Below are 51,137 nucleotides of genomic sequence, written 5' to 3' on the forward strand. Positions count from 1 at the left end.
CACGTACGATAAACTACTATTCAATCTAACAGCTGGAAAGCTGTTATTTCTTAGACTATGAATCACTTACATTCTTTTCTGAGGACTTCAAAGTCAAGCCATTGTTGACATTCCTTATCCGATTCTTAGAAGACCGCAATAAGTAGTCAGTGCTTGACTTGACTTAAGTAAGCAGTGGTACTGTTCACTGGCGAACCGCAGTTTCGATGGAACCATCCCCCCAAAGGTAAAAAAACCCAGAATCGACTAAGTACAGGCTACTGACCGCTGTCCATAGCAAGGACGTGTTGGTGGGGGCATTTACAAACTCAACCGCAATAAACAACTACGTCAGCCTGCTAATCACTCAGAACAGGGCAAGCATTTTATTTATTTTAACTGGTTTGAGCTGATTGGCACATGGGCCCCCAGATCTCGTGGACCAGGGTGGTGGGGGTCTCCAGAAATGTCAGTGGTACTGTTTATTTTTAGGGGTAGGAGCTAACCCTTCTGTTAGAGCACACATTTTACACCTACGCCACTTTGTGGTCAGTAAGACATCATTACCAGGGCCTCCACAAGACATATAATGCACTCCTGAATGTAATGTCATGGCACATCACAGACCGTACAGAAGGCCAGGGTTTGCAGTGAGGACCACTGTATTACAGGAACAGGAACTCAAGCAGTAGAACTTTATATATTAACAGAACATGGCTGCCCTCTTGTGTCCATGGGACAGCATGAAGTAGAAAAACATTTTCAATAGTGTTCAATAGTTGTGCTCCACTGAAAAAGAAATATAAATTCAACAATTTGAAAGATTTTACTGAATTACAGTTTCAAACAACAAATCCAGTCAAATGAAATACATTTATGCTGTTATCTACAAGTTTTACAACAAGGAATACAGATCCAGTATTTGCATGAGAAAGGGATTCTGCTAATGAAACCAATTATATTTATATTGTTTTCAGTGATTGCCACAAAGGCACCTTACGTAAATGTAATCAACTGAATGAAATTCATTTTACACAAATCGGTATACAGTTAGGTCCGGAAAAAAAGGACACTGACACAAGTTTTGTTATTTTGGCTATTTACCAAAATTAAAGTTAGTTAAATAATGAATATGGGCATAATGTGCAGATTCTCAACTTTAATTTGTGGGTATTCACATTTAAATTGGAGGAAGGGTTTAGGAATTACAGCTCTTGATTATGTAGCCCACTCTTTTACAAGTGACCAAAAGTAATTGACTAAAAAGCTGTTTCATAGACAGGTGTGTGCCATTCCTTCATTATTTCTTCATCAATTAAGCAGGTAACCGGTCTGGATTTGATTCCAGGTGTGGCATTCGCATTTGGAAGCCATTGCTGTGAACCCACAACATGTGGTCAAAGGAGCTCTCAATGCAAGTGAAACATGCCACCATTAGGCTATCAAAAAAATCCATCAGAGAGATAGCAGGAACATTAGGAGTTGTCATATCAACAGTTTGGTACAATCTAAGGAAAAAAGAACGCACTGGTGAGCTCTGCAACACAAAAAAGTCCATGGAAGACAACAGTGGTGGATGATAGTAGGATCCTTTCCATGGTAAAGAAAAACCCCTTCACAACATCCAGCCAAGTGAAGAATACTCCAGGTGGTAGGCATATCATTATTCAGGTCTACCATTAACAGAAGACTTCACAAGAGTAAATACTGAGGATTCACCACAAGGTGCAAACCATTCATAAGCCTCAAGAATAGAAAGGCCAGATTTTGCCAAATAAAATCTAAAAAAGCCAGCTCAGTTCTGGAAGTGCATTATTTGGACAAATGAAAGATCAACCTGTACCGGAATGATGGGAAGAAAAAGGTACAGAGAAGGCTTGGAATAGCTCATGATCGCATACCATATTATCTGTAAAACACGGTGGAGGCAGTGTGATGGCATGGGCATGCATGGCTTCCAATGGCACTGGGTCACTAGTGTTTATTGATGATGTGTCAGAAGACAGAAGCAGCTGGTTGAATTCTAAACTGTACAGGAATGTATTGTATGCTCAGATTCAGCAAAGTTCATTGGATGGCGCTTCACTTTACAGATGGACAATGACCCAAAACGTACTGCGTAAGCAACCCAGGTGTTTAAGACAAAGAACTGGAATATTCTGCAATGGCCTAGTCAATCACCTGATCTCAACCCGATCCAGCATGCATTTCATTTGCTGAAGACAAAACTTAATCCAGCTCCATAACCTTAAAATTACTTCCTTCCGTCATCTTCTAGACCAAATCTGCAGTGATGTAGCTGGAAAAGGGACATTTAAATCATTGGTTAAAATCCACCATGTTGTTTTAATTTTCAAAGCTGGTCTCACTGCTGGTGTCCCTCTAGGCTCAATCAAAGGTCCTCACTGATTAGAAAAGGCTTGGGATAACTGTGTCCGTCATGTCTTGAGATATAACAGTTAACGACTAAACTTTGACACATATGCAATAGTGCACATTACAGATGCAGCCAACAGATTATTTCAAAGCCAAAGCATTTATTTGGTAAAACATTTTCGCCACACAGCGGCAAAGCCTCAGCCCTGGTGGTACAATTAGCATAAAGGCAGAATTGAAAGAAAACCACCCTCACTCACTGAGGAATATTATTGTAACTCTTGACTCCAATGACAGTTAAATTATTTACTGAATTATTTACAAAACCGTACATTTCAAATAGCCCAATTTAATTATGAATCATTAAGCTAAACCGTGAAATTGAGGGGTCAAGGAAGTGGAAGAGAAGATTTTTTAACCCGACATCTGGTTTTTAATTAGCAGGTCAAGGAGAAGGATTAAAACTTCTATTGTTAGCCAGCCAGACCAAATGACATATTGACTACTAATAGCACCATGCTCTGGAGGCATGGTAACAGTTAAACCTATATAACAGAGACAGTCAAAATTTGTTTGGAAGCATGGCTTTTTCCCCACAGCCAAGATACTGAACACACTGGAAAATCTAACATAGTTCCATTCACATTTTAAAAGCATGGTATTAATACACTATTTATGCAGGGGAGTTCAACTAATTGTATTAAGTAGCCTAGCTGATTATCACTTATTTTGGGTGAGTTCAACCAATATGTTATATGGAACAAATCATTAGGTGCACGAGTAGGCATCCAGAGAAGTCATTTGCTTGATTTTCACTATCACTTTCTCATGAAGTTCATACACGCATACATGTGGACTTTACCACAAAACTACAGCTAACTGGTTTCCTTTCTAATTTAGTACTCTCGGAAATGTCTCTTCACCTCAACTTAACAGTCAATATCATTGGCAACTCACACACAGTAAGGGAAAATAATTCACGGCACCTCTTAAGAAATTGCTTGATGTTCTACAGGGGCAACAGAAATGTTGTACAGACATCTTCCAAATGTTGTATGGAATATTTCTCCCAATTAATAATACTACCAGGACAAACCGAGTATGTATATGGAAGCAGTTTATATTAAACGCTGATTATTACGGCTAGAAAACCAGTGTAGATTCAAAAAAGACAACAGTATTTGTGGATGAGGTCCACTTCAACAGAGAAGTCTGGATTTCTGAGAGTTGCTTCCCCCCAATCATGCTCCACACAACCATATTATAAATCGACCCCTTAGTGGATTCACGGGGCGGGGGGGGGTTGTCTTGTGCTGTCACTTCATAAAGCCTTTCAGTTGTGATATACCCAGGCCTTGAGGTGTTTACAATTCTATGCGTGTACAGTTCAGGTCTAACTAAGTCCTACGTGCAAAATACACTCCCTACTGACCGACCAAACCAAAACAGATATTGGGGACTCGTTTTGTCTAAGCATGAGCTGGATACAAAATACAGAATTCCCATAAACCACTCAATTGCGCCTCCTTTCGGATTTTAAATGCAATCGTTTCAGTCAACCGACACACTTAAGAGCATGACCTGCCCAAAATGTTGACGTTCCAATAAAAACTGATTAGGAAAAAAAGCTTCCCTAACGAGCAGTGTGCTGGACTCATGCTTTAGTATCATGCCGCATCCTTCGACAGTCCAGGACCTTTACCCGGGGATGTACAATGTTTGACTGAAATGTCTTTCCCTGGAGGAACGTTCCACCTCAGTTTTTTCCTTCTTTAAGGTTTGAGCTTGAGCCAGGGGTGGACGATGGTGAGGATGGAGAGGACAGAGGAGGCCAGGCCGCAAGCCCCCACGAAGCCCTGTCCACTGGGGTAGATGCCCAGGCGGTCCAGTGGGATGAACACGTCGCAGGTGTTCTTCAGCAGGTCCAGGAGCAGCGGCGGATTGCTGCGCAGCACCGTCACCAGGAGCTGAAACTGCCGGGAGAGACGCTGGGAGAGCAGCGACAACGCGGCCGGGGGAAGGGAGGACGAAGACTGGGGGTAAGGGAGGGCGCCGTTTTCAAGGGGAGAGGGGGGCGAGGAGTTCCAGGTGGCCTTCGACCCCCCGTGGGAGGAGCGAGCCTCACGCTCCATAAGGAGGCGGATCTCGTAGGCGTCTCTGGTTAAGTTCAGGATAAGGGCAAACAGGTAATACCTTTTAGAGAAAGAGACAGAGGTAGGGGAAAACATTATAAGACAAGTTATAGAAGACTAGAAAGAAAATGCTCTGTGTTTTGATGCCCATTTCCATATAGAACATTAGAGGCTTCTAGTGGCTGTAAGGACAGCATTGACATTACCACTGAAGGCATATGCCATTCAAATATAGTCAAGTGGCTGGGACGGTAAAGTGGCCAAAGGGGAAAGGAAATTTGAGAAGGAATGTCATAGAAACAACTGATAATAGGAGCATACTTTCAGTACAGGCCTTCTGAACGTTACCTGAAAGATCTCAGGCTCCACTTCTCTTGGTCTAGGTTGGGAAGGAGTCCGGCCTTGCCAGCCCACAGCACATTGTCACAGGCAAAGTACATGGCCCGGTTAAGGTGGGCCACTGTCAAGCAGAGACGCAACACACTATCCGAGAGGTGCACTGCACGCTTTGCCGCCTCCACTGCCTCTGCAGAGTTCCCTAGACGCATTACTGAGAGGGGAAAAGAGTGGTAAGAACCTGGTGGACTGAACTGAGCCTGTAGTAACACCAAGTCTAAACCGCATAACTGAGACACAGATGAAACGATGACTCACACTTCCTTGTTAGACTCATATGAGCTTCCAGTTGTTTCACAGTCTTCAAGAGTTCAACACCTGCCCCACCTTTCTGCAGACTGTAGCCTAGCAACGTACATGTGTACTGGGCAGCCCTGTGTGACCAGAAAATGAATACAATTTGTGAAATATGGATGTCACAATATTAACAGTCGTTGTTTTGCATCTTGCTCAAATAACTCGGGCTCCATGTGTATTTTATCTACTATTTGTTATCATAGCACGGGCAACTCGTACTTTCATAGAACTATCACTATGACAATATTTAGGGGACTTGTGACTTTAGCAACTTAATAGAGCCAGGCAAAATATTGCTGAGCTTGGTGCAGCTATAGATTAGCAGTACTCAGTGAAATGGGCAGGCAAGCAGTGACCTGCAGGGTACTAGCTACTCTTGTCAATAGAACCACGCAATACTGTACAAAAGGTCACCCATCCTGTAAATGACTCACTTATTACGTGTCAGGATTTTTGTAATTTTTTGTTCTTAAAATGTTTCAATATAATTAGATCCCAGTTCGTTGACTTTCATGGGTATAATAGAAATTTGAAACCTGTCCGCTGATTATGACTTGTTGATTAGTAGAAATTTGAGTTAGCTACAATATTATTACCCCCAAGTTATGTCGTCCATCAATGCAACTATTGTACCTGAAAACTCGCTCCTTGGCTTGGCTTTGCGCGCTGAATCGAACCCAGGAGTCCATGCTAGCGACACCCGACAGGTACTAATTGGTTACACTTGCAACGGTGGATTAGGCCTGTGGCTGTGGCTACCTGCGTTTTAGCTTGTTAATTAGCTAAATACACCGCTTTATATAGTCTATTGGCAACTGCGGTTCAATCCTCTTGGCACAATGAAAATGTCCACAATGTTTCCCAAACATGTGTGCAAAACTTCTGAATTTGCGGATATATATTCTTTTAAAGTTTTTTATTTTATATTTTAACAGCTAAAGCGTTAGCTTCATAACCAACTTCGCGTCTCCTTCACTCACGGACGGAGTCTTTATAGGGACAGACTGCTTGTTTTTCTTTTTGAGTTTTTTAAAATGGTGGCCGCCGCCTACTGGATGTTAAAGCGAAATACCTTTCTGACTGTACCAGAGACGATACTCAACAGGGCACCATGTTCTCTTGTCTTTTCCATTGACCTTTGCCAGAATCAGATATAGCTTTTATTATTAGGTGCATCTACACATACTCAAAATTGTACTTGGTGTAATGGTGCTCTAACAGACACGGAATAAAAAAAGATGAATGTTTGTCAATGTTAAGTTCCAAATTAATTTTACTGCACCAGGTCACAGGCTCATCGCTGTCAGTGGTGAGATTGCACAGTGATGTCATCTGAAGAAAGAAAATTGAGTTGTTCGTATACTGTGAGCAGAAGTTTAAAAAGCACTTGATCATTTCCTACATGGAAATGACCAATCAAAACAGGACCAATCTGATGGAGGCTGTGGAATATTTTTGATGCAAACACTCATACTGCCGTTGGAGAGCAACCCACACAGCACACGAATACTTGAGGACCAACATTAATTCCCAAAAATTCTAACAAAAAAATAATAATCTACCCTTAACGCCTAACCATAAATACAACTATAACCCTAAACCCCATGCCTAAAAGACTGTAATCAATGTAGAGACACACACACACTGAGTTTGAAAATGGCACTGCATTTAATTTGAGCATGTTAATAGAAAATAAATTAATGAAACAATTATCATGATCACAGGAAATAAAACAAAACAACAACACATATAATAGACCTATTTCCTATGTGGCACTACCAGATCCACGGAGTGCTGAAATAATAAGTGCACAACCGACGTACTACAGTTCAGGGGTAACTAAAGGAGTGTATCAGTCAGGAGAGGTACATGGACTTCGCATTGTCTTGACAATCAGACCCTGCTGTAGGTAGATCAACATAAAAGTGGCAGCTACAGCCATTGAATTCCATTCTAAAAATAAAAATAAATCCAGTGATCGTTGTGTAATTTGGATGGAATCAACATATTGCCCATGCCAACTTTCAGCCTGATTCGGTCCAGTATAGATCAGTGGACCACATTTATGTAATGCACAGTAATGTTTTTTCACCATTAGCACCACTCGCTAACTTCCCAAAAGGTCAAAATAAGCCCACACCCACTGCCGCTGTAACAAGGTGCCAACTCCAGGAATAGGCATGTCAGGTTACAAACATTAAACCACAACCAATTATTTTTTCCATTTGAAATACAAAATGAACACTTAGACACAGTAAATGGTCTTAGAATGTATTTTTTTCCTACATTATCATCTATACTAAAACCTTTTCATTCTTTCCATAAATTACTTTCTTTTTCCTTAGCTGGCAAGGTATTCCACATTCTCTGGGACCTTTACTTAATCTTCAAAATCATTCAGAACGCAAATTACAGGGGGCTTTGGTGCCTCTGATGTAGGCATGAGCTGCACTTAATTCAGAAACTATTTTTTTCCCCCTATAAGTTTAAAATGCAGTGTTAAATATATTTTCCACCGGTGTAAAATATTAAAATAAACACTTCCAAATTAAACAACACAGTTCGGTCATTATTGTAAGAATGTATTTCTATTTGCCTTGTACTTGGCATCCAAGCCAGGGGATAATTCGTATTTTGGTTGGGAGTCTGGGAACGAAAACTAGCCTAGTCTAGTAAATGGTCTCATCTGGAGACTGTTTTTAATCATGTACATTCTGTACTGCAGCACTCTTCCAGGTGTCCTGATTATTTTTTTTAAGAAATATTTGTCAGCCATTTATTGAGGTTGCAAGTGTGCAGACCAATCGGCAATAAGCAAATTTAACTAAGCACAATTTTGCTGTTTTGCAACAGATGCTTCTTTTCATTTATCCAATGGCACAAGTGCAGAGTCGTGTTTGGATGTTGGAATAATTCTGGAGTGAATAGAAATGTGCAGAGTGTTTACTTTGCAATTTCTTTGACAGTCACTGAAAACCCCATGTTGACTGTTTATGCCAAACTAAAAGGTAATCATTTTCTTTAAAATTACATAATCACTATTAGGGCTGTAAAAAAAAAAAAAAAAAAAAAAGATTTCTGAACTCGCATCTCATACCCCATCTCATGTAACACTTTCTGACCAACTGCCTTAAAATTAAACTTCAAGTTCCCTCACTTCTTGTGCCACTTAACCTACCGTGGGACCTTCACAATATTCCCTGCCATACTTGGTACATCAGCACGGTTCCTGCCTCCGCTAATGTGCATAGACGGCTAATCTGTTCAGTGATGATTGTTAGTTTAGTTGCCCATTGCAAACACTCCTAATCTAACTCAGATAAGAGTCACTGGTCTCCTCATGGGAGTTGGATCTAGGAATTGGGGCAGAAAGGGTACCACTGGAAGAATGGGTTCCCACGGTGCCCCTCAGTGCTCTGAATGCTGTTTCCTGTGGAAAGTAAAGCGCATGCGGCTCCAGAACGAGTGGCTCCTCCTGGTCTTCCTCTCGCTGCCACGGACTGACTCTGCCTCGCGTTGGCGAATCTGACGGACCAGGGCGGCGAATACCTCATCGATGTTGAGGCGGAATGCTGCGGAGGTCTCAAAGAAAGGGCAGTGGAACTCCCGGGCCAACTCTTTCCCCTCCTCTACTGACACCTAGCGGGGTGGAGGGATTTTCTCTTTAGAAAATGTTAAACGTTGCCCGGAAAACCACCTAGTTGAACATCTCGTTAATGCGTAAAGAGGATAGAATGTCACGCTGGTAGCGTGGGTAAAACGAATGGTACCGACAAAATTATCTCCCATTTCTCACCTGTCGAAGATGGTGCAGGTCAGACTTGTTGCCAACCAGCACCACAGGTGTGTCGGCCGTACGACGCACACGGTCAATGAGCTGTTTGAACTGACGGGCCTCTTGTAAGCTCCGCCTATCTGTGATAGAGTAGGAGATGATGAAGCCCTCACCCGCTCGCATGTATTGGTCCCGCATGGCAGTGAACTCCGCCTGGAGAGCGCATGTATGCAAGGCAAAAATAAAGGCAAAACATTTAAGGATTCATATAGAAAGGGTCACCGCAAAATACTCGTACACCCAAGTTATCAATTCATGTGTAGCTAGAGAGAATCAATGATCAAGACTGTCTATCTGCAGAAAACTGAACCACTTAAAAAGAATATGTCACTCAAAGCGACAGCTGGCCAAACACCATATAGCTATGGTATTATAACAAATGATACAACAAAAACGGATGTAAAGACCATATTTTGCATATGGCCATATATAGAAAATGACTAATATCTGAGCCACGCATGAGTCAGGCAGACAGGGAACATGTGGTGTGTGGAGCGGGTGAGAGGGATTATGTAAATGTGTGGAAGAAAATGGAGTGAGTGATGCTCAACAGGAGTTGGAGAAGAATATGGACACGGATGTAACAGCAATGGAGGGGGGGGGGGGGGTATTGAAAGAGGTTCTTCTGGGTTTGCTTTATCTTTTTATTACTGACAAGTTGCCACTTTGAATTGAGAGACAGGACAGAGGGATAGGATTGATTCATTTAAAGGAAAACTGAGAATTGGGATAAGGAAAAATCAAAGAAAAGGTCAAAGAAAAGTTGCACTCCAGGCATTTTACCATATTGCTTTCACAGCTCATGTGGTCAATTGATATGAAGGAAAGAAGGCAAGGAAGCAACAGAACTACTGAGATGTAGCTGTGGGGGGTACACGTGTCAGTACTCCAGCCTTTTCTGAGAAGGTGTACCTGTCCTGCTGTGTCCAGGATGTCAAGGTTGGCCGGTTCATTGTCAATCCGGATCTGTGTCTTGTATGCATCCTCTGGGAGAGACATTGAGTGGTATTTCAATGGCTATTCAGAATGCAGTGATAACATATGACAATATAACAAATGTTCTGATGTAGTTGTTTTCAGGCCAAATATGAGTCGCCTAAAACAATGCCGAGGGGAGTATTTGGACAGGCAGCACTCTCTCACCTATGGTTGGGTCATGGTCTTCAGGAAACCTGTGGCTGATGAACTGCATTATAATCGCTGAGGAGAAAAAAATATTTAAGGTATTTTTGGAAATGAACAAAGCTGCATAAGAACTGCAGCAATTCATTAAAGAAAGAGGGAGAGAACTACAGTAAATAATAAAGGTACAGTGCAGAAGAACAAGCGAGAGAGAGAGAGATATTATTACATAACTGAGGATTTATCTCGAACACTTGAATCTAAAAGCTTTTCACCATCAAGGCAGCCCCACACACACACACACACACACACACACACACACACACACACACACACACACACACACACACACACACACACACACACACACACACACACACACACACACACACACACACACACACACACACACACACACACACACACACACACACACACACACACACACACACACACACACACACACACACACACACACACACACACACACACACACACACACACACACACACACACACACACACACACACGCCTCCCCAGCTTTAGTAAAGGTATGCCTACTCAAGCCTTCACAATGACACCAGGAACAGATGAAATTAGAATTCCAGCTTGTTTGTAGGACTGGTCGCTCCATCCATCCCCCAGTATCTTTCCTGTCACTGATGTTTTAACTACTTTACAGTGTACCTATAGCAGGTGAACTCAGCCAGTCTCCACGGCAACAGTAACCAGGAGGGGGAAGGCAGTTGCTAGGCACATACATGTCTTGCTGATGACAGGCACACAAATGGCACCCCAGACCGCTGTAGAATGTGGCCAACACCCATGACTGAGAACTGATCTCCCCCTCCCCCTCCCCCCATCTCTCTGCCTTTCTTTCTACAGAGTAGAAGCTAAATAGTGAAACACAGAAAACACATCAAAAACAACAGAAGTCAGAAGGAGAAGTCAAAAGCAAAGATATGCATTAAGTAAGATTGAGAAGTGCATTTAATTGTCATTTTGTGTGTGTGTGTGTGTTTTCACCGCTCTTCCCCACTCCTCCCTCTCCCAGCATCACCAGCTTGTACTCGCGGGAGAGTCCCCCGGAGCCTCGCGCCGACTCCATTCACACTATGAGAAAAATATAGGGTAGAGACGCTATGAGTAATAGACTACCCCATACACACCCAAACACACATTTTTTATACCAGTTTATTAAGCCCATACCAATTAAAGACAACTGTAAAGGTGCTGCAGATAGACAGGATACGACACATGAACAAGTACAATCTTGCTGTCATGTCATTAAGCCAAAGCATAGGACAAATTGACAAGAGGTGAGAGAGAGAAATGCGAGGAGACTGAGACCACTCGCACGCACGCATTAGTCCACTGAACCGGCAGATCTATTAAATAGCAATGAGACAGAAGGGGAAAAGTGGATCTATACAGTCGACAGTCAGTCTACTTTGCCACCCCTAAAATAAAACCTCTTCAATTCATCAGAACAGGTCACTATTGGCATGGCCACTGACCCATTTGGAGTGTGGGTGCAGGTTCAGTTATGCGAGTCAGATGACTCTTAAGTTATTAAACTGGTCTATGAAACAGCCAGCCGCCCTCAGCAAAAAGAGGAACTGACTCTCATTGAATAGACGTGCAATCATGTGATTTCTCGATGCAAGGAGAATGTGTGACATTGACCACCAAAACCACTAGGCAATGTCACCAGAGCTATTATAGGTTCTTTTTTGCCACAGCAATTTTGCCTTCCTTTTATTTAACCCAACATAACAATTATATTTTTGCAGCATCAGACTATATTAAACTTTACATTTCATTTTCAGGAATACATTGTATAATTATTCATGTTTCTGTAAAACACAGCACTTTTCATATATTTACAAAAGATAGGCTATTGTATAATTATTCATGTTTCTGTAAAACACAGCACTTTTTATATATTTACAAAAGATAGGCTAAATACTGATTATTTATCAACACCTACATAAGCACACAGATTTAGCCTACTTGTCATCCGATTAGACTTGAACTACTACGGTAGGTTGAAGGGATAACAATCTCTCACTGATGGAATGCAAAGACAAAAAATTTGACAAAGCCGGTTCATTGTTGTCAGGAGAGAGACAGATCTTTGGGGGTTAAAAATAGATATCAATTTCCGCTCGAGGCACTTTTACTGATTTTTATTTCAAATATGATGTCTGAACTTCAGTAAAGCCAGACTGACAACAGGTCCCTGAAATTGAAAATTAATTTTTTTCTCCAAATTAGATAATGGGTATTGTAGTAGCCTACAGTATATTGCCTGCTAGTTGTTCCCTTTCTCGCCCTGACTACATCCCTACAAGGGCTCCGTGTTTCAAGGGAGTCTCCAGGCTTCAGATGACCCAGGCCTCGAAATTGTTTTTGGAGATTAAATTGATGTCTGTGTAGTAGCCAAATTCAAGTTCCAAAATTCGGAAAAGCATTTCAAACGCATTCAAAACTAAGCTCAATTATTCTAATAGGTTACGTTTATAAGTGTCATCATTCACATTGTTACAGTAAACATTTTTATAAACGGTGGGTCGGCTTCAATATTATTGCGGCCAAAAATATTTAAATATTTGCTAAACAAGGAGTAAGATTAGCCTAACATTGTTTCAGGTCAATGGAGCGTTGTCACTAAGTCGCAGTGAAAATGACTGCATCCGTTGCTAACATGCAATGAAATTGAACAACTTCATTATATTATAAAAAATTTACAGTCTAGGCTACTTTAAACCGGATAGACTAGGCATGGACTTAAGTTGTTTAGAAATGTTTAGAAAGACCTACAGACAAATAATTGTATGAATGCAATAAAGGAATTAGTCATACTTTAAAAAGTTTAAACAATTAAACGATACTTTTTAAAACTTCAAGCGAACATTTCGTATTTAATTCACGGTAGGCTACGCGTCGAGGGTGCACTCATTTGAGGTATCCTAACCGTTTTGCAGTTAGTGTTAAATTCCACCGACATTGTAAACATTGTTTCATGTAATTACAAAGGAGTGAGTTCAGGACAAACATTGCTATTGCTGACTATGAAGAAAGCAAATTATTGAACATTTACATAAATAGCCAACTGGCTTTACGCATTCCTGAATAAAAATGACCTACTCACCGGTGTCACAGTACTTGTTTCATCATAATTGCCGAAATTAGTCCTAGGTACATTTTGTTGTTGATGTTCGACAATTCTTTTTACAAAGTTCTCAGCAACAGTAAACAGCGCGAGTGGCCTGTAAACGCTACGTCACGAGGTCCCGCCGCCCGTCGTTTTTTCCTTCTTTTTCTTGCTCTATGGAGTGTTTTTGTAAGTTCAAAGAAGCATTGCCGCCACCAACTGTGCTGGAGTGTAGACTAGAGACCGAAACAAATTCCCAAAGACCTGATTAATGTCACCATACAAATTCCTGTAATTATAATCCAAATTTACTGTAAATGTGTACTACGTTTAGTGACGTGTCTACTCACAGGTTCTGGGGGCTCTTTAGAGATATCTACAATAACCTTCTTGCCGTTGTCACAATGACCTTCTGTTGAAAACGTATTACGTATAATAGATATTAATCTTTCTATCCATTTCTACCAGGTCAGGGGAATACGGCCATGAAATGTGCTACACACTCCTGGAATGGCCTTCCCAAAATCATCAGATCCAAGCCACAAGATCAAACAGGACTCCAGGGATAAACCCTTCAATATGTACCAACTCCAAAAATCTAAAGTTGTGACCTCAGACACTGGTTATTTGCCAAACCAAAATGCAAATCATAGTCACAGTACATGGAATTGCAGAAGGGGTTGTTGTTAATCTGGTGGCCATGCATTCAGCTTTTCGAATTCACCAATCTTCTCCATGGAGGAGAAATCGTATGTGTAGTAACTTTAATTGTGTGCTAGCAAAAAGTGGGATTTGCCAGCTCTGGATGAATTTGTTGCCCACTGCTGTTGGTATTACAAGTAAGAAACAAATACAAACGATGACATGATAATAATACAAACGTTTGACATAGGTAAGATTTCGGTCAACGCATTAGATATTGTTATCAATTACCAATGGTTAAATTGGAATGGGGGGGGGGGCGGTCATAGGATTGACAAATAACTTTTTCGTCTAGGGCTGAGAACACTTCTTCAAAGTGATTGTTGGCCTCTATGGCTTCTCTCACAAGTCTCTTGTTTGGCAACTGAGTTTTGATGGACAGCCTTTTCTTGGCAGTGATTGGATGTGATGCAGCTTCCACTTCCTGATTATTGATCAGTTGAATAGGTGCTCACTGAAAAATCCAAAAACTTAGATATTACTATGTACACTTTTCCTAATCTATGCCTTTGTATTCAACTTTTTCTGTGTTTACAAACAATGCCTGAAAACAACCAATAGCTGATTTTTATTGATATAACTAGCAACATTATATCCAATTGCAGCTGGTGAGATAGACAGTGAGAGAAAGTTTTAGTTTTTCAGTGTGTTGTCGGTATATTAGCCCTTCATTATAATCGCCAAATCACAACTGCTACTCCATTGGTTCACAGGTGGAGGCCAGTGGAAGTAAATAATTTCCTTGACAGTGTTTTGAAATATATCTGTGATTTAGTAATATGAGAGAACTGGTCAGAGGTTTGAATACTTTTGCAAGGCACTTGAGTGAATATAGCCTATCCATGTGTTATTTAAGTTTTCAATCAGATATAGTCTAAGACCATATTAAAAAGATCAATAAAAAACAATTTTGTGAGAAATGCAACCTAGCCTCAGAAATGACAGAGGTCTAAAGACATGTTTACATTACGAGAGAGCGAATGAAACACAAGATTGACTTGTCTTGAGTTTGCATAATCATTTACATAATTATGCAATAATTTACATGAATTTACATCAGGATGTTTGAGACGTACCACGCCGGATTGTGGCAGTCAATCACGGGAAAATTACGTGCGCACCTCACATAACACTTGTTACATTTCCGACAGAATTGTCGTTAGACTTGAAAACCTCTGTGGGAGCTCTGTGGCACATGCTACCTCAGAAGGTGGCCTCTCGAGCTATTTATATCTGAAAGTTTACACAACTAAATAATCAAGCATCTCAAGTATTCTTCGATATGTCTCGGAAAATGTAACGTAATGTAAACAAACTCTAAGGCACTCTTTTGTAGCACTAAACTAGTTACCACAGTTTAGGTGTGACAGGTGGATGCCAATGTAAATTGGTAAGCATTGCCATGAGATCTAGGAGGCATCATCACACATTTTCTGGATTCCTTACACTCTAGCATCCTCTAACCGAAGAGGTTTGATTAGTTAACATGCGCTCACACTTGTTAATTCACAAGATTCCAGGATGAAGATGTGTAGAAAAAGACAGAATGAGTTGACACATCTCTCCAAAGTCCTTCCAGAGTTCTTGTAATGAGACAGCGTTAGCAAATTTAAGAAAACAAATGAACTCAGAACCAACTTAGGCAACTCAAATTATTCCAAAAGACAATACAGTTTAGCAGTGAACATCAGACGACACTTGATCCAAATGCTTCACATGGTATTAAACAGTAGATAGTGTGTTCAAAAAGTGATTGCATTTCTTGTGTGGCTCCCTCAACACTAAATAATGATTGCTCTTTCAGTCATACAGACCAGCCCCGCACAAAACCTCTACGCACCATGGCAACATTTGTAGCAGAAATGTACTTAAAAACGGCCACATTTCTCTATGCCCCATTGCAATATTTGTAGAAATGCATGGCATTAACTTTAAAGTTCTAAATGATCTCTGCAATCGGGCGGGCATTCAAATGTTGTCCCTGAGAGGCGGGGAGCCTCTCTTTTGGAGGCCCTAAGTGAAAAAAATGACAAGGAACCGTATTTGTTTGTGTCCCACAGTGTATGCATGTGTGCAGCTGCAAAAGGCGACTGAATTGTTGTCTGTGAGACAATTCCTTTTTTTGACATAAAGCAGTAACTCTCGTCCAAAGAAACTTTTAGTCAGCGAGGTAGTCATTGTGCGTGTCCAGATGTGACTAAGCAGGAACAAAATAGTGTATCAGGTTTTTTTTATTTGCACAGTCATTGTGTTAACAAATTCAACAACAAGTCAGCGTAAGTGTAATATAGTTAGCCTAGACTTAATAGCATTATGCAGTTAAAACACATTTCAGAGTACTCATCTAATTTAGCATTTCCCCTCCACAAAACATACAGTTCTGACCTTCAATTTTGACAGAGTGGGTGAATCAATGGTATTCAATGACAAACCTCTCTTTATTTCTCTTTATATTTGCACCTCTATTTTGTCTGTACAACACACGATAGTAAAAGAGAGGGATTGGTTATCGTGAAAGGAACAGGAAGGCTGAAGGAAGAAAGGAGTGCACTGGTGAGAGGGGTTGAGTTTGGGCCAGGGAAAGGGAAGGCACCTCAACAATTGAACACATTTACAGCGAGGAGAAACAGAGGGAGAGGGCCTGCTGCCATTGCAGGGATAACAAGCACAGAAACTAATGACAGGCGGCTGTGCCTCTGCCAGCTAGTGCTTGGGAACAAACAGTCATTTACACCAAGTATACAATTTAGATATCTATAAAAAAGAGGTATAATATGGGTTCAGGGGTTGGCCAGCAAAACAGTGGGTAACAAAGACATCTAAGTTTGATTTATTGTACAGAACATTGTTGCAGAGTGCTCTCTGTGCTATTTACAAAGGGAAATGCTGACAGGGAGATGTGACTGATACTCATCACAGGCACCTGTAATATACACAAACCCAGTATTGCAAAGTAAAAGAGAAAAAGGGATAACATAAAGAATACGAAACAAGACAATCAGTCAAAGCATACAGAAATGGGCGGAATGAACATTGAGTTTGTTTTCTATGTTAGCCGTTATGATTTGATCTTCACTAAACATTCCTGTCATGAACAGAATCCACAATTTTGTTAGCCGGAATCCTTCTATTTCGCCTTTCGCCGAAACGATCAGATCTGTCTTCTGAGGCACCTACCAAGCACAGACCTAGGCCTCTAATCCTCAGACATATTCTATTACTCTCCTTACATCCTGGTATAATATCTCCTTTTCAACACGTTTACGCCCCATTTCCATCGGCATTTAAATGAGGGACATATCCTCCACCCCGGGAAAACCATCATGTCGACGGAAACAAGGCTTTGGAATATTAAACAAGCCCTGCTCACTGCACATGTCCCTCCTCTCTAACTTTGCCGTTTAGCTCCCCAGTAGTGCCTGAGAATTCATTTGGATGACGCCACGCTATTCCTCTGCAACCGCGTTAGCGTCTCCTGGCTGACGCTCCCAGGTTTCCATACAAGACCTTTCAGTTGGTGAGACTAATGTGCCATTTGCCTGCGCTCCCACTAGACTGTAATAAGACTACACTTTACCCTAGGATACCCATTCTGGGTCTGTGGTAGCTGTAATATATGACAAGGTAGTTCACGTCAGGGAGCTTGCTGGGAGCCTGTAGCTTTTCACGATATGGAGCCTTGTTCACATCAGGGTGCCTGGAGCGAACTGAAGGTAAACCTCCACATTATTCACCATACGCTGCTGCGTTCACATGGTGAAAGTGTGTCTTATTTGAAATGTATGTAGTTCTGTCCTTCAGCAGTTCTTGCCTAATAATGTTCGGGATTCTGTCTCATTGTGAGGACCCGAGCAAGTGTGGCTGCTGCTAATCGAGATCCTAATAAAATACTCAAACTAAAAATACTAAGCATCTTAATAAACACAAACTCTACTTAATTTCCTCCCATCTCTGTATTGCTACAAATACACAAACACCCAAATACATACACACGGAGATACACGCAAACGGACAGACATACAAACACATCCTCGCTACATCTTTGCCCAAATAAAGACGAGATTGGTGTACCGGGCTGTTATGGTGTTAAGAGGCAATGCAATTTAACCTCACTCTAACAGCTCTCATATCCACATCATTCAATCATGCCCTGCACTGGAAGCCTCTTACACAGACAAAAGGATGGACAAAGGTCTTCAGATAGATATACTACAGTTGAAATATTTACAATGCATACTACATTTAATCAAAAACTGCATCTGATTTGATCTGTTCTGTGCAAATAATGAAAGTAGCCAAACATTATAAATAAAAAACAAAATGGGTCCCAATACACAGTGCTTCTTAATAACAGTTTAATTTTGTTTCAATGAGTTGCCTTGAAGTTAAGTTTAACTAAAAACTGAAGACACTGTGCATGCGTCTACAGATTTTCCATACCTCAAGGCTGTTAGAGGGAGAACATAAGAATAAGGACTTGAACTGTGCAAGATGTCAAGAACTGAATTGTGAAAGTAACGTTTTCCTGAAAAGACAGGGATGGGGGAGGGTTATGAAAAATATCCACATGGCAATTTGATAACAAAAAACAAGATATTAGCCTCCTATGTTACATTATGTACATATACATTTTGTTCTTTTCAAAAAGTAGCAAAAGAGAGCAAAAAAAATTAAGTTCCATAGCAAAAAAAGTATAATTATTCAACCAGTGATAAAAACAAAATGTTTGCTATGGGCATTGTAAAGATTTACAAAATGTTCCCCAGTGTGCAGCCTGGCTGCATATAGAGTCCACTACCCACTTTCAGTTTTTTGTGAAATGTGGTCATCTAAGACAAAACTCCCCACCGCACACTGACAGTGGCTGTCCATGGTGTCTACACAACACTGTGATATGTGCCTTAGCCAAAGACACTTGTTGAGTGACTACACCACGAGAATAGCATTTTACAACAAATAGCAATGTTGATTTATTTGCTAGCTCAAACTCCAGCTAGCGTTGCGGTCACTTTGTGGGGATGCAGTGTGAGCACCTCCAAGGCCAGTGAAGCGGTCGTGTTTACCAGTGTGGAAGTGTAAGGATATGCCTGTTCAAGCTGGAGGTTAGCGGTGTACACATAAGATATAGAGAGCAGAAATACGTTATGTGTGCTGAAAGCTTGACCTCCTTTAATCGATATTAATCATCAGAGTGTTAAAATCTCTGACAGAAATGGGGGGAGCGCAATACAGAACAACAGCTATGACTGAGAAAGAGAGAGAGAGAGAGAGAGAGAGAGAGAGGAGAGGGCATTAGAACAAGAGTCGACATTTTATTTATTTGAGTACAGTTGACTGGAGATTGCAGGAGATGGACATTCGTATTCTCACACCACATAAAATAGCTCTACAAAAATCAACGTACAATTCTGAAGACGATGAGTTCAAACAAGGATCTGCTGAGCTAGAATGTCTATATACTGTGGGAACAGGAGTAGGGCTCTGTAGAGCAAGTGCACAAAGGCTCAAATGGCCAGTGGACAACTAATGAACTACGAAGCTCTCTCTGGTGATGGCCCTATGGATATCTCATGGTACCTTGCTCATCAAGGTCATCCATGGCTACGGCCAATCAACCAATCATGTCAGCTCTACAAGAAAATAAATCACCAATAAGATGAGAGGTAGAGGAAAGAAGAAATAATCCATATGCATTATTGTGGTAGATCAATACCACTTATGTTGTGTTCTGCTGAGGGTGGGTTCAGCAAAGACCAGCAGAGGACATTTGTGGCAGTGATATGCCACGCGCTCAATTTAAATTGAGTTCTTTTATTAGCTTCACAATGCACTTATCATACAAACGTTGTAATATACTGAACGCAGACTTACGAACATGTACGTGAATAACCCAGGTGAATGACATTTGATTGCTATGCCAGTGATGTTAGGAATGTGCCCGATGAATGTCTCTAATTTGGCCTTGACTGGCTCAAATAGAATAAGCGTGCAGGCTGGAACGCAAGCCAATTTTACCCTGTGCATGAAAAAGCTCCGACCCATGCAGTTTAGTCTGACCATTACATTTCATGGATATTGTTGCTGCGTGAGTTTACTGCTAAAACATCTACATAGAAAGAAACATTACAGGGGTGATGAATTGTCCCAATATCCCCATAACCTTACCTGCCTGTGACTTTTAACACTTAAGTCCCTTATGAATACATTAATATAGAATCCATTCGTGCCCCAGAAATGTATGAAATATTTAATATTACCACTCCTGTAAAAAAAAGGAAAAAATCACTCCCCTCCACGCCCTCTAATTACCATAAACCCTCCCAGTGTTGTGCAATACCAGGGGTACATCCTGATGTACAAGTTCCCCTCAAATGGAATCACAGGCAAGGGAAAAGTCACACTTGTAGATTAACTTGTGTATTTGTTCAGCATGCTAGTAATCAAATGTTTACACCAATGATGTGTAGGGTAGGAGGGGCTGGAGAAGGGAGGCGGGGTTATGATGCACTCTCACTCTGACTGGATGAACCACAGCCCGCTCCCTTACCACACCACCTAACTGCTAGGACTGCATCAAAACCACCGTATTTATTCGCGTATATACATTTCAATTTAGGTGTATTTCGAAGTCCTCCATCTTTTGTCATCAGTGATTCCTGAAAGTCTGGTCATATTTTTCTCGGCCGATGTGGTTGTCTTGACGACCCAACCGTGTAAGTCTGTGCCGGGTGGGTCTACGGTGGTCTGGCTGTGTCTCTATTTCAGACGGAAAGGGTTCTATTTTTATTTATTTTTTTTCTGACAGAAAAGGATGTAAATTGCGACGGTGGATTTTTCACCTATATACCCACTCCTCAAAGATTTCAAGATTTTCATTAACGTGGGAGATTTTTCAGAGGGCTGCTAATACTCGCCGAGGTTGTGCCACTTGGCAATCTGCCGCCGAGGGTTGTCGCAGACCTCTCTCCAGTGGGTGACCCCGGTGGGCATGAGGCTCTGCCCGCCCAGCACCAGGCGGCCCACCACCTCATTCTTGGTAGTGCGGTCGAAGTCGACCACCAGGAACTCGACGGAGACGTCGGCCAGCAGCTCAGCGGGCACGTCGTAGACGAACGACTCGTTGAACACAGGGTTGAGCGTGCATTTCTTCACGTGCGTCTTCTTCTTGGCGATGCGCTTTCGACCATAAAACACGTTCACTTTCACATAGGGGTCTGTGAGGGAGAGAGAGGGGTGAGAGAGTGTTTGTGTGTTTATGTGCGGTGTGTGTGTGCGGTGTGTGTGTGTGCGCGTGTGTAATACTTACTGCCGGACAGACCAGTGATGTCCATCTTAGGCAAGTGTTTGGCCTTCAGCACCACCACATTGAGCCTTTGAGTGACAGGATGGTAGGACAGAGACACAAGCAGCTCACCACGACTCACACACTGCAGAGAAAACATAACGTGCCCAGTGTTAGAACGCATATTCTCACACACACACATTCACACACACACACACACACACAACTAGACAGCTGACAATAACACTAGTACAGTATGCTGTACAGTGTCACTTTTCTACACACATATAGCACTGTTCTGCCATCAAATTACATCTAAAAAAGAAAACTTTTTCCTTACCTACAGAAACATACACCATATGATTTTTATTAAATAAAAAATTAATAAAAATACATGTTTTTCATGTATCTTAGTATAGTAATACAATATTACGATGTTTTGATTGTGTACTTTTTCACAACGCATTTGGAGGAACAAGTGTAGCGTATTTGGAGGAAAAGCCTTTGACAATGATTAACTTTGGAAGCTGTAGATAATTTGGAATAATTTTATACCAACTTTGGACAACTCATAGGGAAAGGTAATTCATCGATTGTTATTGTCAACATAAATTAAAATCTGCTAATAATTGGACACTGACACAAGTTTTGTTATTTTGGCTGTTTACCAAATAAATAATGAATTAAATAATGAATATGGGCCTAAAGCGCAGTCTCTCAGCTTTGATTTGTTTTTCAAGGAACCAAAAGTAATTGGACAATTGACTCAAACGTTTCATGGACAAGTGTGGACTATTCCTTTGTTATTTCTTCGTCAGTTAAGCAGGTAAAAGTTGATTCCAGGTGTGGCATTTGCATTTGGAAGCTTTTGCTGTGAACACACAACATGTGGTCAAAGGAGCTCTCAATGCAAGTAAAAAGGGCCATCGGAGAGATAGCAGGAACATTAGGAGTGGCCAAATCAACAGTTTGGTACATTCGGAGAAAGAAATAAGCTCTGCAACCCAAAAATACCTGGACGTAAACAGAAGACAATAGTGGTGGATGATCGTAGGATCCTTTCTGTGATAGAGAAAGACCCCTTCACCACATCCATCCAAGTGAAGAACACTCTCCAGGAGGTAGGCATATTATTATCAAAGTCTACCATAAAGAGAAATCTTTACGAGAGCAAATACCGTGTTCACCACAAGGTGCAAACCATTCACTCAAGAATAGAATGGCCAGATTTTGCCAAAAAACATCTAAAAAAGCCAGCCCAGTTCTGGAACAGCATCCTCTGGACAGATGTTACTAAGATCAACCTGTACCAGAATGATGGGAAGAAAAAAGTATGGAGAAGGCTCAGAACAGCTAATGATCCGAAGCATACCACATCATCTGTAAAACACAGTGGAGGCAGTGTGATGGCATGGGCATGCATGACACCGGATCACTAGTGTTTATTGATGATGTGACAGAAGACAGAAGCAGCCGGTTGAATTCTGAAGTGTATAGGAATGTATTGTCTGCTCAGAATTGAATGGACAGCCAAAATTGAATGGACAGCGCTTCACTTTACAGATGGACAATGAGCCAAAACATACTGCGAAAGCAACCCAGGAGTTTTTTGAGGCAAAGAAGTGGAATATTCTGCAATGGCCGAGTAAATCACCTGATGTCAACCCGATCGAGCATGCATTTCTCTTTCTGAAGACAAAACTTAAGGCAGAAAGACCCACGAACAAACAACAACTAAAGACAGCTGCAGTAAGTGTCTGGCAAAGCATCACAAAGGAGGAAGTCCAATGTTTGGTGATGTCCCTTCGTTCCAGACTTCAAGTAATCAACGCCTGCAAAGGATTCTCAACAAAGTATTAAACATTTATTTGAACATTTTATTTATGATTGTGTTAATTTGTCCAATTACATTTGAGTCCTTGGAATAAGGAGACTGTGTATGAAAATGTTGGCAATTCCTAAACGTTCCATATGATATTTTTGTTCAACCTCTTGAATTAAAGGTGAAAGTCTGCACTTTAAATGCATCTCAAATCCATTGTGGTGGCATAGAGAGCCAAAATGATGAATATTTTGTCACTATCCAGATATTTATGGACTTAACTGTATGAAGGGGTGGAAAAACGGCTGGAATTGGGTAGAAAGTTACACCTTAACTTTTAACCTGGGTTTGTCCTTTTCCATTTATTTTTAGTATATACTTTGCTTAACTCCTTATTCCCTGCTTGTGACAAGCAAAGCTACCATTACAGGCCTATATGACAAAGTGAAAAGAAGCAAGCTTGTGTTAAAGAATAAGCTCCAAATAAGTTCAACAATATCTTTAAAGAAACAAAACACAAAATGAAACCCTCAATATAAGTGTTTTGGTGGCATCCTGCTATGTTTATGCTTGCCATTGGCATGGACTGGTGAGTTTCAGTCTTGACTTTAAATTGCTCGACAATCTAAGAATCCATTTTAATATTTCTGTCCACCAATGCATCCCAAAGAAATATGCTGAGGCTTAGTAAATATGACAAAAGCCAAGAGCATATGTTACCCTAAAAGTTCCTAGAATATTACTGAGGGACTCTTGCAGGTCCAACTGAGGGTGTTGCAAATTGTCTCAGGGCTCTTTTTGGTAGGATGTTGGGTAGGACTGCCTCTGATTGATTTCGGTGCCTACAGGCTCAACGGCTGTGTTTTGCCAGATTATTCATTCTGGTTGAGCAAGCAGCATGAGAAAAAGCAAGAACGACTTGGCAAGACGTGCATCAGAGGACAGATTTGTCGACCTTCCACTCTCCCAAACTAGGGAGTTGCTGTGATGAGTCCATAATTGTGAATTGGACATTACCAAATTGAGGTTCAAAGCTTTGATGGCAGGCAAATGTTCTTCCCACTTAACATTTTTGGTGTTTCAAAACATGCGCAATCAAGAAAACACAATTTTTTTTACATTTGTGTTTATTATAATTTTTTCTAAATGTGAACACTGTGAAACAGGTGTGTAGACATTCCCTATCCACGGTAGACCTGTAATCCCCACATTTCTGTTCATCACTCTGTTTTCCTCGTGTTCCTCTCTCGGTTCCACCACTTTGATATCTCTCCCTCTCTCTCCCTTTTCTCAGACTGTGAATTCCTATACCACTCCTAGGTGTCACCATGGCAACGCTCAGTGGGAGGCGGCCCAAGGCTGAGTTAGAACTTGCATGGAGAAAGTGAGTGAGAATACCCCAGGACGTTTGTGTGGAAATCTGTTACCATCTGCACTGGAATCCGCAAAGTATGACGTAAGTAGATAGCCTCCTAATAGTCTGTACAGGCCACTACAGTGTATCGGCAGCTTTTTCATTAGTGAGCAATTCTTAACGCCACATCTTATTTACAAGCACCAGTAGGGAAGGGGACCTTTTTTCTTACAATAACAGTCCACCGCAGTTGGAGACTCTGAAAATGCCAACAAGTGTAGCGTTCAAAATCTTAGCAGCTAGAAATGTTTGGGTTTGTCTTTATTCTAATGTACTTATTAAGCACAAGCACATGGTGCATTTATTATTTTATACGTCATAGTGTATAAACACATTTGTGAGAATCTGAAAATATTTCTAACTTAGTTCCCAGACATTTTAATAGGCCTATCTTCTACATTTGTTCCATAGTTATGGCATTGAGTCAGTGTTGGCATAAATCCGACAGTCCAAAACACTCTGCCATTACAAGAGAACTTTCCAATTTGCCACCGCCTCCTTAACAACTAACAACATTACTGAGAAAAAAAAGGCAGTGACCTTTACTGAGTGTGTCCATGCTTGTAAACATCTAGGCATTCAGAATGATAATAGGCTTTCCCTCCAAAAGCACGTTCCTGAGTTACCTAAGAAGTTAAATTAAAATGGGCTACTTTTATAGGAATAGGCCAGGCCTTTTGTCAAATAACATGAAATTAATAATTAATAATTAACCACAGTGTTTAGGAATTGAAATATTAATAAAAAATGCCATCAACTGAGCACCACCCCTTTTACTCAGCCAATCACGAGCTGCTACTTGTTTTATTACTGATGATAGTTTGAGCACTGATTCTTTATCTCCATCTGTTCTCTATCTTTTACCTTTTTCACTTCCTCTGCAGATACCCATGTGTCTCCTTCCACTTGACATAAACTAATATCTCTCTGCATCTTCTTTTTTATGTCTCGTTTTAACTTTCCCCCTCTCTCTTTTTCCTACTCCTTTTCCCACTACTAAAAGATCAATTCCATCCTGTCTCTAGACCCCTTCAGGCTGAAGTAAAATGGAAGCGGTATTCAATTGGAGGCTCTCTTCCAAACCAGGGAGAAACAAGATAAGCAGCAGAGAGAGAGATGGAAGTATAGAGAAAAAAAATCAAGAGCGATGGAGAGAAGAGAAGATGGAGTCTTTGTAAAAGAAGAAGGATATGAAATTGTGTCTGAGTGCATGGAGATTCAGTTGAGAATGTAAGTGTCTGTATGAGTGGATTACCTACTATTATGTACATAAATCCTAAAGTAAAATTTTAATTCACAGTGCTCAAATTGAACATGATGAACATAAATGACGTTTAGACTAACAGGTGGCGCCCACCTAAAGGTCCCACCTTTACAATGTATTATTTCAAAATCCCCACACAAAACGGTTCAGGTTTAAACCTTTACACAGGGGTTCTTTGAGATACCTCATTGAACTGGAAAGGTTCCACTAGTGTAGCCAATTTTAAATCCCCTAAACGTCCTACCAGACACCTTTACTTCTAAGAGTGTACTGTCTCGCTTGACAGGCTTAGTGAGACTGAAAATGATATTTATGCCTTTAATGTCTTTCCATGTGTTATATGTGTGTGTGTGTGTGTTCATGTTCGTTCATGCGTGTGATTGTGTCTACTCCCTTTGAAGAACAGTGGGTGTGTACAGTGTCACCTCAAAAGAGAGACTGTATCTATATCTTGTAACGTCACTCCCACCTCTCCTTTCCTCTCTTTCGCCCTTTCCTCCTCGAGGGGGCTTGGCGGTGCGTGCTTATTGATGGCCTCTCAAAAGAAGGCATAAGGTCTCATCAATGCTGCACAATGCATCTCTGTCCCTGTGTGTCCGGCTGTGTGTCCGGCTGTGTGTCCGGCTGTGTGTCCGGCTGTGTGTCCGGCTGTGTGTCCGGCTGTGTGTCCGGCTGTGTGTCTGGCTGTGTGTCCGGCTGTGTGTCCGGCTGTGTGTCCGGCTGTGTGTAGTGTTACTTGAGTGCAAGTGGACATTTCTTTCTCTCTGTCACTACCCTTTCTTCTCTCTCTCTCTCTCTCTACCTTCCTCTCTATCTAACTAACCTCCCTGCTTGCTCTCTCTCTCCACACCCCCCCACCCCCCCCCCAGCCCCCACTACCATATGGATAATTTCTAATGATGTGGGAATGAAGCTTTTGTTTCCGTTGCTGACTCTGATGGATGTCTTCCTATAGTCAGAGATAACACCATCCTATCTCTGCATTTATGGGCCTAATGGGCCCCCAATCAATACATACACACACACTCGCGGTGACTAGACGTGTACATGTGTGTAATAAAGATTAAATGCTGGAGAGATTGCTTGTTGGCAAAAGTAAATCAGCGACAGCCAAAAAGCAAACCAGCCCTGATAGGTTGTTATATTGTATATACCGTTTCATCATTCTAATTTTCCCAATTACTGTCAGTCTCTCTCTCCAGTCTCCTGTTCTCCCTTTTATCTCTCTCCTCCACCCCCCTACTTCTTTATCTCTAGTGTAGCTGGTCATAAAAGCCGCTCCACCCCTCCACCCCTCCACCCTAACATCCTCCTCTCACTCTTTCTTCTTCCATCCCCCTCCCTCTGTCCTCTGTTTCCGTCTGCTCATCGCTGTATGTGAGGCTGTCTTTCACCACACCAGTGTCTCCCTCCCTCGTCTCATAGTAGAGTATCATTATCCCTCCTCCATCCTTTATTCCTAGCGTTTTCCACCCCCTTCCCAACTGAAATACTTCCTCTCCCTCTAATTCTTCATCCCTCTTTTGCTCCCCATCCTTCTCCCCATTCCCAATTCTCCTTCTCCTTGTTGGAAAAAGTGTGCATTCACTAACCTGAATGTGTCTCTTGCTGATCTGCTGGGTGATGTGGACTCGTCCCGTGCTGGGGTCCACCCCCGCGAGAGGCACCGCCGCCTCCCCGATGACGTCGTCGCGGGCGAAGCGGTCGAAGCTGAGCACTAAGAAGTGCAGTGTGAGGTCTGGCAGGGTGCTGTAAGCCACGCCATAGAAGGTGAATGTCTCGTCAAACACTGGCTCCAGAGTCTTCCTCAGCACACGGGTCTGCAGAGTAATCATTCATGAGTCAGTCTGCTTAATCAGAGGGACAATTTCACATTTACCTTAACACATTAAAAGTAACACAAACATTTACAGTAACACATTAACAGTAACACAAACATTTACAGTAACACATTAGCATTACAGGAAGTATTTTAAATTGAAAAGTGATAGGAGTAATGACACCCTAACCTGACAAACCCATCTTATGTTTGCAAAAATTTACAGTAGAGATTAGAAATGTGTAGTACACCAATCAATCATAACATTAATACCGCCTGCCTAATATTTTGTAGGTCCCCCTTTTGCCACCAAAACAGACCTGACCCATCAAGGCATGGACTCCACTAGACCTCTAAAGGGTTGCTGTGGGATCTGGCACCAAGACGTTAGCAACAGATCCTTTAAGTCCTGTAAGTTGCGAGGTGGGGCCTCCATGGATTGGACCTGTTTGTCCAGCACATCCCACAGATGCTCGATTGGATTGAGATCTGGGGAATTTGAAAGCCAGGTCAACACCTTGAACTCATTATTGTATTCCTCAAACCATTCCTGAACCATTTTTGCTTTGTGGCAGGGAACATTATCCTGCGTATTATCAATTCCATCAGGGAATACCATTGCCATGAAGGGGTGCAGGTAGGTGGTACGTGTCAAAGTAACATCCACATGAATGGCAGGACCCAAGGTTTCCCAGCAGAACATTGCCCAAAGAATCACTCTGCCACCACCGACTTGCCTTCTTCCCATAGTGCATCCTGGTGCCCTGTGTTCTCCAGGTAAGCAACGCACAGGCACCCGGCCATCCAGGTGAAAAGGAAACATGATTAATCAGACCAGGCCACCTTCTTCCATTGCTCCGTGGTCCAGTTCTGATGCGCATGTGCCCATTATAGGCGCTTTCGGCAGTGGACAGGGGTCAGCATGGGCACCCTGACTGGTCTGTGGCTATGCAGCCCCATACGCAACTCTGATACATTGTGTGTTCTGACACCTTTCTATCAGTACCAGCATTAACATTTTCGTCTGTTGGATCAGACCACACCTTCACTCCCCACGTGCATTGATGAGGCTTGGCCACCCATGACCCTGTCACCGGTCCTCCGCTTTTCCTTCCTTGGACCACTTTTGATAGGTACTGACTACTGCAGACCGGGAACACCCCACAAGGGCTGCAGTTTTGGAGATGCTCTGACCCAGTCATCTAGCCATCACAATGTGGCCCTTGTCAAAGTCACTCAGATCCTTACGCATGCTCATTTTTCCTGCTTCTAACACTTCAACACTTGCTGCCTAATATATTCCACCCACTGACAGGTGCCATGATGACGAGATTATCAGTGTTATTCACAGCAACTGTCAGTGGTCATAATGTTATGGCTGATTGGTGTATAATCATTAACTGAATGTGTTGTCTGATGGAATGATGTGTTAAACTGTGAGAAGAATGAATTGTGTATGTGATTTTCAATGCGTGGTAATGCCAAAGAAAAATGTCCATCTTTATAATAAAGTTACACTCCATTGTATACTTTTTCCTTCTAAATCTGTAATTATGAAACTCTCAACAAAGCAAACTAGAAATAATAAACCCTATAGGTCGGAAGAAACCCCCAGATGAAAGAGAGTCACCTTAACCCGATGCTTCTTCTCCGGCAGTATGGTCATCTTCACGTAGGGGTCCGAGCTACCTGCCTGCTCATCGACAGCGGGAAGACCCTGGGCGCCAACGATGGTCACCACCAGGGCCTTCTTGGGGAGGTTGTAGTCCACCGCCAGGCTGAGGGTGCCAAGGGTGGCAGGCGGAGTGGTGGCGCCCTCGCCCTGGCACGGGGTGAAGGGCGACGTTGTCTTGCTGGCATCACAACTACTGCTACTGCTGTTACCTCCAGAGCTGCTCTCCAGGCAGCAGTAATCTGAGCGGATGGGCAGCGCCCGCTCTAACCTCGGCTGACCAGCAGGCGGCAGTAGGTGGCTCATCTGCAGGTGTGTGGAGCCATTGAGGAGGCCCGTTTCCGGGTCGGCGTCCACCACAATAACCCTTCCTCCCCCTCCACCGCCTCCCTCTCTTCCCCGCTCGCCGTTGCGACCCCACTCGACGCCGGACCCGCCACTTTTCCTCGAGGAACCTGGACGTCGACCCACGCGGACGATCTTCTTGTTGCTGAGCGTCTCCGGGTAGATGCTGATGCCCTTGAGCATGTGAATGAACTTGTAAGGCGGGTCCACGGCCGGGTCGCGGGGCCCTGATTGGAGCTTGTAGCTGCCCGTCAGCTGGCGGTAACGGCGCTGGCAACAGGTCCAGAGGAAGACAGCCACTGTGACTGACACCACCAGGACGCCGGCACCCAGGAAGCCCGCCAGCACTGGGGACACCTCTGAGAGGGGCCAGTAGGAGCCGGAGGAAGAGAGAGAGAGCCAAGACACAGAAAGGTTATTTATTTTTCATTGGAATTTCCTTTCCATCTATTTGACTGTTTCATTTTAACACTGTGAGACGCTGTATTGCTCGCTGCATACCATTTAGGCTGACGGTTGTCATGCGACACTAGGCATACCACAAACCTATTATATGAATGCTCACGGGTAGCTGTATTAACAGGAGAAGTTAGCCTTTCAAAAGCCTTCAACAAACATGAAGAGAAGTGTGAAATGAAGGACTACGAAACAGGACGTTGGATTAATTCAAAAAGCATCATTTTCAGGTTAAAGTGTGAATTTGAAAGGTTGTCAAAAAGATTTACTATAAAGCAAGAAAACCAGGTTTATAACTCAACAACTACACCATTTTAAGCAGCACAATCTAAATATTTCATATTTCTCTTGATCATTGGGACCTTGCCAAATATAGGCTCAGATAAGTTCAAGTTAAAGTAGCTGGAATCAGGTCCATCATCTCCTTCTCTCTCTCTCTCTCTCTCTCTCCATCTCTTCTCTCTCTCTCTCTCCATCTCTTCTCTCTTTGTTTGTCTCTTTATCTGACTTTCTGTCACTGTTGAACATATCTACATATACGTATTAGCATTTCAGCCTGGGTTCAACAGTTCATTGTATGTTTTACACCATGTTTTACTTTCCTCATTCTGAAATACACCACTTATCGTAATTTGGACTGAGCATGTGACCCAGTTAAAAATGTAACTGACACCTCCGGCACCAGCCTGGATCGACTACTGCTTTGGGTGGTACTTTATTTGACATTACACAGTTAACAGTAAAGCTTACTTTAAAAACAGCTGCACAAAAAGCCTGCATCCATTTTTGAATATGTGAGCCGAATTGTAATCAAATAATCCTGTTGTTACAAGTGCAGCTCTCTACCAATAATTTGATTCGGCACTCTGTTTATGACTGCAGTTCATACTCTCATTGCATTTCTTGCTTTTGGAGAAATGGCTGAATTATGTTTTATATATTTTTCGAATGTTATTCCTGTTCACCTGTTCGGTTGTATTGTCACCACATTTTAAGGTTGAACAAGGCTGACACTTCCCGCTTGTTCGGTCACTCTAGTGCGACACTAGAGGATCTTGCTCATGCACGCGCACAACCTGAACACAAATTCAATCATGTCTTAAGGACAAAGAGATGCTAGCTGGGAGCCCAAAAATGGATTCCCATTCAAAATCCAATTTTCCCTAACCCTAAAAATAAACCGTACCCAAAATGTAACCTTAACAAGAACCCTAACCCTAATACTCACCCTTACCTTAACCCGGGCCTAAAATAGCCTTTAGTGAGGACCAGATATTTGATTGGAATCAGGTTCTATGGTCAGATGAAACTTAAATTTTGTAGGGCTGTGGAGCTGTTTTCCTTTCAAACCCATGGAAACGTGTCAAATATCAGGAGGTTTTAGACCATCTGTCTGCTTCTTTTGGGCTAAAATTAGGTCTATATTGTATCTTCTAGTAGGAGAAGGATCCAAATTGTTTTCCCAGATCCACACAATAATGTCTCACCAACTAAAGAATCAAACTCTTCAAATGGCCATCCAGCCTATTGACTTAGACTCCACTGAAAACCTGTGGGGTGAGTTTAAAAAAAGAGACCACAAGTGAGGGCCAAGGGCTCTGAAGAATCTGGAGAAATTCTGCATGCATGAATGGTCAGATCCCTTTACTATGTGTTCTCCCACCTCATTATAAAAGATTCAGGGCTGTTATATCTTGGCGAGGGAGGGTGCACAAAGTACAGAATGCAGCGGTGTCAATAAATTTATGTTTTTTGCATTAAAGATTAGCTTTCATTCATATTTGAAGTGTGTGACCAAGCTGACAATGAAACTTTTCTTATAGCCTTTTTTGCTTATCATCACCAAGGGGGCCAATAATTCTGAAGGGCACTGTAGATATACATTACGTACACACACATGCTTTGTTATGGTCTTGTTTATCAACTTTTAACAGCAGCACATAAATCATGGTATCTTTCTGAGTCAATGACTGGAGAACGGCCATGCTAAGTGCTATCAGCTGATGATTTGGTAAGTAGATTATTAGGTTGTGCTGATGATGGTCACATTTTCTCAAGGACTGATTGACAGAAGCACAATGCCCATCTATGAGTAAAGTAGTGGGTAGTCTGTCTTTCTGCTAATGTTTAAACTCTATGTCTCTTGTTGCTTTTGTATGTTTGTGTGTTTACTGTCATAGAAACGTGGTCTGTTTCGCCCTCTCATTCAGTTTAAAATGTTTTCTTCAAATTAAACGATTTTATCCCATAATATTCTTCTCTTTCCTCCACTCTCGTCTCTTGCATAACACTAATCTCCCTTCTCTCTCCCCATGTGGCCCCACTGTCATGGTGCTCATATCACCCTGGCAACAGTGGGGCCCCTGTTCTGCCAAGCTGGTCAGTCGCAGCTGACTGGAATTCCAAGTTCACCCAGGAACCCTGAAGCGGATGAGAACAGGATGTGTGTTCCAACATCCCCACACAAGGAGTCCTTAACCAGACGCCAGCCAACACCAGAGACTTGGGCGGGCGGAAGTACACACATATCCTGGCAGTCACACACATACACACACCTACGCACAAACACACAAACCCACGTACAGTACTCGCACTAACCATCAAATATTAACGATCTGAGAGACAGAATCGTTACAGTTCACTCAGGCAGAATACCGTACATGATAACAGAGCTCACATGAACATATCTGTGCTCCTTAGCTATTTATTAGGGTGAACTCAAAATGGAGAAGTTGTTCAGCCTCTCTGGATTCCCTTGACAGAGGCCATGAGACTGCCTCTGGGAAGCAGACTGGCTCTGGGCAGTATATAATATTTTCTTGTCCATTGCTTGACATGTCATCATTTACATCTTCAGTAGCTGGCTACTTTTGTATTGGTTGTAATGTAACACATCCTTATAGTACATTCACACTGTTCGCGATGGCTTGATTCATTTCAATTAAGGGAAGCGTAGCGAGCGAGTGGCTTGCGGTGCGATGCGTGGGATCCGTCAGAGGCAATGAAAAAGTTCAGACTTCCCAACTTTATGCAAATCACCCGCGCCTACCACTGGGGACTGACCAATCACGGGATTTTGCATAGGTGGTTGTTAAATGCTCTCCTCACAATAAAAAATAACAGATAACTTTAGTTCCACAATTAAAGTTCATTTGTCTTCTATTGCGGTCCTTTTTAATGTTTTATAGCAGTGATGGGATTCCCTTTGCGATTGCGCTATTTTCCTACAGAGACGCAAACAAAAACAAGAAACCAGGCAAGCCTATTCAGCCGGACCGAAATAAAAAGTATTGCCCTCTTAAGATTCAAATCCAGGTTGCCCATGTGAAAAGCTGTGTTGCTAAACACTACACAACAGAGCTCTACGTTCGACGGGTGTCAGTATAGCCTGTATCCTAAACAAATCCTATTTTGCAGCGTTCCATTTTAACAGCTAATTGGCCATTCGTGAATGATATTGATAAAGTTAAACTGACTAACGTTTCTTACTAAGTTTACCTCCACCACAAATAGCGTCTATGAACTGTTAGCTTTTGCCACTGGCCATTTGAACAGCTTATTAGCCAGTAATAATAGGCTTACTGGTATCTATTAACTTCTTGGGAATAATCATAAGAATTTAGCAATTGCTAGCGAGACTGAAGATGAACTTTTACAAATTCAGGTTTCAGCCAGCGAAGTTTTTGTCAATACTGAATAAGTCACACTGCATACTTCCCTTCCCCTCCGAGGAGATACGAACTTGGGACCTATAGTCCAGAAGTCCGCTTTCTCTAACCACTACGCTATTTAACAAGGGGTAGTCAGTCAGTCAGTCACTCAGTAAGAGACATTCGCTCCGCTTATGCTGTCCGGCAAAAAAAATGCAGCGTGGAGGCAGGTGGCCGAAATAGTTGGTGCTTTTGGTGTCAATATTAGATAGTTAGCTTCGTTAGCTGACTGGTGGCTACCTAGTTCTAGCAAGCTGGTTTGCCAGCTAGCATTGCAGGTTGTGTCAGAATAACATCAATGAGGAATATGAATTGAGAAGAGAAATATAAAATGTAAAAATGTATTAAAATATGTTTCTATTCCAATTGTATTCATTGTAATAAGCTGACTTTCCTTCATTCAAATTTGCTATGCTCAAATCTTGATACACAGCTTACCTGCTGTTGTGACTCTAGCTCGCCCACAAGCAAAGCACTCTGGGCGATGCTAGCGGTAACTTTCCGAAATTTCGCGATGCACTACATGAAATAAAAACATAATGACTTGAGTCTTATGCCGCTGTTGGTAGGGTCTGGTGCTTGCAATGCCAGGGTTGTGGGTTTGTTTCCCCCAATGGCAGGTAGTGTGGTGAGGTAATGCAATGGCAGTTAATGCTGTGAGGTAATGGCAACAGATGCGGTGATGTGGCGACAGATGCCTGAGAAAGCTTCAGTGTACAGAGTCTAAGAGATGTTTAATCAGACTGTGTTTGCGTGTGTGAGTGAGAGAGAGAGATCAAGGGTGACTTAGGCTAAATGTAACAGTACAGGGTCCAGGGGAGGATAGCTTTCTGTCATGCTCTATCAAGGCGAGATAGGGACCGGGAGAATTTAAGGTTCTGTCAAGCTCAGTAACGGCAAGGCAGAGGCTGTGGGTATACTTCTGTCATGCTCTATCAGGACAGGACAGGAACCAGGGAAATATAGGGTTCTGTCATGCTCTATCAGGACATAGACCAGGGGAATATAAGGTTCTGTCATGCTCTATCAATCAGGACAGAGACCAGCAGAATATAGGGTTCTGTCATGCATTATCAGGACAGAGACCAGGGGAATACAAGGTTCTGTCATGCTCTATCAGGACAGACACTAGGGGAATATAAGGTTCTGTCATGCTCTATCAGGACAGAGACTAGGGGAATATAAGGTTCTGTCATGCTCTATCAGGACAGAGACTAGGGGAATATAAGGTTCTGTCATGCTCTATCAGGACAGAGACTAGGGGAATATAAGGTTCTGTCATGCTCTATCAGGACAGAGACTAGGGGAATATAAGGTTCTGTCATGCTTTATCAGCATAGGGGATTGTAAGGTAATGTATACATCATTGCAGAAACATATTGCTATTCAGTGTTCACACTACAGCAGGGATCTGCGAGTTGCTCCAGTCCTGCAAAAACAGCTGATTCAAGCAATTCTTGTCTGGACTAAAGAGATCATGAGCGTGTGTGTGTGGTTGTGTGTGTGCGCACAGGTGCGTGGCTGATACACTTCTGTACAGCTGCACTGATCACAGCTGTAATGAGGACTCAAGAGCTTTGGAGTACTTTTTTCCTCCCTTTAGTTCTACTAAATGTAACACAGCACCGGGAATCATGGGTATTTCTAAACTACGCTATCTACACAGCATACAGAACATTAATACGAGAGCAATTACAGTAAAAACATTCATAAAAACAAACCCACAAACTGAACATCCACTGATGCAAATGCATAAACAACTAAATAAATAAATACATAGTCTAAATTATGCATGCTGTTATCTTGGAAGTTTCATGGAACTTCCTTCTCCTTTTTTATCGTAAAAATTGCATTTTGCTTACTGACAGGTTTGAGATTAAATTACTTTGTAGGATAACGAACAGATGCTGTTCGTGACTATTCACTGGTCTTGTTCTGTATATGCAGCCATTTTGAACAGTGACATCTACTGTATGGGATGGTGTTGCATAAGGAGTCAAGACAGGCTCTAGAATGAATCACTCACAACATATTAGTGAATAAATACAGACTCATATGAATACAGATGAATGCAAAGGTATCATTCAATATGATGTGTTTTCCAGAGAGTGGCATCAACCAACTTGGAAATGGAAGTGCAGCTCAGTCACTCATGCCACTCAGGTGGTTTTTAACGTATTTTACTGAACAGATTCCATGTAAAAGGCAGTTCGATAGACATAATATTTAAAGAAGCCACACCCACCAGTTGAATTCCTATTAAATTTGATTCTTGAGAGCAGAAATGGATGACTAAAGCCCGAACCAACCTCTGTGGTCACGATTGACTATGCATATAGGCACATCTACTTAATATTAACTACCTTTTTTATGCAGCGAAGACAGAAGACCCAGCTATCAACTACAATACTTCAGCAAGAACGTAGTTTTGTTTGCCATTTTCAATGCTTATTTATTTATTTGCTCACTTCACCATTAGAAACAACAGCAAGTGTAGCATTTAGCATTGTTTTACCAGGCAAAACAGTCCAGATGCAGCCAGCCAGACCGCAGACCAGCAGTAATGTATGTGGAGGGTTTAACTTGGATGTTATCAGCCAATATTCATATCCAGCAGTGAAGTCAGCTGGAAGAGCTTAGCAACAGTGCTGGAGGCCAAAATTAGGTCAGATTTAGCAGGCATTCGTCCAGTTGAATGACAGATGAGGCTTTTAATAGCTTGACAAGCTCGAGATAAAGAAGAAAACAACACTGGTTTCGAACCTAGTCACTTCGGGATCGGATCAGGTTATATAATTCAAAGGTAACAGGGAGGCAAAGGAGAGGGAAGAAAGAATGATGAATTGAAGAGAGGGTGAGGAAAGAATTTGGTATGAATGAGTGGTGATGTTGGCTGCTAACATAAAGACCACAACGAGACAAAAGATCCGTAGCTGGAACTCAGACCTAGGGTCGAGAGCAAACGTGCCAAACAGGATACCAGAACTGAGTCAATTCCTAAAACTCAGGATATACCCCTCTTTCTAACTGCGTGGAGTTGGCAGTGGCATGGCTAAAGAGAAAGGTTACAGCCACTGCTAGCTTGTTTCAGACACGTTTCAGCCACTGTCTATTTCTCTAGTGTCAAGCTGGCCTCACCAGATTATCTTCTGTCCCTCCTTTTCTGTTCCCGCAAGATCTTTCTATCTGTCTTAAAAACTCACTCTATCTTTCTACCATCTATCTAGCCACACCCATCACCGTATATTTCTAGCCTCTAGTCGGCCACATCCACTCACTGTATCTACCAGTTGTTCATTTGGCCATAATGACTCACTGTAGCTTTCCAGTGTCAAGCAGGCCACACACATCACTGTGTTTTCAGAGTGTCTAGCTGGCCACACACATCACTGTATTTTTATAGTGTCTAGCTGGCCACACCCATTACTGTATTTTCAAAGTGTCTAGCTGGCCACACACATTACTGTATTTTCATAGTAGGCCACACACATCACTGTATTTTCATAGTGTCAAACAGGCCACACACATCACTGTGTTTTCAGAGTGTCCAGCAGGCCACACACATCACTGTGTTTTCAGAGTGTCCAGCAGGCCACACACATCACTGTATTTTCATAGTGTCTAGCTGGCCACAACCATTAATGTATTTTCTAAAGTCTCTAGCTGGCCACACACATCACTGTATGTTCATAGTGTCAAGCAGGCTACACACATCACTGCGTTTTCAGTGTCTATCTGGCCACACCCATTCATGTTTTTTTAAGTGTCAGGCAGGCCACACACATCACTGTATTTTCAAAGTATCTAACTGGCCACACACATCACTGTATTTTCATATTATCTAGCCGGCCACACACATCACTGTATTTTCAAAGTATCTAGCTGTCCACACAAATCACTATATTTTCATAGTGTCTAGCAGGCCACACCCATCACTGTATTTTCAAAGTGTATAGCTGGCTACACTCACCACTGTATTTTCAAAGTGTCTAGCTGGCCACACCCATCACTGTATTTTCAAAGTGTATAGCTAGCCACAACCACTCACTCCCTCATCACCTCTAGACAAAGACTGAAACCTGCCTCTACTCCATTGGTCATTGCAAGTCCAGTGGGATTTCTGAATTACATGATGTCATCTCTTTTACAAAGCTGAGCCATTCACAAACATTTCCTCAGCAACAGAAAGAGAGAGAGAGCGGGTGAGAGTGGGAGAGAGATAGAGAAGAAGGATGGATATGGAGAGTGATGGGAATTAGAGAGAGGTAAGGAAAAAGAAAAATTAACAGAAGTTTGTTTTACTCCTTAAATAAATTAGTGGTGAATCCACCCAGCTTCTTCTTTCTAACCCATGAGTGAACTGGAATATAACCCTGAACATTTATTTATGAATAATGTATAATTGTCAATGTTCTGAGGGTCATATTATATGGTCATCCTGACAGCGAATGTCACATTTTCATCCATAATTAATATAACATCCTTAAGTGATCTGCCTATACAATATATTACGTGTGTTTAGAATGAAATATTTTCATTATCCTTCATGGGCAATCGCCTGAATAACTACTTCCAATTCATTCCAACTTGCAGACACATCTGCATTGACAACTTAACTGAATGTACTTATGTTCACTGTTCTACTTGAATGTATTCGTTCATTGTATAACACAGCATAACTTTCAGAACACACACCATAACCAGGCAAGTCTAACTTAAAAACATACCGTACTGAAATACCTCAATAGCTTCGAGAGCAATACTGAAGAAAATGAGGAATTTGTAATAGAACCGGTGGGGTTGAAAGGAGCACAATGCTTGAATGAAAAACTGTGTGTGTGTGTGTGTATGCGCGTGTCTTTGTGTGTGCGCACGTCTGTGTGGTAATACTCGTCTGTACACAAGAAGGGGGCGTCTGTGATTAATAGACTGCAGTAAATTGTTAATAAGCAATGAGTCTATTGTCTGATTCATATGAGATGTTGATAGCGGGGGAGTGTGGGACTAGAATACAGAGTGCGGAGGCTGGGCGGAACAGGGAGCGTGAGGTTAGGATGGTGCGAGGAGCATGTTGCGGTGCAGAAAACACGAGGAAACGAGGAGCGTATGATTAAGGATATGTTTGACATCTGAGTTGAGATAACCAGCGGAATATTACATGTAAAATGGATAAACCAACTCCTAAACTAAGTTGAAAAATGGTGACGTCAGTGTGGAAGGAAACGCTAACTTGCTAGTTCAATTACATACAATTATCTGTACTTTCCAAATAACCCAAACATACATATTAATCAAGTAACCAAAAAGTTCATATAAATGACCTTATAAACAATTTCTTATCACAGCACATTCACACAAAAAGACAAAACTCTTGTCTGTGAACATCGACGGCATCTGCTCAGCTGCCATCAACACACTAAGGTAAATCACTGCTACTCAGCTTCTCACAACAGTGAGTTGATAGATTAGCTCAACCCCAATTCACAAAATGATCACCTTCTCTGTGTGCGTTTCTTCATTCTGTGGGAAAATAAGCAATACAGACAGACATCTTGTCATGAGGGAGAGTGGGCTATATTTCACCACAGGGAAAGAAAGGGGCTTGTCAACGTGACACCAGTCGCCATGGCATTAATTCACGAGAGCTTTTCAGCGCCGCCACTGCAGCTATGTCTGACACACTGCGGAAAGGAGAGGTAGGACTGCGTGTCACTGAGTTCACTCAACCCCGCATCCAGACAGAACAGCAAGCAAGAGACGTAACAAATACAGCCCATAAGTGTACTAAACCGTACATTGTAAGTGATACTAAGTTTTGAGTTGCAATGTTTCATCACAAGCTCCTTGCCAGTGTTACAAGAAATGCTACAAAATGTGCAGAATTCAAGTAAAAAACAGACACTAAGAAACTGTTCAGACACTGAAGAACCTAAGAAACAATGTTGGTCTGTCCATATTTATTTTCTTGTTTGAGTCGTAAAAAGGACGATTATTTTGATTATTACAACATTAAATATTCCAATAGGCCTATTAACTATATTGGTATAGGTAGGTCAAACAATTGAAAGGTCAACAGAATCCCCAAGATATGATATTAAAGGGTATGCTATTAATCATTAAACCAATGTAATAATGCTGTACTGTCAAACAATTAGTTACTTATTTGTGTTCACAATCTGGATGCTTTTAACGCCATACATTTTTTATTTGGGGGTTTTAAAAACAGTATGACAATATTTTTTAATATCTTTTGAACTATCCTCAATGCACTATTGTCATCATCATAAGGATAATCTAATGAGTGCAGCTAGTGAAGCTCTATTTATAGTTACTAGCTAGCCACACACTGTTAAGCTGAGACTGGACAGTGACTGTGCCCTTACAGTCAATTAGATTGGCTAGTTTAATGTGTTGCACTAGAATCAACTAAGCAGTATTTTGCAACACCGTCCTCGATTTAGCCGAGGATTAATTTTCTAAATTCAATGGAACTTCCTACAATGGATCAAAGACATTTAGAACATACTTATTTATTTATTTGGACGAATTAAGAAGTACATTTCATACGAGCAATGTGAACTTGCCCACTCCCGTATCATCACCGTACCAACGCCCCTGTGGGGAGCATTTGGCCCAACGCTGCAAAAAAAAAGGTTCTCCTGAATGCAGCTTAGCTGCCACCCCCTAATGAGGCACACCTGAAGCCAATCAAGGGAAGCATAAAAGGGCCCCTAAGGAGCAGGACTGGGCAGAGAAGAGTTGGAGAGTGTGATGCTGAATCTCATTATTTGTGTTGCTGCTCTGCTCCTGTGATGCAGTGATCTGAAAACAGTGGAAAGGGCAGCCAATGCCATGATCGCCTGCACCAATACCTTCTGAACCGCAATCGTGGGGTGTCCGGGATGAAGCAGTGTCGTCTTCCCGTGTCATTTCCCTACTTTCTCTTGCAGTGACACCCATATTGGTCGAAAGGGATTCTGCTATGGTGCCCCTGAGTGACACCGCAACCTCTTAGTCACGGGCATTGCAGTATAATAGTGTCACTGCAGCCATACATTGGAATCCTGGTCACACTGACTTTGGCTAGGCCACTCAAGGACATTGACCATCATGTCCCAAACCCACTCTTGTGTTGTCTTGGCTCTGTGCTTCGGGTCGTTGTTCTCTTTCCTCAAGGAACTCTCTCTATTTTGCTTGGTTCACCCTAACCTCAATGCTGACCACTATCCCAGTCCCTTCCGCTGAGAAGCATCCTCACAGCACGATGCTTCCATGAATTATGGAAATCAACGAATCTAACATATCTTTTTAATTTATCTACTATATAATAAATGTATTATGCATGAGGGGTGTGGAATATGGACAGTACACCTCAACTAAACATGCACTACCCTCTACTGGGTGTCCAGTAGAGCAGTGGTTCCCAACCAGGGGTACTAGGACCCCTGGGGGTAGTTGGCCTTTCCACGGGGGGTACTTGAAAACCCTCATGATACCATAGACTTACTAGTGAAATGAACATGAGGGGGTACTTCAGGGGTACTCCAAGCAGTGCAAATTCTTTTTGGGGGTACAGTAACTGAAAAGGGGTTGGGAGCCACTGCAGTAGAGGGTGGTGCAGGGTTGGCTCACCGCCAGCCAGAGGGAACAGATGGATGCCGGACGGCGCCGCCTTGTCTTGTGGTTGCTTGCCGGCGAATGCGTTCACCACTAGCATGTGCGTCAAAGGCCAAATGAACATGGTCCCTATTCATAACTTTACAAAGGTGGTCCATTTTATTTTCACCAATGGCAGGTCTCTACCATTACATTACACAAACAACATAGAAAAGACTGTCAAAATGAATTATGCTTTCCATTGTATATCCTGTAAAAGTGCAGGTGCAGAATTGCATATTTTATTCATGTATGTTAGATCTGATTTGATTGAATTTACAAGAATATGTCAAATTTTGTTCCCATTGTAGTTCTACAGTGGCAGACTGTCCTTGAAATGGCTCCTATTTAGCTACTCATTGACTCAACGGGTTGTTCTCTCTGCCAGTCAGGCACTGCACCTCCTACGCCAAGATTTGAATTCAAGATGGCATTGCAGGCCGGGGTTCTCAAAATAATGTATCTGTCTTTTTACATCAAATACTGACAACCCACACGTCCAGCGTCATCAACACCATCTCCTCAGTCCACATGCCTGTTTTGGATAGCAAACATAATATGCAATAATAATTATTATATAATTGTTCATTCGAATAAACCCGTCAATAAATCAGCCATTTTCTATGACAAACTGCTAACCGGAAGGTTCAATACCTGAATGCTGATTTGCTGAGGGCCAAGTGGTATATGATACTGTATATTAGCAGGTATGACACCATTTATTGTTACTGTTCTAATTGCAATGGGAACCTGTTTGTAATAGCATCAAGGCACCTTGGGGCTAGTATATGTCCAACACACCACGGTTATGGGCTGTATTCCAGTACTTAGTACTGTGTAAAGCATAAAGAAAGCATGTTTAGTTGAGGTGTACTGTCCATATTCCACACCCCTCATGCATAATACATTTATTATATAGTAGATAAATTAAAAAGATATGTTAGATTCGTTGATTTCCATAATTCATGGAAGCATCGTGCTGTGAGGATGCTTCTCAGCGGAAGGGACTGGGATAGTGGTCAGCATTGAGGTTAGGGTGAACCAAGCAAAATAGAGAGAGGTCCTTGAGGAAAGAGAACAACGACCCGAAGCACAGAGCCAAGACAACACAAGAGTGGGTTTGGGACATGATGGTCAATGTCCTTGAGTGGCCTAGCCAAAGCCTGGACTTTGAACCCTATTGAACCCTAATGATAAATTATAAATTCAGTTTATTACCCATCAAAACATGCAGAAACTGAAAGTGCCTTAATACTTTCTGAAGGCACTGTACATGCACTTACAAATAGTGTTGGTAAGTACTTTTTTCATTATTCATCAATATATTTCTCAAACTTCTTATTTAGTGCTTCTGTAGTACATGTATTACTTTCACTGATAAAAATTTACTTTAAATTTGACCTTTTAAGTTAGCGCAGGAGGTTGCAAATGTTAGTTTGGGAGTTCGCAGAGAAACTGCCTTGCTCAAGAGCAGAATGAGATCTTTTATCACATAGTCCTTTTCAGAACAGTTCTAAGAATTAGCAGATGCATAAACAGGTCTCAGCTCTGCTTAGTAGTTAAAAAAGCCCTCAGATAGTCTGCTGCTGTTTCCTCCAGCTTTGGCACTGGCCTCAATTTCCGGGATAAACTGCATCATAATCATACATGATGCTCTGGGCAATACCTACAGTATATGTTAGGTGACAATACTAACATTGATTGAACAATGCAGATGCTTTTGTGATCAATTCATGATAACTGTGGAACACGCCCTTTCACGGGCAAGCAACTCTAACATTACAGGCAAGTCAACACGTATTAGCGTCTCTTCCCTCCACTGCAGAGAACATCTTATCTATAAGAGCTCATCTATTTTCTGGTGGAGAGGAGAATTAGATTCTAGTTTCTTAATTAATTTCATTGAAGTTTTGTGTCTTGTTAGGCTGTCCTGTTCTTCTTGCACTTGTAGTGTATTGTGTAATTCATTGTAGAGTAAATGTAAAAACATATATTTATTTACATTAGGCTGTAAATATATGAATGTGCCAAGGTTAACTGATGACATTTTTGTCCAGTCATCCTCCAGTCCTTCTCCAAATAAAAATGTTTTTTGCCCAGAATTAAGCCCCAATCTAGATTTTACCACTGACAAGGGAGTGGGGCACCATTGGCAAAACATCCATCAATGCTGATAACTAGATTACAATGGATGCCCCGATGCTTTGGGGGAGAAGTGTGAGATGCGAGGCCTCCTGACCACCACCCACCATGCCTGAATGTTCCGTTCTGCCTTGGACACGGGTCCGTTTCAGGAATTCTGGTAGGTGTAGATCAAAACAATAGAATAGCGTGTAGTCAGGCACAGTTAATGCCAAGCCCCAGAAATAGACATAACGTCATCATCCTCTCTACCACACGCGCAGTAAGCGCCATTAGATCATGTAAATATGGAGAAGGCATGATTATACACTATAGCTAAGTAAGCGCAGGCCAAACTTTCTCAGGAATATCCGTACCGCGCACATCTGAAATCTCACTCATTTTTACATCCTGTCAAATGTTCAACAAACAGCCAACATCCCGTGCCAACATTCCTCCTATACAGGATCAAATCTGACGAAGCAGTAGTGGTGACTGTGGGGAATAAAAGCACGCATCACGACACACATACATGTCCAGGCGAATTTGGTACTCCAACCTCCCAAAATACAGAATAACTACTACAGGCATATAAGTTAAAATAGAGCATGTACTGTTCATCCAAAAATTATTTGAATTGTTTACATACAGTCGAGGCCTTAACGGACCCGGGTTCACAAACACATTCCTACTACACTGCCAAAAATAAGTGCGACTTAATTCCAATCACAGGCTTTCAATATTATAGGAGGCTTTCATTCATGTATTCAATATATTGGTTTAATACGATCAGAATAATATATATTAGAGGAAACAAACCTAACAGTGGGAACTCAATGTTGGCTACACATTATCATTTCGAATGAAATATTAAATAGACAAGTGCTATATATTTTCAAATATTAAATCAATTTAATATATAGATGTGCCTTTCGGGGTATAGTTACATTTAAACATGTAGATACATTTAAACGATTTTAGACCCACCCGCCTTCCTAGCCCAACACACCATTCAGAATCTCTTCGGGAAAAAAAATCCTCGGTTAGATTACACCAGAGGACTGGCTTCCAGTAATCAGACAGGTAATTTTCGTTATTTAATATGAGCAAACGACTTAACATGTTGTGCCTTACTTACCGTGAGCTGGTTTTAAATTGGTTATCTCAGCCATTTGGGTGTTTAAATGGCTGTGTTGTTGTCAGAAAAAAATAAAAGCAAAATCTCGGGCTTCTATTTTATTTCCATGAATTATATTCTCCCTCCGCTTTTCTATACATCAGCGTATCAGACAAGCGATGAAGCGACGATGTTTGACAGTCGTATTTTCCTCAGTGTAAAATGACTGTTTTGATTCTGTGTCTTTTCAAGGATGCGCTCCGAAATGGGCTTGGGCTTGCTCCCTCCCACACCCTCCTGGATGCTTTGCGTCGCTGCGGAGTGAGCCCTGTACCAGCAGCCCGGAATAACGTTCGGGGACATTTTAGCACCGCCCAAGGCGAGATGACAAACCTGACCACTCCCATGTCTCTTTAGGAAATCACAGGTACCAAAACACACCTCCAGGCTGTGTAAGGGCTATTTGACTGAAAAAGAGAGTTATGGAGTGCTGCACCAAATGACCTGGCCTCCATATTTGCCTGCCCTTAGCCCAACTGAAAAAGTTTGGGATGAGTTGGACTGCAAAGTGAAGGAAAAGCAGCCAACAAGCGCTAAGCAAATATGGTAACTCCTTCATGCTGTTGGAAAAGCATTCCAGGTGACTAGCTCATGAACCTGGTTGAGAGAATTTGCAAAGCCGTCATCAAGACAAAGGGTTGCTACTTAAAATAATCTAAAATATAAATGTATGTTGATCTGATAAAACTTTTTTGGTTAATACATGATTCATGTGTTATTTCATAGCTTTGATGTATATTATACAATGTGGAAAATAGTAAAAAATACATGGACTAACAACTGTAGGACCTTAAATAGACAGCTGTGCACTTGTCAAAATCATGTCCAATTAATTACATTTACCACAGGTGAACTCCAATCAAATTGGAAACACATAGAAACACCACACACCTGAGCTCAGTTTCAAGTGTCAAAGCAAAGAGTCTGAATATTCATGTAAATGTGTTATTTCTCTCTATTTATTTAACTTTGCAAAACTTTAGAATTTCTTTTTTTTTTACATATGGTGTATTGTGTTTAGATTAATGAAGAAAATGAAATCAAATTTGAATAAGGCTGTAATGTAATAATGCGGAAAAAGTAAAAAGGCAGCAATACTTTCCAAATGCATTGTAGACGAAAGCGGGATAATCCCACTGCGGTCATCTCTCTCAGTCCAGTCCTTCCTCTGGCTACTCTATACTGCCACCTACTGGATACATATCTCATGGGCCAGAATCAGAGTTAGGATAAGGGATATGGGTTTAGGGTTAGAAGAGTTTGAATAGCAACTTTAGAATTGCACACGTCTTCAGAAAGATGCAATGCCCCGCTGAGAGATGTATCCAGTAGATGTCAGTATAGATTAGCCTATGAAAGGACTGGCATGATAGAGATGACTGCAGCATGGCCAAAAGAGTATGGCTTACCAATGCTGGATAGAGAAATACTACCCTCCAGTGTTCAACCAGTGAACCATTTTTTTCATGACCATTTATGCCAAACCCACCTCTGGTGTTTGTGGCCAAAAAGCTAAATTTTTGTCTCATCAGACCATAGAAACTGGTTCCAGTCCAAGTTCCAGTGACATTTAGCAAACTCCAGGTGCTTAGGTTTGTGGTTTGCTGACAACAGAAGCTTTCTTGTGGCAACCCTTCTAAATAACATTGCTTGAAAGTGGCATCTAATCATAGTTTTGGAGACTTGTTGACCCCAAGATGTAAACATCTGCAAAGTATCTGTGTACTCTTCCAGGCAGGTTAATCACAGCTCAGACGGTTTTACATTTCTTAATTATTGCACCAATACTGAACATGGTGACTTTCAGAAATGTAGCCATCTTATTAGAGCCATTGCCTGATTTGTAACGGTCCCCGTTTCGTCTCATTTGTGTGTTCTCTGGTCTTTCCCATGTTGTTGGAGGACCAAGGGGGTTTATCCTGTGTGTCACCTAATACTTACACTCCAGTAAAACAGGATGGAAAAGATGACCACTCAAGATTTACCAAAGTTCCCAAATCTTAATCAGAATATACCTCAATTCAGTTCAAGTCTAGGGTGCAAATTATTGTGGCACAGGAAATAATTATTTATTAATAATTATCAATTTTCACTCAATTAAGGTTAGGTTAATATGATTTTTAGAATGTAAGATCAAACTGATGAACAAGAATGACATTTCTTTACAGCATTGTTATCTTCCAATAATTCTGGAAGGCACTGTATATACTGTACTATATATACATACTGTACCTATGCATGTTATCTCACTGTACATGAGTATCAGCACAACTGTTGTAATATATTCCTGACATTTATGGATCTGACCTCTTTGCTTTCCCGCATAGTAAGTAGTTTATATTGAATACACTGTAACTGTGTAACTGTCTTGCAGTTATAGCTTTGGCCAGATTATTATTGCAAATGAGCATTGCTCTTATGACAGTTTGTGTACCTCAATGTTTAAAAAGTTCAATTTACAATACAACATTAGCAGCCTGGTTCCTTCTGTCTGAAACTTCAACTCTGGTGTTTTCTCTACATACATTTGTAGATTAAATATCAGAATTTCTATCCTCAGGATACAAAACAAACAAGAATTAATTTTAACAGTGGCAATACACAAACAAAACAACGTTTGTATCAAAATGACAATGCTGTATTTTTATTTCACTTTGGTGTACAGTCAACATTACAAGAGCAGCATGTCTTTTTACAAGAAAATAATTACAACAATAATAGAAATAACAATACCCATAAAATAGCCAATTTGAGTGATTTCACACTTGAACATACTGTCTATATATTGTCTGTTTAAAAATGAAACAGGTCATTTTATGTACGGAATGAGGTATGATTCCTGTTGAGTGACCACCATCTCACCCCCGCTGTCTTCTGGGAAAGACCTCAGTTTGACTGGGGTCAGATGTGAAGGAGCACCACGCGGGTCTCCAGGGTTAAAGAATTGGTCAGGGGAGACATAGTGGGGTGGAATGAGCTCTGAGCCATGCCATAGATGGAGCAACGTTTGTTTAAAACCTTTCTTTACTCCTGACTACGTAACACTTCCAGACACATGGAGCCCAAGCAAACAATTCATTAAACAATACGTGAGATAGTGGAGTTCATGTGCAGTTTCAAGGGTCGTCACACTTTCCAAATACTATTAGACACCTTGGCGACATAATATTTCTCTAAGGCAAAACAAGATCTCAAGGGCTCCAGAATATGGATATCTGGGGTATAACTGTCAAACAGTATCAATTCTAAACCAGACTGATATAGTAATAAAACAATGTAATAATAGCTAACAGTGGGGCTGGACACAGTACCTGAGGCAACCATCTTATTTAGGGGCGGGACAGCTCAACACATTTCACTTCTTATTGCTTCACTGCGCAAATTGATTAGAAAAACTTAATGAAATGCAAATAATGTAGGCTGTGTAATCTTCCATGTCTCCCCTCCCCCAACCAACAGAAGAGATAAACCGATCAAGATGATAACCCGTATATCATGATTCTATAAATATAATGACAAAGGAAGAAAGTAGAGTTGTGTCGTTTTTGTGTTACAATCCAGTGTGAAGTGTATTATCTATTTTGACTAAAACTAAAGGCACAAATCACAAACAGTGAGTAAAACTGGCTGTTCACTTTAAAGAAGTTGTGATGACAACAATAATATGAAGGCTTACTTCCTTCTTCGACATAACCTGAGCCAACTTTTTCAACCCTGCAGGTTAGGTTTAATCTTTAGCTACTGTATCACTGAAATTTTTGAAAATACTATATTCAACAATAGATTTTAAAAGAGCTACTGTGATTCTCCAAAAACAGAGAGAACACCTCTGATTTAGCAACAATGGGGGAAAGAATTGACCTTTTTGACCTTGCATAGGGTATGTTGTAAACATGTAGGCTTAGAAGAAATCCCACTCCGACTGGGGGAAATTCTAATGCTTTGGAGCAGGCCTACTTAAGAACAACATAAGCCCTGGCATCTGTAAAGTACATCCCCAAACAGCCTGACTTAGAGAACGGAAAGGCACAGGTATCAAATGCACCAGAGCACAGGAAGCAAGGAGCCTAATGTTTTGTCTGTCAATAAAAGCACTCATGTTCCTGTGCCTGGATTGGGGGAAGGTTTGCATTCAGCCCAGGTATTTGAACACAAAATCATCAAGCCTAGCCTACTTTCTACTGTCGCAGAAAACCATTTATAGCAATGTTATAATCAGCCAGTCAGTAAAATCATAAGGGACTCAAGACAGCTAATTTGACAGCTAATAAGCTTGTTATCTTAAATGATTAGCTTGCATATGATATCATGCACATGTTAGAACATCTGTCATATCCTCACGTTAGTAAGCTTGATGTTGATCGTAACAAACACTAGAGTACCTTATATAAATGAATGCAAAGAAGTTCATAGTACTCTTGTCATTCCAATTATACATTTTAAAAGTAACTAACCACATAAGTGATACTGTTCTGGGCTGATTTAAACAGACTGAAATCATTTTATGTAATGTTGGGACAACCTATTACAGTTATATATATATATATTTATATATAAAAAGTTATGTTTAGTTTCTACTCTATTCACATGATGAGTCACTGGATTTCAACTTTTAAAGCTTAATAACTACTGTATTACAGCCTGGATTATGTATTGGGGTTCCCCAAGGCTCTATTGTTGGTCAATTCTGTCTTATATTGATTTAGGGATAGAGGCATAGAGTTATATGTAAGCCATAAGGCACAAGGGTTGTGGTATAAGGCCAATATACCACAACTAAGAGTTGTTCTTAGGCACAACACTTAGCGGAGTGCCTGGACACAGCACATAGCTGTGGTATATTGGCAATATATTACAAAGCCCCTTGCTGTCTTATTGCGCTTATAAACCGGTTACCAATGCAATTAGTGCAGTAAGAAGTGATGCGATATCATTCCCGTGGTATACAGTATCATATACCATGGCTATCAGCCAATCAGCATTCATGATTCAAACCACCCGGTTTATAAGAGGCTATAATGGGAAACTAACAAGAGGAGAAAATGCTAAGCATCAGAAGTTTTGGTTAAAAAGACAAACTGTGGGTTGACACTGTTATCATGAGGTATTCTGGCTTTGGTGAGTTCCACCGTATGGCAAACTGTTTGGTTACATACACTGTACTGATTCATCACAAATACCAACACCACTATTTTAAAGCTGGATTTTGAAAAACATTTTTTTTGTCAATCTTTTGGTAGGAAAATAAATTAGCTTGAGAAAGTCACCCTGTTTTAATAGGGCTAACCAGCTAACAATGTTAACAATGACTAACTATTTGACTTGAGATCCACACACAGGAGAGCACAACACAACACAGAGATGACAAATGGTTGGCTGGCTGGGCTCATAAGGACACTGGTTCTGTCACTCCAGTGTTTTACCAAGGTTCCGAGCCATTTGTCACTGAAACAAGCATCTCTTCTATGGCTCTGGTTTGGCCTTCTTTGTTAACCTCGGAATGCACATCAGATTTTTTGTGTGAGATTTATGTTTGACCAGGTTATACTGTTCATGAGTAATCTAGGTCAAGTTCTTTGGGTTCTGGTCATCTCTGGGTTTCTAACGTGAGCGTGTGTTGTTCTGTTTGTTGGCCTGCTTGTAAGCAGGAAATAAGCAAGTGTGAATTGTGTGTGCATTTGATGAATACCAAAGTGCTTACATCATGTTAGGACACTGGATCTCTGAAACACATTCCTATATTTCTGCAGAGAACAGAAGAAGAATTAACATAAATTACTCAGTATACATATTCACTGAAGGTGACGAGTTTAGATTACATTAAAGAACCTTGATGAAATGTATTTCAGGGGTCCAGGCTGTGTGGTAGTGTTCAGCATGTGGGAGCTGTGCAAAAACAATGACTGTTCACAAAACATGGAACATACACTAAGGACATCAGTAGTTTTATGTCTGTATGCCCACAGACATGTGGTTTGGTTTGAGTGGTTGCGAGCACTTCAGAGAGACAAGTGGTTAGGCGGAGTGCTGTGATTTTTGGCTGCTCGAGTCTGTGTGACGGAACGCTTGCGGTTAACCTTTGTGAGGTTTTACACATTGTGGTAAAGAAAAACATTAAACAACTATATGCCTGCCTGTATTCGTATGCGCATGTATCTGTCCAGATCTACTGTCAAGAGTGGTATTTGGTGTGTGTGTGTGTGTGTGTGTGTTTGTGTGTGTGTATGATTGTACTTTTTTTAACCCAGTATGGAACTGGTCTTCTTTCCTTTGACTCAGTTAGCGGGTCCTGGGTCGGCCAATGGCATGGTGTGTAGTACCTCGTCCAGGAGCTGCAGGGCCCTGTGCAGGTGGACCTCCACCCAACAGGGGGTGTGTTTGATGCTCTGCCGTGGGTAGTCGG

The 51,137-nt window shown here is 41.5% G+C and overlaps 4 protein-coding genes and 1 long non-coding RNA gene across 11 annotated transcripts in view; 1 reads left to right on the plus strand and 4 right to left on the minus strand.

Annotated features, from left to right (window-relative positions):
• Window positions 1–2,499: 2,499 nt before the first annotated feature.
• pex11b (peroxisomal biogenesis factor 11 beta) lies at window positions 2,500–6,172 on the minus strand. The gene is made up of 4 exons (XM_010873671.4): window positions 5,814–6,172; window positions 5,142–5,257; window positions 4,836–5,037; window positions 2,500–4,548 (listed from the first exon to the last, which is right to left on the minus strand). Exons 1-4 carry the CDS (start codon window positions 5,867–5,869, stop codon window positions 4,128–4,130), a joined length of 795 nt encoding a protein of 264 aa, XP_010871973.2. The 5' UTR covers window positions 5,870–6,172; the 3' UTR covers window positions 2,500–4,127.
• A 653-nt stretch (window positions 6,173–6,825) lies between these two features.
• Window positions 6,826–14,851, minus strand: rit1 (Ras-like without CAAX 1). Its single transcript, XM_010873672.5, has 6 exons — window positions 13,292–14,851; window positions 11,164–11,250; window positions 10,159–10,215; window positions 9,928–10,001; window positions 8,977–9,168; window positions 6,826–8,819 (listed from the first exon to the last, which is right to left on the minus strand). Exons 2-6 carry the CDS (start codon window positions 11,243–11,245, stop codon window positions 8,589–8,591), a joined length of 636 nt encoding a protein of 211 aa, XP_010871974.1. The 5' UTR covers window positions 11,246–11,250; window positions 13,292–14,851; the 3' UTR covers window positions 6,826–8,588.
• A 1,358-nt stretch (window positions 14,852–16,209) lies between these two features.
• syt11a (synaptotagmin XIa) lies at window positions 16,210–45,014 on the minus strand. Its single transcript, XM_010873673.4, has 5 exons — window positions 44,696–45,014; window positions 29,228–29,973; window positions 27,371–27,598; window positions 21,303–21,423; window positions 16,210–21,210 (listed from the first exon to the last, which is right to left on the minus strand). Exons 1-5 carry the CDS (start codon window positions 44,727–44,729, stop codon window positions 20,900–20,902), a joined length of 1,440 nt encoding a protein of 479 aa, XP_010871975.1. The 5' UTR covers window positions 44,730–45,014; the 3' UTR covers window positions 16,210–20,899.
• On the plus strand, window positions 29,898–33,197 carry LOC109616204. The gene is made up of 2 exons (XR_002197304.2): window positions 29,898–30,028; window positions 32,426–33,197. It is a non-coding gene; the product is annotated as an uncharacterized LOC109616204 (long non-coding RNA).
• A 2,336-nt stretch (window positions 45,015–47,350) lies between the features above and the next one.
• si:dkey-222b8.1 (MH1_SMAD_4 and MH2_SMAD_4 domain-containing protein) overlaps window positions 47,351–51,137 on the minus strand; it is an 18,924-nt gene continuing 15,137 nt past the window's right edge. For all 7 annotated transcript variants that reach the window (XM_029122858.2, XM_029122860.2, XM_029122854.2 and 4 more), the window contains exon 12: window positions 47,351–51,137. This exon is cut by the window's right edge and continues 84 nt beyond it. In XM_029122858.2, coding sequence (XP_028978691.2) covers window positions 51,010–51,137 — 128 coding nt within the window. In that variant the 3' untranslated portion in view covers window positions 47,351–51,009.

Source organism: Esox lucius, chromosome 10 (assembly GCF_011004845.1).
Source record: "Esox lucius isolate fEsoLuc1 chromosome 10, fEsoLuc1.pri, whole genome shotgun sequence".
In the NCBI taxonomy this organism is placed as follows: domain Eukaryota; kingdom Metazoa; phylum Chordata; class Actinopteri; order Esociformes; family Esocidae; genus Esox; species Esox lucius.

What these genes read in the sequence shown, in the direction of transcription:
- pex11b (XM_010873671.4), bottom strand. Translation starts at nt 5,869, where the DNA reads ATGGACTCCTGGGTTCGATTCAGCGCGCAAAGCCAAGCCAAGGAGCGA. An exon ending in GCCAAGGAGCGAGTTTTCAG is followed by an intron (nt 5,258 to 5,813) that starts GTACAATAGTTG and finishes CTGGTCACACAG; the next exon opens with GGCTGCCCAGTACACATGTA. An exon ending in TGGAGCCTGAGATCTTTCAG is followed by an intron (nt 4,549 to 4,835) that starts GTAACGTTCAGA and finishes TTTCTCTAAAAG; the next exon opens with GTATTACCTGTTTGCCCTTA.
- rit1 (XM_010873672.5), bottom strand. Translation starts at nt 11,245, where the DNA reads ATGGAGTCGGCGCGAGGCTCCGGGGGACTCTCCCGCGAGTACAAGCTG. An exon ending in AGACCATGACCCAACCATAG is followed by an intron (nt 10,002 to 10,158) that starts GTGAGAGAGTGC and finishes TGTCTCTCCCAG; the next exon opens with AGGATGCATACAAGACACAG. An exon ending in TCCTGGACACAGCAGGACAG is followed by an intron (nt 9,169 to 9,927) that starts GTACACCTTCTC and finishes TGCGCTCTCCAG; the next exon opens with GCGGAGTTCACTGCCATGCG.
- syt11a (XM_010873673.4), bottom strand. Translation starts at nt 44,729, where the DNA reads ATGGCTGAGATAACCAATTTAAAACCAGCTCACG. An exon ending in CAATTTAAAACCAGCTCACG is followed by an intron (nt 29,974 to 44,695) that starts GTAAGTAAGGCA and finishes GGCCCCTCTCAG; the next exon opens with AGGTGTCCCCAGTGCTGGCG. An exon ending in AGAAGAAGCATCGGGTTAAG is followed by an intron (nt 27,599 to 29,227) that starts GTGACTCTCTTT and finishes ATTACTCTGCAG; the next exon opens with ACCCGTGTGCTGAGGAAGAC.